A 62084-nucleotide genomic window follows, 5' to 3' on the forward strand; every position below is an offset into this window, starting at 1 on the left:
CACTCCTTAGGGGGAGTTGTTGGGATTTTTCAGTTTTTCATTGTTATATCTTCTATGAGAAATGTTTGGCATTTCTTGGCACTTAAATGTTTTCTTTTTCACATCTAGTGTTTACATCAATGCCAAAGGGGGAGATTGTTGGCAATATGGAGGAATTGATTATGTGTTGCATTGATGTCAACACTAGCTGTTATGACTGTTACCAACAGACAGGTTTTGGTTACTGATAGAAGAACTAGTGTTACCAGTAAGGGTTTAAGGTTTTACCATCAGAGCTTTTACTGAGAATATTTGAAAAGATACATAAGTGGTGTTGGTGCAGCTTCTAGATGAAATTCAGGATGCAGAAGGTGATCCTTGATCGTGCCTTGACTGATTGGAGACATCACTTTGGCATGGAGAATCTATTTAGGTCTAGTACCTATCTAGGTTATGGACTGGTATCATGTTAACGTGTTCTCTACACATTATTGGGATGTTTTATGTTGTTTTGGTCTAAAGCCGACATGTCATATCATTGTAATATGGATGTATGTAATGATCTTATTGTAATATCTTTTAGGTGGCTGCCCTAATTGATTTAGGCCTTAGGCTTTGTATAAATTGATGTAAGATCTCATTATAGATTGTGGTGGAAAATTTTTGTGGTCGTGGAATGAAATATCATACGTGAAGGAGATTTGTTCGATCATAGGTGATCGAATTGGGTTTAAGTAAGAGGTCAAAGGCCTCCGGTATTGAGCTTAATCGGGATTGTAATCAGGCATGGTAGATGCTATCTCTGGCAATTCATTCTCTAGGATTGTTGTCCAATTATATTGAGGTGGTTATAAACACTCTTTAGTAAGTGAGACTCCTTTGTAATGAGCACAACACTCTAGGTAGTGTGCCTTCCTGCATGTACAGGCCCCTTATTGTATAACATACTTTCTGTAGAAGTATCATCTGACTGTGGGTAGGCTTCCCACCATGGTTTTTCATTTTACCGGGTTTTCCACATACAAATCATGGTGTTATGTGGTATGGTTGCATTGTGTTAATTCTCTGTTTCATTCTTAAGTTTTATTGCTTACCGGTATCTATTTCTGCTATTTCGGTATTCGATGATAGTTCTGATACTTGATATAAGTATAGATCTAATAGCCAACAAGATGAGAGGGGGGGGGGGGGTGAATCATACAAACTTAATCATCCATAAAAACATCAGATTCAACCTCGGTAACATATATATCAGTCATCTAACCAAAACTATCAAACATGCAAACTTAAAAGTATATGAACAATATAAACCTCATAACACTAGATTTAACGTGGAAACCCAAATAGGGAAAAACCACTGTGGGATTTCGGACCCACTAAGAAATATACTCTTCTAGAGTATGCTCGGTTAAAAGCAAATCCTATTAAAGATTACAAACACATTGCTAGATGTGACCCGGTTAAGGGATTTCCCTCAGATCTGTTAGGATCTTCACTTTGTTAGAAGTGACCTTGTTAAAGGATTTCAAACACTCAATAAGAATGTCACCTTGCTAGAGGATTTTACAAATAAGATTGTTAAGTCCATTTGGTTAAGAGATTTTCTGCTACTTCTCAAAATAACAGTAATAAAAATATCTCTGCAACTTCACATCTAAAAATGCTGAAGCGGATTCTTATTTGCTCAATACAATCACTCCATAGGACTTATCTTGTCCCTCTGCTAGGCTCTATACTCTGTTATCAAAATAGGTCTTCAAGCTTCTGTGCTCGGTAATCACTATGTAGCATCCCTGTGCATACACTTGCCTGCATACATTGTTTATCAACAGTTTCTTATTTATAAACAATCTTCCAGCCGCTTAATCTCCTTGATCACATTTCCCATGATCAATCATAGCCATCAGATCTTCAATCTTGTCCAGGTTCATTGTATCTTTCAATCTGAAAATGTTTTACCCCACCTTGGAACTTGCATTTTCACCTTGGAACTTGTGTTAGGGTATTGTGGTTCAATCTAAGCTATAGATCTTACTACCGATCTTTCTTTACCATAGATTCTTTAACAATCTTCATACATGGCTTACCAATCATTTAATTCGCTCTAGCTCATTAGCTTCCTTCATTAAATATCACATGTAAACATTTAATGCATTTTGTTATAGATCGGTTGTAACTCAGTAAATACTAAACTTCACTTGGTAGACATTCTACCTTCATTAACCGATAGTGATAACCTTAGGGTTTACCGACTAGGTTCCTTAGGGTTTACCAACTAGGTTCTTTGCTCGGTAACATAGTATAGTTGTAGCATCCTAAAATTGTGACACTTGCAATTTTGACTGCATTTGGGTCTTCACGATGGCGATGCAACACGGAACCTGAATGGAGACCCCGAAACTTGTTCACGACACCAAAAACTGCATTTTTCAGCACCCTGGCTTGATCCTCTTTGCACCTTGTTGTCCCGGGAGGAGGGACCATGGCGCCCAGTGCCCTGGTCCTTCAGGACTATGGCGCCCAGTGCCCTGGTCCCCCAGGACCATGGCACCCAGCGCCCTAGTCCCTAGCCCTAATTTGGGCCCGGTCTCTTATGGGGCTTCGGGTCTTTAAGTTTGCAAATTGGAAAATAATGTTTCCTTGTCGGCCTAAGGTCAGAAAAATCAGTCTATCAACCCTAATTGACAAGTATATAAACTACATTTCCTCTCCCATTTGAGGAGGTCAAAAAAGAGAAAGGACATATGTGTACAAGAGGCGAAAGCGCTAGGCAAACATTCAAACATTCAAGCATTCAAGCATTCCTTCAAGCAATTGAGCATTCTAAGTCTCCATTCAAGGATAAGTGTTGCATTCAAGACAAGGATTCAACCATTGAAGAGGAGATCACATACAACATACAACATACTACATACATTACACCTTCGCATGTAAGAATACAAACATTCTTACAACAAGGTATCAGTAATTGTTTACATTACAAACATTTACATTTACAGCATTCTCATTTCTTGGTTAATTCCAAAACTGGGGTTTGACCTAAAGGTAAACGCCTCATCCCTAACCCCCCAATCGTCCTCTCTTTTCTGTGTGTAGGTTGCAGGTACGCGGCTGTAATTGAGGATCTGGAATCCTTGTGCAGAGACGAACAGATCCCCCTTCATTTCGCGAATTTTTCGGAGGACCGTGTGCACGCCGGGCGCCATCGTCCTGTCAACTTTCTCTCAAATTTGTAGAACAGCACTATCTCAACATTTTACTACTAATTCCAAGTCCGTAGCTTCATCCCATATCCCTATCTCTGTTTATAAGTGAATCTTTCCTACTTTACATGCATTCCTAGTTCAATCTTTCTATCTACATTCTTTACAAAAGAGGGTATCCTTGATGTCTTAACCCTTGAAACTCATTTAGAATCCAATCTTGCGTTGTGTGGGATTGGATCTTGTGGGTTTCAACCCCTCTTTTGAATCTAAAGTCTCTCCTAAGTGAAAACCATCAACCCTAGTGACTCCCCCTTCTCTCTCCTTGGAGTTGGGGAGGGGAGAACAACTAGGGTTCGATTTTTCCGCTTTACATTTTGGTGAACCCGACGTGAACATCCTCATTCTGATTATTCATGGTTAGATCTAAAAATTTTGCTTTCCTAAATTTCCATGTTTGATCTTTTGCAAATTTTAGAGGTTGATTAAATAAAAACCCTAAAATTTTCTTTTAAGTAATTAAACTTGTGAAACGTTTAATTGTTAATGCTTGTTCAGATCTACCCTTCTATTGCAAATTGTCAATTCATATTTGTGCTTTAATTCTAAAAATTAAGTGGTTAAATGTCAAAACCCTAATTTTTAAGACCTTCTTGATTCAACCTTTGACTGATAATTTCACTAATCAAAACACTTCCAAATCGGCTGTAACTTTGGATTCCGCAATAAAATCATAATATCTTTCATCCCTGAAAATTTGGAAAAAAGTTGCGAGGACCGTGTGCACCCCGAGTGCCCTCGTCCCCTACATTTTTTCCAAAATTTCAGGAGCTAGATCTTACTGTATTTTTCTGCTAAAATCTAGAATTTTGGCTGATTTTATCAATTTTAACACTCTCAAAATTAAAGTCAAAGTTGGTCTAGCGATTGCTTGGATTGAGGCTTCTAATCATTCAAAAAATTGTTGAAATTAAAATTCATATCAAAATTGTGTTTCTTACAGTCCTAAATCTGAAAAGTGTGTTAGCATTCATTTGAAATTTCAGTGTTTTGTTCAAATTTTTACAATTTGTGACTTTTGAAATTAAGTGTTTAATTGCAACAACTCTGATTTCCACTTTCAGAATCGAATTTTGCATGAAATCGAGTCAACTTTTAAATTTCGAAACTTGCATTGCTTTTAGTATTCCCTCTAAAATCATAAAATTCAAAATTTCAGTTTCCCTCTCTTTTTCAAAATTCAAATTTTACATTTTTCAACAATCTTGGTAGGGTTCAATTTTGAGATTGCAACTTTAATTTGGCTTATCTACAGATCTTAAAATCACTCAATTTTTTCAGATTAGCTTTAAAATCATCATAACTTTCACCCCTGAAAATTTCAAAAAAAGTTGCGAGGACCGTGTGCACTCCGTTCGCCACGGTCCCCGACATTTTTTCCGATATTTTGGGAGATTGTCCTGATTGCATTTAACAACTTAAATCTAGGAGATTGACTGATTTTATTGAGATTTGCTACCTCTAAATTCAAAATCTTCTCTCTCTCTTTAGTGCATGAGTTTTACAACAATAAGCCCTACTTACACTATTCCCATTAGACGAAGCCTTAGAATTAAGTCCTTCCAAGGTTTAATTACTGAGGAGATGGAACCTAATTTGAATGGCCTTTTTAACAAGGACATGGGTAATTCCTCTAATCCTCTTAGTGATGAAGAAGCTCTCCATGAGGTTTCTGTAGAACAACTTTCAAAATTGGATAACCAATTTGATGATTTTCGACAATGGATGTCTCAAGAATACCCCGATAGTGAAGCTCTTTCATTAATTGAGGGTCTAAAATATATGGTTCAAAGTGATAAAAATGGAATTGATATTTTGCGTGATATTGCACACATTGTGGATTCGAATGTGATGCCTATGAAGAGTTGTGCCGAAACTTTGGGTTATACACAACCTCCTACACAAGTCAATCATTCTATTCCTTTGATGACTCCTATTGCTAGTATACCTACTTTTACATCAAACATCATGGCTACTTCTATACAAGACATTCCTCCCGTGATTACTAGTCATGGGGGCAACCCTTCTTCTTCAATTAACCCTCTTCCTTCATTCAATCCGATTTCTTCATTCGTCCCTTCAATGAGTGTTCCTATTACATCTCCGCAAATGAACATGACGCAAGGGGGCAATTCATTTAATCATTCTATTCCTCCTTGTAGTGTTCCTCCTGTCCAATCATCTCCTATGACTAATTATCATAGGGTCCCACCACCTTACTCTCTACCTTCTTTCAATAACATAACACCTCCATCTCAATCTAACACATCCAATATGAATTCTTCGACTGAAGCGACCATTAACAATCTAGCACAAACTGTCTCTTCTTTACAGCAACAAATTGCCTCTATGAATCAATCTAAGTTTAGTGTGCCCACATTTGGATGTTGCGAGCCCACTTTCTCTTGACATTGTTTGAGCTATCCCCCCTAAACATGTTGAAATTCCGCATTTGGAGCTTTATAATGGTAAGGGTGATCCTCTAACATATGTTAAGACCTTTCAAACAATATGTACTGATTTTGCTTATGACCAAAGGTTTCTTGCAAAACTATTTACTAGAACATTAAGAGATAAAGCCCTACAATGGTATTTCTCTTTGCCTTCTTATTCTATTACTTCTTTCGAACAACTTGCAAATGCTTTTATTCAACAATTTCAAAACAATATAAGTCCTAAAGTTACTTTGATTGATTTAATGCATTGTAAACAAGGTGTTAAAGAAAAAGTGACTGATTTCATTGGTAGATATAAGCATTTTGTATGCTCAAATTTCTTTTCCAGTACCTGACAATGATATTCAAAGAATCTTTATTTCTAATTTACAAAAAGATATTAGAGAAAAACTTCTGTTTTCTGAGTTTACTTCTTTCCAACAGTTGTGCGCGACTCTTCACAATTATCAACTGACTGTGAGTCAAATGGAACAAGCAAATCCTATGGCTCCGAGTGATAAGGGTGATAGTAGTCAACATCCATTTGGGAAGTTTAAACTGAACAGAGAGTCCATTAAATTCAATGAAAACATCATCAACAACAATGTGAATGCAGCATTAGGTGTGCCTCCTATTTCTAAGTTTTTCAAGAAAGAAAGAAAATTTACTCCTTTGAATGAATCATTGCATAGTATTATGAATAAGTTATTGGAACAAAATGTGCTTACTCTTCCTCCTATAAGGCAAATAGACCCTGCAAAGATTAATTCACCCTATTTTGATAACAAATCTTTTTGTCAATTTCATCGTCATCCTGGGCATGATACTGAAAAATGTTTTGCTTTAAAGGGTAAAATTCAAGATTTGATTGATAATAATACTATTTCTGTTTCTGGAGTGAATGATAAAGGCAACACATCTGTAGATCCTCCTAACCAAAATCTTCAGATTTTTACTGATCCATTGCCTTCTCATACCTCTAATGCGATTGATACTACTGATTCCTCTGTCTCACCTGATGATCTTGTGTCCATGACTCCGAATGTGATTAACTTTGTGGAGCAGCAGAAGATCCCTAAAGAACCTTCCATCACCTTTGATTCCAGTGAAACTATCAGGGCACCTGATGGTCCTTTATATATAGTTGCAAAAGTCAAGAATACACCTTGCCGTGGAGTGCTTATTGATCCTTCTTGTATGGTTAATATCATTACTGAAGAATTTCTTTTTACTTTGCAATTGAATCAAGTGATCTATAACAAAACAAATGTGGTTGTGAAACTATTTGATGCATTTTCTTCTCCTGCAATTGGTTCTATTACATTACCTATTGAGGTCCATAACAAATCCCTTGATGTGGACTTTGCTATTATTCCATCATCCGAACAATTTCGTGTGAAGCTAGGCTATCCTTGGCTATCTTCCATGAAAGCTATTGCTTCTCCTATTCATAAGTGTTTGAAATTTCCCCATAATGGTGAAGTTGTTACTGTCAATCATAGTCTCTTTAAACCAGCTGAAAGAACTTCTAGCATTCCTATTGATTACTTTTGGCCTAAACAATTCCAGTCTCTTCCTCCGCGAAGTGATCATCTTTTCAAATCTTATCAAAAGTGGAAGAAAGATATGATCCTATCTCTAAGCGAACCTAGAACACCCAAACTTGATATTCCTATCATTCTTGAGAAGGAAGTTCTTCCTTTGAAAGATAAAACTAATGTCTTTCCTCAAGAAGATTCCCAGCCTATCCCTATGGATGTGACTATGCTTATGACTAATAAACTTCCTAAAAGTAGACCTATCCCTCCTCGTCATGATGGACTTGGTCTCCTTCCTAAACCAAATATTCCTCCCTTATATGGAACAGTTCCTCCTCCTTCCTCTTATGGAGAGAAGAGACCTTCCTCTTCTCCTATTATTCAACCTAAGAGACCACAACCCAAACACCCAAGTGATAAGGATGAGAACATTCCTCCTCCTCAATCTTCTCAACTTCCTACTAAGGCTAGACAAAATCGTTTTGCACATGAACGCTGATGAAAGCGTCGTCTTAGAGCTCAGGCAGCTGCTTCTCAAACTTTGCAATCCCCAAAAACACCTTCAGCCAGTATTATTCCATTTTCTCCTCAGCTGACGATTGAGCCGAAATCTCCTGAACATAAGATGCATTATGGTCTTGATCCTGTGCAAGTTAAAGATCCTATTTTTATAAATCTTGATGATGATATAGATGAAAATGTTATTCATGATGAAAATGTTACTCCTGTTCATTCTGATAGTGAATATGAATATGTTGATGTTGATAACCATCTATCTAACGAAATTTCTAAAGCACTTATCCTAGCTCCTAGACAGGAACACCGTGGCTTGGGGTATGAACATAGCCCTTGTTTGGATCTTGTGATAGCTCCATTTGCTGTGTTGGATGTTCCTCCTCTAGCATGTTTCCTACCTTCCCGAAATATTGATCAGCAAGATCGGGGGGTAGATGACGTGCTAGACTAAGTTCATTAGCATAGCAGACTCTCTCCTCCTCTCTTTTGTTACTTCTTCTATGTGTTACTCTCATTCTTCTATTTGTTGTCCTTGGTGTTGTCTACTTGAGGACGATGCAAAACATTGAGATCTCTTTTGGTCTCTCTCATGTTGACTCAAAAGACACATGTGTTCCCTTCTTCTAGGTGACCTTCCTTGATTGGGGAATGAAGAACAATTATGCATACATACATGTGATATACATGAATTATCATACAGCATACTGACCCCGAGGAAAGCAAAGTCACCTCGTGCTTTGTGCTTTGTGTCTATTATCCTTGGGCTTATCTCACACTTGGGGGCTAAATCCTTGTGATAACGTGCTCCTTTCCTTTCTCATTTCTTATATGTATCACTACCTTAAAGAAATCACCCCTAGTGAGGCGTGTGCGATCGCTTTAACGTAGGGGGGCATACATCCCGTTCATAGCTTTTCAAGATACTTGAAAATTTCTTGGCGAATTTAGCTTTGCCTTGAAATTTTTTGGTATTTTTTTACATGACTCATAGTGAGGGAACCTTACTACTGACAGTCATGGTTCTCCCTTGTGATCTTCCCTTTTACTTTGTCAATCGAAGTCATAAGATCCTTAGTCCACTGGGGGCTTGGTGTATCTTGCCTCCTTGACGTGGTGAAAGTTTTTCAATGTTGTTTCCTTATACTTTACCAGAAGTATGAGCGTACGCTTATACTCCCGCTAAAGTGGGGGCTAAATGTAGCGTCCTAAAATTGTGACACTTGCAATTTCGACTGCATTTGGGTCTTCACGATGGCAATGCAACACGGAACTTGAATGGAGACCCTGAAACTTGTTCATGACACCAAAAACTGCATTTTTCAGCACCCTGGCCTGATCCTCCTTGCACCTTGCTATCCCGGGAGGTGGGACCATGGCGCCCAGCGCCCTGGTTCTTCAGGAATAGGGCGCCCAGTGCCTTGGTCCCCCAGGACCATGGCGCCCAACGCCCTGGTCCCTGGCCCTATTTTGGGCCCGGTCTCTTATGGGGCTTCGGGTCTTTAAGTTTGCAAATTGGAAAATAATGTTTCCTAGTCGGCCTAAGGTCAGAAAAATCAGCCTATCAATCCTAATTGACAAGTATATAAACTACATTTCCTCTCCCATTTGAGGAGGTCAAAAAAGAGAAAGGACATATGTGTACAAGAGGCGAAAGCGCTAGGCAAACATTCAAACATTCAAGCATTCAAGCATTCCTTCAAGCAATTGAGCATTCTAAGTCTCCATTCAAGGCTAAGTGTTGCATTCAAGACAAGGATTCAACCATTGAAGAGGAGATCACATACAACATACAACATACTACATACATTACACCTTCGCATGTAAGAATACAAACATTCTTACAACAAGGTATCAGTAATTGTTTACATTACAAACATTTACATTTACAGCATTCTCATTTCTTGGTTAATTCCAAAACCGGGGTTTGACCTAAAGGTAAACGCCTCATCCCTAACCCCCCAATCGTCCTCTCTTTTCTGTGTGTAGGTTGCAGGTACGCGGCTGTAATTGAGGATCTGGAATCCTTGTGCAGAGACGAACAGATCCCCCTTCATTTCGCGAATTTTTCGGAGGACCGTGTGCACGCCGGGCGCCATCGTCCTGTCAAATTTCTCTCAAATTTGTAGAACAGCACTATCTCAACATTTTACTACTAATTCCAAGTCCGTAGCTTCATCCCATATCCCTATCTCTGTTTATAAGTGAATCTTTCCTACTTTACATGCATTCCTAGTTCAATCTTTCTATCTACATTCTTTACAAAAGAGGGTATCCTTGATGTCTTAACCCTTGAAACTCATTTAGAATCCAATCTTGCGTTGTGTGGGATTGGATCTTGTGGGTTTCAACCCCTCTTTTGAATCTAAAGTCTCTCCTAAGTGAAAACCATCAACCCTAGTGACTCCCCCTTCTCTCTCCTTGGAGTTGGGGAGGGGAGAACAACTAGGGTTCGATTTTTCCGCTTTACAATAGTATTAACCTTTCAAACAATAGCATATGTAGGATATCAAAACAATCTAAACATCATGATCTCATCATTGTCTAACTCGGTAATAGTTGCCCATTGAATAACTTATCCCCTTATTCATCATATTCTTTCTGTGTCTTTTACCGACATCTTTATACTCATCAAATCATACTTCTTAAGGTATGGCAACATCATACTGAATTAGAAAATAAATTTCTTGACATCAATGAAAAAATAATAATATTAAGATAGTAATCATCCTTAATCAGTTATATCCATAGTCATCAACAACCTTCTCAATATCTTTATTGAAATGCCAACAATCTCTCATTGTAATTGGAATGCCAACCTTCTTCTTGTTTGTTATAATGCCAACAATCTCCCCCTTTGGGATTGATGGCAAAACCAATTGATTTGACTTTATTGATTCGGATTCAGATTGTTGTAAAATTCTAAAATGCTAAAATGCTCTCCCCCATACATTAGACTTCTCCTGTTTTCTCAGTCTTCTTTCCAATCTATAGTATGCTCCTCTCCCCTTTCATAGGTATTCTCCCCCTTTGACAACAATGCCTAAAAGAAAAGAACTAAAAACATAATTTCTTCATCTAAGAAGTGAATTCCATGCTATTACATATCAATTCAGTCTCGGTCAAAGCATTTGTCTTCAATTCTTGTTCCCTATTTATTGTTTCTTGCACACCTTTAGAAAACCTCCTAAAGTGTGTAAATCAGCATCAACTCCTAAAAGATATTCTGTAGAGTCATCAAATTGAAGCTTTCATCGAACTCAGTCGGTGAATGGAAGATAGGGGTAGGACCCCTAACTGACTTCTGAGATACTCAAAAGTGTCCTTTGGCAATGGCTTGGTGAAGATGTCTGCAATTTGTTCCTTTGTTCTAACATACTCCAAAGCCACTTTCTTCTCTTGAACTTCTTCTCTAAGATAATGATATTTGATAGAGATGTGCTTTGTCTTAGAGTGCATAACAGGATTCTTTGAAATGTTAATGGCACTAGTGTTATCACAGAATATAGTTATTGGCTCGGTAACTTGCTCATTTATACCTTCCAACAGTTGTTTGATCCATTCTATATTGGTGCAATTTAGTGCTGCAGCAACATATTCAACTTCTACTATTGACTGAGAAACACATCCTTGTTTCTTGCTAAGCCAACTCACTAGTCTTTCTCCTAAAAAGAAAGCTCCTCCACTTGTGCTTTTCCTGTCATCAATGTTGCCTGCCCAATCAGCATCAGTATAAACTTTTAAATCAAAAACATTTCCTTTCCGATATACTAAGCCATAATCTTCAGTGCCTTTTAAGTATCTGAAAATTCTTTTGATTGTCATCATGTGTGTTTCCTTAGGATCTGCAGAAAATCTTGCAACAATACCTACTGCATGTGCTATATTTGGCCTAATGTGAACAACATATTGCAAGTTTCCAATCATAGATCGGTAAAGTGTCTCATCAACATATGCAGATTCATCATTCTTTGATAGTTTATAGCTGGTAGTCATAGGAGTACTTACTGGTTTTGAATCCTCCATTCCAAATTTCTTCAAGATTTCCTTTATGTACTTGGAATGGGTAATGAAAATATCATCTTTCATTTGCAGTACCTACAGACCTATAAAATATTTTATCTCACCGATTAAGGACATCTGAAATTCTTTACTCATTTCATTTCCAAAGTTCTTGCATAGAGAGTCATTTCCACTAAAGATAATATCATCAACAAATATGGCTAAGATCAGTATTCCATTTTCATCATTCTTCATGTACATATTGTTGTTTTCACTTGTTCTTATAAAACCAATTTTGATCAAATATGAGTGCAATCTCTCACACCATGCTCTAGGTGCTTGTTTCAGACCCTATAAAGCTTTGTTCAATTTACATACCTGATCATTATTTTCTCTTTCAACAAATCCTTCAGGTTGTTCAATGAAAACTTCTTCTAATATACAATTTAGAAATGTAGATTTTACATCCATTTGATATACCTTGAAATTCTTGTAAGCAGCCTATGCCAACAATGTTCTTACTCCTTCAAGTCTTGCCACAGGTGCAAAAGTCTCACCATAAATAATTCCTTCTTCTTGGGCATAACCTTTGCAAACTAGTCTTGCTTTATTTCGAATGACCTCACCTTTTTCATTCAGCTTGTTTCTAAAGATCCACTTTGTACCGATTACATTTTTGTCCTTTGGTCTTGGGACCAGTATCCATGTGTCATTCTTCTTGATTTGATCAGTCTCTTCTATCATAGCATTTATCTAGTCTTTGCTGTTAAATTCCTCTTTTACTATTCTCGGTTCAAATTCAGATATTAGACGTGTTCTGTCTCAGTTTGTTCCTTGTCATCACTGGATCATTCTTATCTCCTATAATCTGACTTGGTTCATGATTCCTTCTGACATACTTGGCTAATACAGGCTCGATAGGCTCTGTATGATCTTCTTCATCACTCAATAACTGGATATTCTCTTCATTTTCTTCAATAGTCTTCTTGGTAGGACTTCTCGGTTTAACATAGACAAATTCATCATAGTCTTCTGGTTCTTTGGAATTTCCTTCATCATTCCTTTCTGCAAATTCATCAATTTTCACATTTGCACTTTCTACTATTTTGTTAGATGATTTGATCAGACATTTGAATACTTTGCTTCTAGAAGAATAACCTAGAAACATTCCTTCTTCACTTTTCTGATCAAACTTGCCATTTCTATCATCTTTATGAACATAGCATCTACTCTCAAAGATTTTAAAATAACTAACATTAGGCTTCTTATCATACCAGATCTCATATGGTGTCTTCAAAGTACCTTTCTTCAATTAAACTCGGTTCAAGGTGTAAACAGTTGTGCTTATTGCTTCTCTCCAAAATGTTTGTGGAACTTTCTTTTCAATCATCAAGGTTTTGGCATAATCCACAATAGATCTATTCCTTCTCTCAGCTATCCCATTCTGCTGTGGAGTTCTTGGTGTAGAGACTTGTCTTTTTATACCATGATCATTACAAAATAAGTTGAACTCATCAGAAGTAAACTCTCCTCCTCTATCTAATCTGAGACATTTCAGTTGTCTTCCTGTTTCATTTTCAACTCTAGCCTTGTACCATTTAAACATTTGAAAAGCTTTTGATTTTTCTTTTAAAAACGTTATTGACATCATCCTTGAGTAATCATCCATAAATAATATGAAATATTTATCACCATAATAACTCTGAACTTTCATAGGACCACAAAGATCAGTATGCATAAGATCTAAAATTCCCTTAGAAGTGTATGACTTACTTGTAAATCTTGATCTTGTCATCTTACCCATCTGGCATCCTCGGCACATAGCATTCTCAGGTTTTTCAAGACTCGGTAGACCTCTTACTCAGTGCTTCTTACTTATTTTGATCAGATTATCAAAATTAACATGACAAAACCTTTTATGCCATAACCAGGTATCATCTATCCTTGCATATAGAGATTTATTCTGAGTTGAGTCAAGATGAAATGTATTACCTCTTTTTTGTGTCTCGGTAGCAGCTAACTTTCCATGCTTGTCATAAACTTTGACAATTCATTTTTTCAAACTCTATTCGGTAACCTGTGTTGTTTAGCTGTGCTACACTCAACAAATTGTATTTTAAACTTTCAACCCAATAAAAATCATTACATTTAGCATTGTCAAGAAGTGTTATGGATCCTTTACCTCTTACCGGACATGGTACATCATTACCAAATCTTACATAGCCTCCATCATAATCATCTAATTTAATAAACTCGTGTTTATCACCCGTCATGTGATGTGAGCAACCACTATCTATGATCCAAGAATCATTAGTATTTATATGAGATATTAAAGCTTTTTCTTCATACCTTTCTTCATCTGATCCATCTTTGATAGCCACATAAACAACTTCCTCTGTATCAGTTTCATCTGATTTATCATCATTAGATTCCTCATCAGCTATTAGGCGTGTCTTTTTATCTCTTCTCTTGAAGTCTCAGTGTTCTCTGTAATGATTATCTTTCTATCTGTCATCTTGGTAATCTCTCTTTTCACTAGAATCTTTTTCAGGATAGTTAGAAGCCATATGTCCTATCTTATCACAATTGAAACATTTTAAAGGTAGCTTTCCTTTATACTTACCTTTTCCTCTCGATAGCCTTCTGGCTAATAGTGCTTCAAACTCTTCTTGCTTTTTGATTTCCTCATACAGTTTGTGTACCTCCTCCATGTTTTTGCGAAATCTTTCACTTGCTCCACTGTGATTCCCTTCAGAGTACTTATACCTTCTATCATTGTAATCATCAGTTTCATCAATATGAAAAGAACTGAATGTAGATTCAACTTTGTTTACTGATGACCCACTGTTAACAAAATTACTTAACTCAAATGCATGTAGCTTACCAATAGTAACATCCAAAGAAACTAGCATATTAGGTACAAACCTCAATTCATTGATTGCTGAGACTCGTATTGCATATCTGGTAGAAGGGTTCTTAACAACTTACTTGTTATATCTTTTTCTTCAATAGCTCCACTTGCTCCTTTGATTTGATTGACAATCTCCTTTAGTCTTGTACTATACTGGGTTATGTTCTCACCTTCATTCATCCTCATAGATTCAAGTTGTCCTCTTAGACAATCCACTTTTGCTCTTTGAACATGTTCATCTCCACCATACACAAATATGAGCTTAGTCCACATTGCCTTTGCATCAGTACATCCTTCTAGATCATTAAACTCTGAGTCGGTCAATACAAATGTTATTTCAATCATTGCTTGAATATGTTCTTGCTTTGCCTTTATCTCTTCCATTGTCAATGGATAGGTGCTCGGTGTGATGAAATCATTCTCTTGATAATAGACAACATATTATCCAATTCCCGATAGATGCAGCTTCATCCTTTTCTGCCATGTAGAGAAACTTGACTTATTTAGCTTCGGTGCATCCCTCTTATACATCTTTTGGATCTTTAACTCAAGTGCCTTTAAACTTTTCTTCTGGAGTCCAAGGCTCTGATACCAATTGATAGTTCTGATACATGATATAAGTACAAATCCAATAGCCAACAAGATGAGAGGGGGGGGGGGTGAATCATACAAACTTAATCATCCATAAAAACATCAGATTCAACCTTGGTAACATATATATCAGTCATATAACAAAAACTATCAAACATGCAAACTTAAAAGTATATGAACAATATAAACCTCATAACACTAGATTTAACATGGAAACCCAAATAGGGAAAAACCACTGTGGGATTTTGGACCCACTAAGAAATATACTCTTCTAGAGTATGCTCGGTTAAAAGCAAATCCTGTTAAAGATTACAAACACATTGCTAGATGTGACCCGGTTAAGGGATTTCCCTCAGATCTGTTAGGATCTTCACTTTGTTAGAAGTGACCTTGTTAAAGGATTTCAAACACTCAATAAGAATGTCACCTTGCTAAAGGATTTTACAAATAAGATTGTTAAGTCCACTCGGTTAAGAGATTTTCTGCTACTTCTCAAAATAACAGTAATAAAAATATGTCTCCAACTTCACATCTAAAACTACTGAAGCAGATTCTTATTTTCTCAATATAATCACTCCATAGGACTTATCTTGTCCCTCTGCTGGGCTCTATACTCTGTTATCAAAACAGGTCTTCAAGCTTCTGTGCTTGGTAATCACTATGTAGCATCCCTGTGCATACACTTGCCTGCATACATTGTTTATCAAGAGTTTCCTATTTATAAACAATCTTCCAATTGCTTAATCTCCTTGATCACATTTCCCATGATCAATCATAGTCATCAGATCTTCAATCTTGTCCAGGTTCAATGTATCCTTCGATCTGAAAACATTTTACCCCGTCTTGGAACTTGTGTTAGGGTATTGCGGTTCAATCTAAGCTATAGATCTTCCTGCCAATCTTTCTTTACCATAGATTCTTTAACAATCTTCATACACGGCTTACCAATCATTTAATTTGCTCTAGCTCATCAACTTCCTTCATTAAATATCACATGTAAACATTTAATGCATTTTGTTATAGCTCAGTTGTAACTCGGTAAATACTAAACTTCACTCGGTAGACATTCTGCCTTCATTAACCGGTAGCGCTAACCTTAGGGTTTACCGACTAGGTTCTTTCCTCGGTAACATAGTATAGTATTAACCTTTCAAACAATAGCATATGTAGGATATCAAAATAATCTAAACATCATGATCTCATCATTGTCTAACTCGGTAATAGTTGCCCATTGAATAACTTATCCCCTTATTCATCATATTCTTTCCGTGTCTTTCACTGACATCTTTATACTCATCAAATCATACTTCTTAAGATATGGCAACATCATACTAAATTAGAAAATCAATTTCTTGACATCAATGACAAAATAATAATAGTAAGATAGTAATCATCCTTAATCAGTTATATCCATAGTCATCAACAACCTTCTCAATATCCTTATTGAATGCCAACAATCTCTCATTGTAATTGGAATGCCAACCTTCTTCTTGTTTGTTATAATGCCAACATTCAATGTTTGTGTGCTCCGGTTAAAGGTTATAAAGTGGTTTGATTAACATAATCTGTTGACAACTGATTCACTCCCCCCCCCCCTCTTAGTTGTCCACCAGTTTTCCTAACATTTTTAATTTTGAAACACAGAAGCGATCATGCCCTGCATAGGATTGACTTCTAAACATAGATGAAGTTTAAGCAAACACAGTTTCTGATGTTTTGACAATTTCTTATTTTTCTCTATTCAAATACACGGTTTCAAACAACTCAGACACTATAATATACTGCACAGGCATCGTTTTGAGACACATATGTGTTTTTACCAATTAATGAAATGATAGATTAACAACATGCATTGATATGGCTTAAATATAAATGAAAATATGAAGGATTAATGAAACATGTTCACCTTCATTCAAGTGGTGTGTCATAGCTTCTTTGAACCCATTAATTATGACACATATCCATACATTATTACAATAATTAGAGCTCCTTCCTTTCTATGAGTGACCTCCAAATTCATTCTCCTTATTTTCATTAATATTGTGTGTTAGATCTTGTTGTGATACATTCCATCTCTAAAATAGAAGAAATTAGGTTTCAGAATAAATTGTTTTAGAAATAGGAAATGATAATTAGGTTTAGAGTTAGAGTTATTTAATTTGTAGTATGTTTAATTTGATATTATTGTGTTTTTATATTGAGGAGTATATTTATTTTTTAACATGATATTTTTTTTAGTGGGAGTGTGTACAATTTTAGGGAAAAGTGGGAGTAATTTTAAAGATGGTGCGTGACAATTGATTATCATTGGTACACATATTACTAGAATCAAATTTGATGATGTCGAATTGAAGCTTTTGGTTTAAGCACTTGACTAATAAAAAAAAGTCACTATATAAATTTTGGGCTCATTTGGCATCACCGCACGTGCTTTTGAGAGCATCAAGTTAGAGTACACAACACTAGGTCCTCTCCCCTAGTAGATAGTAGTATAGAAACAAAGGCAAAGAAAAAAGGTGAATTGATAAGTTGATTTTTGTTGATATTAGTATTATCATTACTAATTGTTAACTTAAGGTAGTTGTCAATAGAACAACATGTCATCACAAAGTGAAGTGCTTCATAAAGACAAAGAACTATGAGTTAAATGAGTTGTACGAACTATTGATCAATACATTGAAAATATTAACTTCATTATCTTTTAAGAATATACCAAAAAAATTAAAATCCAATAACAATACAAAAAAAAAAAATTACTTAAAAAATGGACATCTTAACTCACATAAATATTAAAATAATAAAAAATTAATCACAAACTACACAATTATTCACAAATAGAAACTAAACAATTATTTTTCAATAGAAGGCATTTGCATAGAGACACATCCCTAGTTCTTCTATACCTAGGGGAAAGGACCCAGTAGTTGAGCATGTTCCAATTGTTGTGAGGGTTGTTGATACCTTTTGTTCCAAAAATTGAACAAATAAAACCTATTGTTTGAAACAAAAAATATCAATTTTTGTTAGGAAATGTACCAACAGTTGTTAGGAAATGTACCAATAGTTGTTAAGAAATGTACTAATATTGTAAAAAGTAACCAATCAGGTGATGCCACATCGGCTGCACAACTATTGGGGTCTCTTTTGCACGCCTATTGGTCTCACTTTTTTTTGGGGCTGTTTTGGACACCTTGGCAAAAAGCATGCTGATGTGGCATCATATTTGATGATGTGGCCCTGAAACCTTAGTTATAAGCAGGGGACTTGCCAAGTAAGCTGCTGTAAAAAAATCGGAGTGATTCGAAATTTCCAAGTAGGATTTTGAGAAGCGTGAAGTTAGGGTGCACGACTACTGGGTCCTTTCCCCTAGATAGATATCAAGTGCTTTGTACCTTCCTTCTAACTCCAAGCTCCTTCATAGATGTCATACCATGCATTACCGTGCCATTTTGTAGTCTTATAGTGCATAAAATAATCACAAAAACAGTATTAGATATTAGTTTGAAAGTTAAATTTTTAAATTCAATAAAAATAAAAATATACAAAGCAAATAGCTGAAAGAGAATTAAAAATAGCTGAGGATAATTCTTCTACATTCCTCTCTTATCCTACGTAGTGGTCCCATAAGTTTTTCTCCAACCTAAAGGTGGGTTGTCACATTCCAAAGGCTAAGGTACGCCTTATTTTAAAATTATATATACATCAAATATCGCTTGCCTCTTTTTAAAACAAAATCATGTGGGGCTGGTTTTTATACTCATTTTTATTAATAATAGTGCCTTACAATAAAAATGCCTTACCATAAATCAAAGGGGGGAATCCCCTTATGCCACTTACAGTCGGGAATCATTATTCAGAAAGGTTGTAATATTCTTTTTTACTACCATATTACGTCGTTCACTGCATCTACTTAATGCTTTCCTCATCATTCTCTGCAACTACCATTCAGATGGTGAATAGTAGTCAGAACTTCTACTCTAGTACTGAAACAGGCCTAATCTATAGTTACTAAGTAGAGGCAAAAGGTTCGCAAATCTGACAATATTAAAGCTTTGATTCTCTTTGAAATCGCTTTACTTAACCTTACTGTCTCATTTCTCAATCATTTCTAACTGAAGTTCCCTCTGTTTAGATTGCAGATGTGTTTATGAAAGATCTTTAGTCTAATTGGATTGATGCGAATGACCTCAGTATTGATCTTAAGTCTATTCTAAGTTTGACCCACTATTCATTACAGAGTTGATCTTTCACAGTGTTTACAGTGAGGTTAATAGAAGCCATGACTCGAGCTCCCGTGGGTGGAGTACTTAACCGAGGGCCATGGACTGCTGAGGAAGATAAGTTATTGAAAAAGTATATTGAGGCTAATGGCATACAACGCTGGAGCACTCTTCCCCAAAAAGCTGGTAAGCCATATCATGTTTATGAACATTCAAATTGTCTATGGCATACAAATAGCTGAGCTATAAGTTCACATGCTAAAAATTTCTATAGTATGAGATAAGCGGAGGATTCAAGTGTTTTCATATGGATTTAAGGTTGTTTTTGGAAATTGATATCAAGATAAGCTGGCTGTTTTTTAATTTGAGGAAGGGAAAACAGATAGTAGGTTCTTGTGGTAATATCAGGATTCAGAACTATTATCCTTTTTCTTATTTGAAGTAATTTCTCTAGTGGTTCTAAACATGCGACAGTCAACTTATATAGATATTATTTGGAACAGGTTTGATGCGGTGTGGAAAGAGTTGCAGATTACGTTGGATGAATCATCTGCGCCCCAATGTCAAGCGAGGCCATATCTCTCCAGATGAAGAGGATCTCATCATTAGGCTTCATAATTTGCTGGGTAACCGGTAAAGTAACTGGATTTTAATCACAATTGAAATCATATCATATTAATGTGTTTTCTTTCAGAGTTACGAAAGATTGGGCTTGATCTCTTTGTTTTTGTGGGTAATTTGAAAGTTGCTGTATTTTTGCAGATGGTCATTGATTGCAGGGCGAGTGCCAGGCAGAACAGATAATGCGGTAAAGAACTACTGGAATACTCATCTGAGCAAAAAGTTAGGCAGTAAATCCTTTTCACGGGGCAAGGCCCTGGCACAGATCGTTGAAGGGCAGCCATTAAGCTGTCAGAAAGGTAAATTTAAACCCATGATCAAATTATTTGTTTGGGATCACAGGTTAAGTCGAGCTCTAGAAATCAGATGATGAAACAGCACACTTTAATCTTTGATTCATGAAAATGATCTAATAAATGAATTGTATTGAAAAAGATAATTAATGTGATTTCAGATGAAACTCCTAAACAAATCAAAATTTAAATTGTGTCATTATGATTTAAACAAACATTATCACAAAATAATCAGTTTTGATTCGTGCTCTTTTTGTCCGACAGATTCGATGGTTTTACCCTTGCATTTTAAGCAGGATTATCCAGATTCTCAACTAGCAGATGCCAATATGAAATACAGTGGGACTAAACTACCAGATTCGACCATTTTGGAGGATGGCTATAAAACTGACAGAGCTGAAGATCAAATCTTTGGCAGTACAGGAAGTATAGAACCGTGGGTTATTGAGATTAATATGGAAGAAGACATTTTTCTACCAATAACTCGGTTTGAGCAAAGTATTAGCACCACAGAATTGTGTTCAGATTTTTTTATTTCATCTTGGACTTGCTCTGACAATCTCTATTGGGAGAATGATTTCGTCTGATACATATTTTCTTTCTTCAACTTATTGCAGATTCTGAGAAATAGTTTGTGGAGTGTAAAATGTCGTTATTTGGGTTCATTGATTTAGTATAATAATTATTGGACATGGGCAGAGTATATACCTGCACAGTTCAACAAGTGTTCACCATGTCTAAGTGGGCTGGAAGACCTGAAGGCAATAATTTGTACTGGTAATTTCTGACTTTATATTGAAACGAGTTGTTTATTCAAGTAATCTGTAAGTTTGTTGAAAGAGTAGAAAATCTCGACTTACAGCAGACTTAAAACAGAATAAAGATTAAGAAAGTAAGAGACCTGCAGTTGGGCACTCAGCAGAAAATAAAAGGTGTGTATTATTCTTTAAAAAATTTGTAGACTAACACTCTGTTTGTTCTGGCTTATTACAAAGCCAATGAGGCGTTTGTTATATATATTTTTAACACTTTAGAATTGGATTGATAAAAATAATTCAACTAATCTTTTATCATGCGTAAACTGATGTAGTTAATACACTATCCTATGATTAGGAGCAACCATTAATAAAAATTGATCATCTAAAATTAGCTTTCCAATTGCATGGACAATTTTCTTAAATTCAGTTATTTGAATTATTAGAAAAGAGTGAATGAAAAACTCTTATTTTGGTTGCATTCAAGTGTTATTTAATATTCAGTGACTAACATTTATCAAATATTTTCTTTCTCGATATTGAGTTGACTAACAATTTGATTTAGGAGATTCAAAAATTAAGCTTTTATATTTGCTTTTGTAAAGATATATGAAAGTCTTTTTGAGTGTTTATATACCTCAATTCTACATCATTTTCCTTAACGAAATTTCAAATGATAACATAATTGATCTCATGTTATCACATAAAATCATTATACTAGGCTAATTTGTTTCTCCTCAATTTCTTCTAGAAGTTGTTGAAGTCATAATTCGTGTGCATGTATAGAAGTGATTGCAATATGTTGCAAGGTGTGCACCCTTGGTCTCCTTTTGTTGTGCAACACAGTGCTTGGGTTTGTGACATGGCTTAACCACCTCCTATGGACTCTGTAAGTCTAGTGGTTGTATCGAGCATTAATAGGTCAATCTTTTGGTGCAAAGACAACCGCACTTGTAACAAGTGGTATCAAAGCTTGGTGATAGGTTCAAACCCCTCACTGGGAGGGATTGTTGCAAGGTGTGCGCCCTTGGTCTCCTTGTGCTATGCAATGTAGTACTCGGGTTTGTGACATGGCTTAACCGCCGATTGTGGATTCTATAAGTCTAGTGGTTGTATCGAGCATTAATAGATCGATCTTTTGGTGCAATAGTAACCACACTTGTAACACAATATATTCTACTTGAGTAGATGGTAGAGAGACCAATCTTTGATTTTTTGAGCTACATGTAAAACTTGAAACAAATGAAAATTAATGACTAGATGTAGACTTTGATTAATCTAAACCATCTCTCTAATTAAAATTATTAAATCCAACAAGTTCAAACCTTTTTTAGGATTATAATGAAGATTAAAAGTTGTAGTACTTTCACATAACTCAATATTCTCTTGATTGCTTTCATATGGATTTCAGATGGCTTAGTCATATTGTTGGCAACAACAATGCAGGAAAAATGAGAGGCAGGTGGGGTGGTTGTTAATCAGTTTTCAACAAACTTAACCAAATTAACCTTAAATTCAAATCTGATCAAGAACAACAAGAACAAAGATAAACACCACGTTGACAACACACATAACACATGGATTTTTGATGTGGAAATTTTAGTCAAGGGAAAAACAATGGTGGGAACCTACCCACAATATGACGATACTCTATAGTAGTACGTGTGAATATTACAATGGGGAATGCACATGCATTTAGGCACACTACCCAGAGTTCACTACTCAAAAACAACAAAGGGCTACAACCCTAGGAAGGCACACTGCCTTACAAAGATCTGACAACAATCCAAATTACATGAATTGAAAGAATAGCATCTCCAAATGCCTGATCATAGTTCCAGTTAAGCACATTGTTTGCTCTGCAACACTTCTCTGCACTTCATCACTCTACCAAAAGATCAATTCTCATGTTCACACATACAATACTCTCAAAGAATGTAGACACCACGTAGACACACAACTTACATGATTATCACCCTTATTTATACAAATCATCAACCTTAATTCAAGGTTGGCTCAATTCATAAGACCTAATTACAAAATAACATCACATGGTACATAAATCCATATGCGGACCAATACAATGTTGGCAAAGACATAGCATGGACCCAAATCAAAACCTCAAACATGCAACACCACCAAATATTTTGCCAAGATCATCCGCAACATGCAAGAACCAGCGAGTGGGCCAGAAAATTGTATAACATGAAGAATACCACTGGATCAATAAAATTTTTAATAATGCATACAATGATCAATGCGGACCATCACAATGCATATCACACAATATAGAAACACCAACAAGCAACGTGAATTCCTCTGCAACAACCGTAACAACTCAGATGACAAGAATCATCATCATCTCCCTTCGGGAGCTCTAGAACACCAACTGACAAACTGAAAGATATGCTTGTGAAGTTTCAAATCATGAACCACTCAAACTAAGGACACACATCAATGTCCCAAACACTCTCCAAAATTTGCACAACATGATGAATCAATTCTAAAGCAATACAAATCAGAAATCACAACTCTATGATGCAGAACCAACAAAAAAACCATTCACCACACTGGATCACATAACTTGATCAAATCACCTTTTGGAATACTGAAACTCGTGATGAATCAACTGAAGATACTAATCTCTCAATCCTTAAATCTGCATCAACATATTTGCAATAAATCACCCAAACCAACTCTCTGGAACACTAAAGCACAAGAACACTAGAATATGTTGACATCAATGACAACAACACATTCCACCAACTCTAATATCCAACAATATCCCCTTTTGGTATTGATGGCAACATATGAATGTGAAAAATAATCAATGCAAAGAAAAAAATCAACTCCAACAATCTCCCCCTGAGATCATGCACACATAGCTCTCTACCTTAGATAAATAAGACATTTTTTCACATGCTTCTCTCCCCCTTTGACATCAATGCTAAAGGCACACAAGAAAAATATTATTCTCTCCTTTAGACACACACTCTAACAATTTTAAACAACTGAACCACACACTGACTACTCCCTCTGAGTAGCAGCACCCACTCATCAATCTAGATGTCAGAATAAGATTATGAATTCCATTGGATTGATGCAACTCAATGCATCAGTTCACATCAAGAGGGGCAATCACCCCTAACTTCTCTCTCAGATATACAAATGTATTTGGAGCTAAAGGCTTAGTGAAGATATCTGCAATTTGTTACTTTGTAGATACATACTCCAATCTCACTTCTTTCTCTTTCACCTTTTCTCTCAAGATATGAAACTTGATTGATATGTGTTTTGTCTTAGAATTCAATACCAAATTCTTAGAAATATTGATAACACTTGAATATCACAATATATATTAGTAGGCTCACTATAAACAACTCTAATATCCTTCAACATCTGCTTCATCCAAAGTACCTAAGTACAATTGCTAGTAGCAATAATGTATTTGACTTCTGCAGTAGATAAAGAGGTAGCATTTTGATTCTTACTTGCCCAAGCAACCAATTTCTTTCTCAAAAAGAATGCACCACTTGTAGTGCTCTTCTGGTCATCAACATCACCTGCTCAATCAGCATATGTATAAGCAATTAAAATGAAATCATCATCCTTCAGATACCACAAACCATAATCAACTGTTCTCTTCGAATATCTAAATATCCTCTTCATAGCAGTAACATGACTTTCTTTAGGATCAGCTTGGAATATTGCAACAAGACAAATCAAAAACTCAAATCATTAAATCAAAAACTCAAATGAAATCAAGAGACAAAATAATGAAAGAGTTTTATACTTCAATTTTAAGCACAATAAAATTTGTTTTTCTCGATAATTTTTTACCGATTTGATGAAGTAAAACACTCCCACCATGCAAGATCTTCCATCTATTACATTCCCATACAATCTCAAGTTCATCCAATCCAAAAGCTATTCCCAAAAGCTAATTTTCCAGCTTTCCAAGAGAGGGTTTGTGAGCCATATTTCCTAATATTGCAAGAATGAAATAAAAGATCTATAATTTCTTTTCTTTTATGCCTTTTTTCCCATTTCCAATTTTATCTATCTATTTTCCAATTTTCAATTTAACTCCTTTTTACCCCAGAATATATTGCATAATAATTGAAAATGTCGAAATCATTTTTTTTTTTTATATTTCAAAATTAAAATAATTAAATCAATCCATTCAAATTCCAACAAAATATTTTAGTTTAAATATGAATTGCACTAAATTAAAATATAGTTTTATTGAACATTTAACTTGGTGATATGTGTGTCTCTGTATTCTTTATCATACAAATAAAAAATACTTTTGGTATAGAGAAGAGCACAGTGTGAAAATCGACACACGAGAAATGTGGAAAAAACAAGGGCATGAATGAAAGTGCATGCCACCTTTCTCTCTACTAAGGATTGCAGGTTTGTTCTGGACAATGGACCTTGATTCTAAGGTACATTTCATTTCTCCATGGTCCCTTGGTACCCTTTCTTTGATCCAACAAATTCTCAGATTACTATTACACCAATTTGGATCAAACTCTACAATTTGCCTTTGCTGATGAGAAATGTGGGGCTAATTGAATCCCTTATCAATCATGTTATCTCTTTCATCAAATGGAGGATGATTCTTCTTTGTCTCTAAGGTGGTTCACTAGAGTATGTGTGATGATAGATATTTCTAAGCCTTTATCCCATGTGGTTTGTGTCAATTCTTCACAGGGTTTGTGACTACAACATTTGAAATTTGAAGGATTTTCTGAGCACTATTTTAGATGTAACCAATTGGGACACAAGATTGTTGGTTACCATGCTAAGTGTGCCAATGGACTTCATGTGATTAATATTAAGCATTCGGTCCACAAGGAGGGCATTATAGATGTTGATTTTATTTGAAGATATCATCGGGTTTTCATGAAATGTTGTTCTCCATCTCCTCCTAATTGTGAGTCTGAATAGCCATTGGTTCTAGTTGCTTTATTCCTCCTACTGATGAGGATAACGTTGTGTTTGATTTTATACAACAGGAATAGTTGGACTCTAAGTTTTTTGGATACCCTAGCCTTTGAAAATGGAAAGCTTTGGTTGGCTCTTGCTAATGATCATGCTCATCTTCTAGACAAGACTGATGGGCTGGCTTGTTCTAATATTCACATTGTTTCTTAGACTGCTACCAAAATTTGAAAACCAAACATTCCCAAGAGCCCTAAGTGTAGGGGTAAAAAGTCTGATGTAGAGAAACTATTGATGTAAACATTTGACTCAATTGACAAGGATACATAATCGAAAATGGACGCACTCCTCACCAAAAGTTAGTGAAAACAAAAGAATGGTTCATTTATTGAATAACTAATTTGAGTGCTTGATTTTTTCTCTTGTATGGTATTTCTCATCTTATATATATATATATAATGTTGAAATAAAAAATGAGTTTAAAACACACAATTATTCATAACTCACAACATGAGACAACTCAATATGTATTTCTAATTCATATGGACAAGTTTATATTGTGTCACAATGGCATACCTCATACTAGATTTGAGTACAATTGGGGACAACAAATAAACAAGGATCAACTTGATATCTCTAAAATAACCAATGTTGAGAAATAACTTAGTCCCGCCAATTTAGGTGAAGAAATTCCCTACAACTACATCATCAAAGAAAACATCAAGCATACCTACTCAAAATATAATATTTGAAGGAATGTATTCACACCCAATGGGACCTTACAATATTACAACTACCACATAAAAATAGAAATATTTCAATTCAGTATTTCAAAATATATAAAAAATAATGCTAAATGTAAATATCTCAAGGAAAGGAATAGGTAAGTGTTATATTGCACTTTGATGATGGTTGTCTCATCTATCACATCTTGTCTCCCTTCTCAAATAATCTATCATCTTTATTTCTCATTACTATCATCTCGTCATTGATCCTATTTAACATTGATCTTGGTAATAATTGACGTATGATTTTTCTACATTCTTTATTAAATTATTGACATAGTGGAACCTTTCAAAAAAATCCTTTGCCCATCTTGTTATCATTTATATCATACTATGTATCCCTTTATTCTAATATCTTGAATGACATTTATAAATTAGGGGTATATTTTCCTTTGTGACATAGTCCTTGGAGTTCACATCCTTCCTTTCCATTTTCTATCGTTAATCACTAAACACATATACTTCATTAATCCTTTAACCTAGCATCTATATATCATCTATTGGAAATATATTAGCCTATTGATCTACCTTTTCATTCATTATCAATTAGCCTTTAATCTATCTATCTAAGGCATTAAGCCCCTTATCTTAAATCAACCTATCTCACATAATTAATTCTAGACTTGTGCTCCTTTATGATTCATTGTTATATGTTCAGATGATAATTACATCTAAAAGAAACACACTTCTATAATATGATATCAATCCAATATAGTCATCCCCAAAAAATTAATGCAATCCTAAATTAGTTAATCCACCACAAGAAAATATTATCCAGACATTTTTCCAAGTAATCTAGACAAGCATCTTAAAATAATCCAACCTTTTGGTTCCTAGCTTTACTACAAAATATTAATCAACTTAATCAAATCAACTGTAATTAATGGGATATATCATTATCCATCATTATGTTGCTATTAGGATATATCGTTTTGATGCATATTCATCATCATATCATCATCATCAATCAAACACTAATTTTTAGCGTGAATAAGGGCAACACCATGTTTATCTTTGTATCATTTTATGTATTCTTTCTTGATTTCCTTGTCTGTGTATTACCATTTTATTTTACATCTATATCAATCCGAGCAATATACCTACTACAATGACAACCTGTTCTTTCAAATCATGATGTGATCAACATATATTTTCTTACCACCTTTAGTACTCTACGGATTTAACACGTCCTCACCATGATCTTTATATCATATTAGACAACTTAGTCAAGTTCTATATCAAAAACCAAGTTACTTGGACTATTTTTCATAACTTCTCCTTCCCCTTATCTATTTGAGAGCCTAAATGAATCCCTTTTGATCTTACATAATTTGTCAAGGGGGCATCATCCTATTCTCCTTTTTTCTTTATCATGTATTTAAATATTTCATACTTCCATGAAACTACATTTCTTCTTCTATTTGTAATATCATATCAAAGCAAGGAATAGTGTAGACACCTAAAATATCATCCCTAAATTATTAATTTGTCAAATGTTAATACTCTTTATACCACATTAAAAAAAAAAAATCATTATTACAACTTTATCCTAGCTTATCCTAAATTTCCTCTATTTTTCTTTGTTTTTCCTTATGTTTTGACTCACTTTCCTTACTCATATTTCCTATTCCATGTCTCCTTCCAAATAAAATTAATTAAAATAAAAAATGAATATTTTTTCTCTTCCATGGATCTCATATCCAAATTCTATCTAAAAAAAATAAATTTTAAATTTAAAAATTCTTAATTACTCTTGACCATCCTTTTCTTGGCTACCTGACCAACTTGATATAAGGCATCCATCTTTCATTACATAAATCCACCATCCTTAAATTATTTTGAGCATCTTGAACCTTTCCATCATTATGGACCTTTCCATCATTATGGGTTAGTGTGAATACTAAATTTCTTTCATTTTTTTGAAAATTTACCTTCCCGGTGTAACACAAATCAAAATTGGGTAACTTTCTTTATGTTTAATTTTTTGCATTTTTTGTTTCTTTCTCTAATAGCTTAGGTCACATTTTGATGTATTTTCAAGTTTTAACATTGTGTTTAAAATCTTCATTTTGATCTATATTTTGTGTACAAGAATCACCAAAATTGTTGGCTTTGGATTCTTCACCTTATTTTGAATAATATAGTATCCATGGGTTGGAGGTGGGAAGACCCTCATTACTGATCCCATCCCATGGACCATTTGCAATTCCCTCTATGGTATTATAGTATATAATAGTGGATGTAAGGCCCAACCCAATTTGATTGGAAATGGTTCTCAAGTAGTTTTAGGTAATATAGTTCTAGCAATTATAGGCTTGTGCATTTTTTGAATGTGAAAGTTGGCTTGAGGCCGTTTGGTGTCTAAAATGAAGGTTTAACAAGCTTTGATATGGTTTTAACATAAATGAACATATAAATGATTAATGAAATATGATCACCTTCATCCAAGTGGTGTGTAAAGATGCATATTTCATTAATCATTTACATATTTAGTGAAATATGTTCACCTCAATCATGATTAGTGAAATATGTTCATCTTAATCATGTAAATGATTAATGAAATATGCATCTTTACCCTTCCTATTAAATCCAAGCTCCTTCACAAAATAGTAAACCATGTACTGTCGTGTTCTTTTGTAATATTAGAAATACATAAAATAATTACAAAAATAGTATTAGATATTAGTTTGAAGGTTATTCTTTTTCTTATTGAATCAAAATAAGAATACAAAGAATAACAACTAAAAAAAATTATTTTACACAAATAGCTGAAGAGAATTCTCCTACATTCCTATCTTATCCTAGTGGTCCCATGACATTTTTTTTCGTAACCTAAAGGTGGGTTGTCACACTCCAAAGGCTATTGTACCCCTTATTTTAAAGTTACATATACATCAAATATCGGTTGCCTCTTTTTATAACAAAATCAAGTGGGGCTGGTTTTTCTAATCCTTTTTAATCAATAATAGAGCCTTACAATACTGAAAAAACGAATGGCGGGAATCCCCTTATGCCATTTTCAGTCGGGAATCATTGTTCAGAAAGGTTGTAATCTTCATTTTTTAATACCATTTTACGTCGTTAAGTAGATCTACTTAATCCTTTCCTCATCATTCTCTGCAACTACCATTCAGATGGTTAATAGTAGTCAGAACTATTTTTGTACTTTAACAGGCCTAATCTATAAATATAAACCAGAGGCAAAAGGCTCACAAATCTGACAATATTAAAGCTTTGATTCTCTTGTAAATCTCTTTTCTTAACCTTACTATCTCATTTATGAATTATCTCAAACTAAAGATCTCTCTGTTTAGATTGCAGAGGTGTTTGTGAAAGATCTTTAGTCTAATTCGATTGATGCTATCGACTTCAGCATTGATCTTAAGTCTAGTTTAACATTGACCCACTATTCATTACAGATTTGATATTTCAGAGTGTTTACGGTGAAAGTTAATAGAAGCCATGATTCGAGCTCCCGTGGGTGGAGTACTTAACCGAGGGCCATGGACTCCTGAGGAAGATAGGCTATTGAAAAAGTATATTGAGGCTAATGGCATACAACGCTGGACCACTATTCCCCACAAAGCTGGTAAGACATATCATGTTTATGAACATTCTGATTGTCTATGGCATGTAAGTCCCTGAGCTGTAAGTTCACATGCTAAAATTTTCTATAGTATGAGATAGGCGGAGGATTCAGGTGTTTTCATACGGATTTAAGGTAGTTTTTGGAAATTGATATCAAGATAAGCTGTTTTATTTATTTTTAATGCGAGGAAGGGAAAACAGATAGTAGGTTCTTGTGGTAATATCAGGATTCAGAACTATTATCCTTTTTCTTATTTGAAGTAATTTCTTTAGTGGTTCTAAACATGCGACAGTCAACTTATATAGATATTATTTGGAACAGGTTTGATGCGGTGTGGAAAGAGTTGCAGATTGCGTTGGATGAATCATCTGCGCCCCAATGTTAAGCGCGGTCATATTTCCCCAGATGAAGAGGATCTCATCATTAGGCTTCATAATCTGCTGGGTAACCGGTAAAGTAACTGGATTTTAATCACAATTGAAATCATCTCATATTAATGTGTTTTCTTTGACAGGTACGAAATTTTGTGTTTGATCTCTTTGATTTTGTAATTGTGGGTAATTTGAATGTTGCTCTATTGTTGCAGATGGTCGTTGATTGCAGGGCGAGTGCCAGGCAGAACAGATAATGAGGTAAAGAACTACTGGAATACACATCTGAGCAAAAAGTTAGGCAGTAAATCCTTTTCACGGGGCAAGGCCGTGGCACAGATTGTTGAAGGGCAGCCATTAACCTCTCAGAAAGGTAAATTTCAGCCCATGATTAAATTATCTCTTTAGGATCACATGTTAAATCGAGCTCTAAAAATCAGATGGTGAAGAATTCTTTTGATTTAAACCGTACATTTCTAATCCTTGACTCATTGAAGTCATATTGTAAAAGGGTTATCGATGGGTAGTACTTTTGTATGAAAATGATCTAATAAATGGTTTGTATTGAAAAATTAATAAATGGTTTGTATTGAGAAATTAAAAAGACCAGTCAAAATTTAGAATGTGTCATTTTGATTATCAAAGTTTCGCAAAACACCATTGTCACTGATAATCACAGTTTTGATTCGTTCTCTGTTTGTCCGACAGATTCAATGGCTTTGCCCATGCAGTTTAAGCAGGATTTACCAGATTCTCAAGTAGCAGATACCAATATGAATTACAGTGGGACTGAACTACCAGATTCGACCATTTTGGAGGATGGCTATAAAATTGACAGAGCTGAAGATCAAATCTTTGGCAGTATAGCACCGTGGGTTATCGAGATTAATATGGAAGAATACATTTTTCTACCAATATCTCGGTTTGAGCAGAGTATTAGCACCACAGAATTGTGTTCAGATACATTTATTTCATCTTGGACTTGCTCTGACAATCTCTCTTGGGAGAATGATTTCGTCTGATACATGTTTGATTTCTTCAAGTTATTGCAGACCCTGAGAAATAGTTTGAGTGTAAAATGTCGGTTATTTGGGTTTATTGGCTGATTAGAATAAATATTTGATACGAGCAGAGTATATATATCTGCACAGTTCAACAAGTGTTCACCCTGTCTAAGTGGGTTAGAAGACCTAAAGTCAATAATTTGCAGTGGTAATTTCTGACTTGATATTGAAACAAGTTGTTTATTCAAACAATCTGTAAGTATATTGTAAGAGTTGAAAATCTCGACTTACGGCAGACTTAAAACAGAATAAAGATTAAGAAAGTAAGAGACCGGCAGTTGGGCACTCAGCAGAAAATAAAAGATTTGCATTATTCTTTAAATGTCTGTAGACTAACACTCTGTTTGTTCTTACTTATTACAAAGCCAATGAGGCGTTTGTTATATATTTTTTAACACTTTAGAATTGGATTAATAAAAATAAATGAACTAATCTTTTATCATGCGTAAACTGAAGTATATAATACACTATCCTATGATTAAGAGCAACTATTAATAAATAATTGATCATCTAAAATTAGCTGTCTAATTGCATGGACAATTTTCTTAAATTCAGTTCTTAGAATTATTATTAGAAAATAGTGGACCAATATTCTTATTTTGGTTTTATTCAAGTGTTATATAATATTCAGTGATTTAAACATTTATCAAATATTTTCTTTCTTTATATTGAGTTGACTAACAATTTGATTTAGGAGATTAAAAAAATAATATTTTATATTTGTTTTTGTAGAGATATACGGAAGTCACTCTTGAGTGTTTATATACCTCAATTCTACATCATTTTTCTTAACAAACTTTCAAATGCATTGATATTAAAAATTGAAATATTTTGACTTGTTATGATTGATTAAATTTTTTGTCAACATAATTGCTCTCAGATTATCACAAAAAATCATTATACTAGGCTAATTTGTTTATCCCCAATTTCTTCTAGAAGTTTTTAATTTGAAATCATAATGCTTATGCATGCATAGAAGTGACCGCAATATACTCTACTTCAGTAGATGTTAGAGAGATCAATCCTTGATTTTTTGTGCTACATGTAAAACTTGAAACAAATGAAAATTAATTACCAAATGTAGACTTCTCGTAATCTAAACTATCTTCACAATTAAAATTTGTATATGGTGAAAATGGATAACAACAATGTTGAAAGGCTATAATAAATTCAACCACAAAGCCCTAGCCTAACAACAACAAAGATCCACCATAACATATGAAGATTACCTAAGACAATGCAAATAAAATGAAATCACAATGATTATACCATCACATGTCCAATAGGGTTTGAATCTCCTTTCTTCCTATCTCCATTGATCTTGCTTGATATATTTGCTCTCAGATTTTATGTGCACAAGAGCTCAACAAAGAATGGAAATGTGGTTGCAAGTAGGATCGCATATGAAAGTTCAAAAGCGTAGTGTAGTCTGGTCATAAGCGGGGTTGAATGCATAGTGAGTAAGTTTGGGTTTGATAATAAAGGAAGCATCTTCTTATATAGAAGACACTATAAGAAATGGAGGGATAAGATTGAGAGGTGTAAAAGATAAATGGTCGGCTATGATTAGAGGGTAGGTAGAGAAAATAAGAAAATAATGAAAGGGGTAGGTAGTGTATGAATTAAGAGATGAATGACATGTGTCATGGGTAGAAAAGGCTAATGAATTAATTAAATAAATAAAGATTTATTTAATTAATAGAAGAAGTGGGATCAATTAAATAAATAAGATATTTATTTAATTTAGGAAAAGGATAATTTAAATAAATAAATGTATTTATTTAAATGAGATATAAGGCTAAAAGAGGATAAATGAATTAATTAAATAAATAAATATTTATTTAATTAATATAAGAATTAGGCTAAAGTAATTAAATAAATAAAATTTATTTTAATTAGACTGGACAATTTTAGGTGTCCACAAAATTATTAAAGCCAACAAGTTCAAATTTTTAGTAAAATAATATAATGAATATTAAAAGTTGTTGTACCTCTCACATAACTCAATATTCTGTTGGTTGCTTTCATATGGATTCTAGATGGCTTAGTCATATACCTTGGAATCATATACCTTGGAAAAAGAGAAATTAAACAATATTTCATCTTCTATGAGATTTTGAAAATAGAAAAATGATGCACAAACATAACATAAAATATTGAACATGATTTCATAATGTTCACATTGAAAATTTATTAAGGAGACTCAATTCTCCCTTTCCAATTCATTTCATTTCAATTTTAAACTTTTAATTTTCTAAAATATTTTTATCACAAAAACCATAGAATTCTTCAAAACTCCGTTGATGAAATCTTCATTTCCACATGTATCAATAAAATAATGAACATAATTTTAATAGAAGCACAATGAAAAATCATAAGGGAAAACAAAATCCAACATGGAAATTAATCTGATTTCAATTATAGAATTCAAACTTTTACCTTTATTCCAAAAAGTAGAAAATTCCCTAGGACTCCATAATGAGAGCTAAATTTTCATAAGTCCCCATTTCTACTTTAAAGAAAAATAAAACATACCCTTTGGATCTTACAATGAACAACAACCTTTCCAGACAATAAAATACACATTTCAAGTACTTTAATTTATTTATTTTTGTCATAGTAAGGGCATAAAATGGGCATTTTTTATTTTTTTAATTTAAATTAAAAACTAATCTATTTGTTCAAATTGGAATTTAAAAAGGAATTGCTATGATACCTTAAGCGTAAGCTTGAAATCAAACACTCAAATGAAATCAAGAGACAAAATAATGAAAGAGATTTATAACTCAATTTTATGTGTGACCCCTCTAGTAGGGTTTGAGGAAAGCATCTCCCTTGCCCTAGATCCTCCACCCCCTCTAGCTTTTACTATCCCCTTTGCTTTTGGGTGATTGTAAAGTAGATATAGTCATAGAGCGAGTAGATTTTCATCTATCAGATGATCACATTTCAAAGGCTTCTTTGGACATTGGTTCTAGGCTTCTAGTTTTCAAAGCTCGGGGAAGAGGTTGTCTGTGGATGACTTTATTGCTTGGAGAAAGGGCATTTGGGGTAACTTGCTGATTCCCAAGGTGGAACTATTAGATCATGGTTTTCTTCTAGTTGTCTTTCTCTTTGATAAGGATTGCAGGTTTATTTTGGATAATGGACCTTAATTCTATAGTAGTTTTGGTTTCTTTGTGGTCCCTTGGTCCCCTTTCTTTGATCCTACAAATGCTCAAATTATTGTTACACCAATTTAGATCAAACTCTACAATTTATCTTTTTGTGATGAGAAATGTGGTGCTAATTGAATCCCTTATCAATCTTGTTGTCTCTTTCATCAAATGGAGTCTTTGTCTCTAAGGTGGCTCACCAGAGTATGTGTGATGATAGAAATTTCTAAGCATTTATCCCATGTGTTTTGTGTCAATTCTTCACAAGGTTCATGACTACAACATTTGAACTTTGAAGGATTTTCTTAGCACTATTTTAGATGCAACCATTCAGGACACAAGATTGTTGTCCGACATGCTAAGTGTGTCAATGGACTTCATTTGATTAATCTTAAGCATTGGATTTACAAAGAGAGCATTCTAGATGCTGATTTTATTTGGAGTTATCAGGGGGTTTTCATAGAACTTTTTTCTCCATCTCCCCCTAATTGTCATACTGTAGGTATTGGTTAGATAGTTTCTTTGTTCCTCCTAATGGTGAGGATGAGGTTGTGGTTGATTTCATACGATAGGAATAGTTGGACTCTGATTTCAAGATACCCTAGCCTCTAAAAATGAAAAGCTTTGGTTGGATCTTGCTGATGATCATTATCATCTTCTAGAAAAGGCTAATGGGATAGCTTGTTCTAACATTCACACTATTTCTTAGACTACTAGCAAAATTTCAAAACCAAACATTCCCAAGAGCAACAAGTGTAGGGGTAGAAAGTTTGAAGTAGAAAAACTACAAATGAAAATATTAGACCCAATTGACGAGGGTACACAATGGACAATGGAGGCACTCATCACCAAGAATAAATGAAAATAGAAGAATGGTTTATCTATGGAAGAACTAATTTGAGTGCTTGATTTGTTCTCTTGTATGGGATTGCTAGCCTTATGTTTTAGTTTCTTGATGTATTGTTCTCCATTTTTTGTTCTCTTTGCTCCCAGTTTCAGGTATGATTTTTTTTTCCTTTTTGAGACCTATGTTTTATGGAAGTGGGCCCTCATTATATATATTATTTCACCAATTAATTCATCAATCATGTTTACCAAAAAATTTGAACTAAATAATGAGTGTAAAACACACAATTATTCATAACTCACAACATGAACAAACTCTACAATTATCTCTAATTTATATGAACAAGTTTATATTGTGTCACACATGGCATACCTCATACTCGATTTGAGGACAATTGGGGATGAAAAAATAAACAAGGCTCAATGTGATATGTCTAAAATAATCAATGTTGAGGAATAACTTAGTCTTGCCAATTCAGGTGAAGAAATTCCCTATACCTACATCCTTAGAGAAAACATCAAGCATACAGACTCAAAATATAATATTTGAAGGAATGCATTCATGCCTAATGGGGTACAATATTACAACTATCACATACAAATGGAAATATGTTAATTCGGTATTTCAAAATACATACAATATAATGCTAAATGTAAATATTTTAAGGCAAGGAATAAGTAAGTGTTACATTTCACTTGAATGACAATTGTCTCATTTATCCCATCTTATCTCCATTCTCACATAATCCATCATCTTCATTTCTCATTATTATCATCCCGTCATTGACCCTATTTAACATTGATCTTGATAAGAATTGAGAGGTATAATTTTTCTACATTCTTTATTAAACTCTTGACATATTGCATCCTTTCAAAAAAATCCATTGCCCATCTTGTTATCACTTATATCATACCTTGTATCCCTTTATTCCTTGATATCTTGAATGACATTTACAAATGAGGGGTGGGTAAAAGCACAATCTTTTGTCACACTTTTATAAAGGAAGTGACCAACACAACTAAAACTGTATAACTTCGACCACATAAAAGTGACATTTCTAAATTGAATTTCAAAATGATGTAAACTTATCAAATATAGAAATATTATTGAAATTTATATCTTTTAGTTTTTAAATTTTTTAAAAAAATATTTGACATTTGTTTTATATATTCAAAGATAGATTTTTTATTGCTTAAAAATGTTGAAAATCGGGGGTTCTAGTCGGTGTCAGCAAACACAATTAAAATGAACTCATTTTTTTCTGATTTTAATTTTCCAAATAGAGGACATATATATATGCTGTGTATTTTTAAAAAAAAAAATTTGATGTATATTTTTCTCGTAATAATATTTTAAAGTCCAACATAGCTGAATTTGGTAGTTTTCATTCAGCATCACCTTTTGTTTATAAGCCTAATAATTGATTGTGGTTAAATCCAAACATCCAATTTAGCTCCCTAGAGTTTTCATCTTCCCTCTTATTTTTGAAATCAATCTTTCAAAGTTTGTCTGAATCTCACTCTTGAATAACCTATCAATCTCTTGTGTAAGCTTTTGATTTTCAAGATGTCATATGATATGTTGTCAAATATATCACCAAAATATCATATGTTCTTGAGCACCTTGCTATCTATCACGATTCCTTGGAATTGTTTCCATATTATCAGACATCTAGATTGTAATTCTTATAAGTTATACTTCAAATGATTGTATTCAAATGCTATTTTTTTACTACCATTTATGAATCTATTAATATTTTCTAAACACTAGAAATTTTCAATCTACTTGACAATCATGCATACTAAATTACTACTTCCTATAAACTTTAAAAATAATTTTCATAACATTTACATTTATTACTCTACCTTTAAATAAACATAGACGACATACATATTTAATTCCCTCGTTATTAAGTAGTTATAAAGATCAAAAGATTAAAATAATTACTTTGACCATTCTTAGAAAGAAAGCTCGTAAAAATCCCAAGCTTCCTCTTTACCCCCGAACAAGCAAGTGCATAAAGGTTTTGATTTCTTCTTCCGTTCTCTTTGTTGTTTTCTCTCTACTGACCCATTTCGAAATTAATAGTAGTTTAAAGTCCACTTAAATTATTTAAGCAAAAATTAACAGTCAAATACGTTAAAAAATCTCACGAGAGACGCGTTAACCGCTGCCCAATTATAAAACGATACTGTTTAAAGTTTAGCCGCCTTTGAGATTTGACTATTACAATTCAAGGCAATGGGCACGGGATTGACAGTGACTTATCGGCGGGAATTTCACGTGGGTATCGTTTAGTTGCGCATAACGACAAATAACTTTAAGTGGGCTGTTTTCCCAACATAATTATCGAGATGCCTACTTGTTTGTCGCAAGCCAGCAGGATAATTATTATATTCGGGATGGACAAATTGTCCACTAGCCACCACGCACAATTTTTTCCGTTTTTAAAATCTTCTCAATAAACCCTATCCTTCTTTCTTTTCATGATGATTAGGTTACCATGTCTCGAATAGGGGAAAGGATCGAGTTGTTGAGCACGTTCTAATTTTTGTGATAGAAGTTATTGATTTAATACCCCAATACTTGTTGATTTAATGTCCAACCTTTGTATAACATTGCACCAATAGTTGTATGAAATATACCATTTGTTGTAAAAAGTAACCAATCATGTGATGCCACATCAATTGCACAAGTATTGGGGCCCTTTTGCACGCCTGTTGGTCTCACTTTTTTTTAGGGCTGTTTTGGACACCTTGACAAAAAGCATGCTGATGTGGCATCACATTTGATGATGTGGCCCTGAAACCTTAGTTATAAGCAAGGGACTTGCCAAGTAAGCTATTGTAAAAAAATCGAAGTGATTTGAAATTTTCACGTAGGATTTTGAGAAGCGCAAAGTTAGGGTGCACAACTATTGGGTCCTTTCCCCTATATCTAGATGCAAAGACGAGCCCATCACATTTTATGTAGACGAGAACACTCTTTTCCATCTAATCATGTCACCTCATATTACCATGCTAGACTTCACTCAAGCATTGACACAGCTATATTATTTGGTTCAACCATTTGCATATTAGTATCCATCTCAAACATAATCAACTTGAATCATCTAATAATTGTAGCTTCAAATATCACCCTCTCATCATTCCAATCTATGACAATTATCTCTTATCATCTAATGACCCATGTCTAGCAATCTTGTTTCTCACTTACCCATAATATTGCATCCTCCTTCACTATGTATCTTTCTAAGCTAGAAGTTAGTTATTATACTTTATTAAACCCTACTATTTAATCTTGTCAACTTTCTCCCATACCACACCCATTGTCATCAATGTTCTTCTCCATTGCTTCACTAACCAGATCATCTATTTTTTCTCTAACTTGTGTTAATAACGTGTTTCAAGTACTAGCTTAATATATTGGTACTTGGTTGTCTTTCATACACAAATGGCTCAATCTAGCAACCTCTCTCTCATTGTACACTAATGGGACCCACGCCAAACTGATCAACCCTCCTATGTGTTCACGTACATACTTCTCATTAACCATTTCTCAATATTTACTTTCTTCTCAACTCATTTTTAGAATTAATTACAATAAGATTATTACGTCATGAATTGACAATCCTCGTGCCACTCCATCTTGTTTGCGTCCTAACTCTTCTCTTTTCAATATAATTTATTATCTCCTCTCAACTATGGTTGTCCACTCTCTTCCACTGGAGTTGAGTTCTCTAACTAACCCTCATTATAATAATGTTGTTTGATGTTGTATCCATTTTCAACAAGATTCTCATCCTTGTCTTAGTTTAGATAATTAGGTGCAAGAAAAATGATGAAGTTGATATCTACATATTTTGTTTTCCAAAGGGGTTCTACAAAAATCTAGATTGAGTAGCTATGGGTTCCCCACCCCACCAAATCATGGTTAACCTCTACATGGAATGATTTGGAGAAATCAATGCTTAACTCCTTTCCCCTAAAACCAAAGGTATGGAAATACTATATTGAAGATACTAACATATCTTAACCTCATGGCCTTAAAATGTTAGAATATTTTCACTTGTACCTAAATAACTTAGCCCAATGCATCTGTTTCAGAAAAGAGCTAGAAATAGATAACCAACTTCCATTCCTTGAAATTTTCTCATAAAATAATCTAGACTCCTTAGGTCATTATGTCCTCCATGAAGTGATTAGACTACTATCCCGTACCTCTACTCTTCCTCTCATCACCACCTACCCAAAAAGGATTCTAGATTCTTTAAAAATCTAACTACTAATGGCTTTCATATTTATTATGAAAAAAATAAACCAATACTTTGCTTACCTTTCTAAAGTCTTCAAATTGAATCAATACAAAAGAAGAAAATTGAAGAGAATTTAAACAATTCTTTCTTCATCTCCCAACCGTATGCTAAACCTTTGAATCTCCTCGCTATTGATCTCCAAGGTAATTTATTGTAATTTTCCAAGATTCTATTTTTCAAGGGCCTCTAATGCACTTTTGAAGCTATCTTGATTGTAAAAAATTTAATCTCCTTACTCAAATACATTAGATAATTCCTTCTTAAGTTAGTAGCTTACAAGATCATTTCTTATGTCGCACACCCTCAAGGGTGAGACAATTATTTATTTAAGCTCTATAATCAAAGAACACAATATATTGAAATTAGAAATGAATTTTTTCATTGAGTTTTTGTAGCCGAACACTCTTCCATCAAATGCCATATCCTTTTAGAAGATATTCAAATCTTGGTCAAAGAACACATTTACTTCAAAAGAAAACTCAAAGAAGCCATAGAACTTAACAATCACCTATTCGACCTCAATCTTGTTGAAAGATGGAGTTTGAGTTTGACCCACCATAGAAACTACTCACTCCCCTTATTGACTTATTTCTGCTCCTTTTTATCCGTTCTCTAGAAGCATCTTCCCTTCATTTTCCCTCCTTTTTCTCTCCTTGCATCATGTCCTCTCTTTCTAACCAAACTTTGTTTCATTTTTTAGGCTACCCTCACCCATTTCATCTTTTCCTTATGACTTGCCATACTTTCCAACCCTAGCATGCAATATCCTCCTCTTCCACTACTCTATTGTAGTCCTAGTTTATTGTAGACCCATGTGGTCCATTTTATTTTGTCTTTCTATTTTTTCCTCACCATTTATTCTTGGTGGATACTTTCTCCTTTAGTTGTATCTTGGTCATATCTTTTAGTTTTTATGTTTACATGTATAAATTCAGATTTACCTCTTTGTTAACCTATTTGTTCATAAATACAGATTTATATATTTATGTTTTAGTCCTCCTTTAGGTGTATGCTTTTAGATATATGTTTTTTATTATTCTTCGCCGTTTGTACATTCTATTATTTGTTGCGATTTATTGATTTATATATAATCAAGAATTTGTACATATCATTTATCTCACATTTCTTCTTCTTATGTATGTTTGAATGAATGATATATCTTATGTACAAAAACATAATTATAAATGTAAACATCTTCTCTTTTATAAATATGTGAATTTATTTATTATCATTTTTTACTGTATTATATAGTTATAGATATACATATGCTTCAAACCATCTTATAGTCTATTTATTAAGACCACCTGGCACACCCAATCTATTATTTACCCTTTTTCATTCATTCTTCTTATTTTTTCCATCTATAAATGAAGCTGTATAATGCCATTCTCCCACAACTAAATTCAGAAACAAAGATTCAAGTATCCACAAGAAGATATTTACAACAGAGCGTATACAAACAGCTGTCCGTTTGCTCCATTAGAAAAAAATATACAACAATTGAAGTTCTGATTGTACCTGAAACATTATTACCATGTCTCAAAAATCAAAGTGAGAAATGAGGTTATTCTGCTGCCCATCGGTAAAATAACTTGTACTGTCAAAGACATAATCACAATCGTTGGAGTCCAGCCATGGGACACAACCAGACCAAAACAAATCAGAATCTGGCAAGTGATCAGATTGATATTGGCTTGGAGTTGTGACAACTTCTATGGTCTCCTGAATATCACATAGGATTCCATTAGAATTCTCTTGAGCAGGAGTCTTTGATGGAGATGGAGTTTTGTATACTGTACTTGGTGGTTCACTTGTCCCACATGAAGATATGGTATTGCAAGCTTTTTTCATATATTTCAGCTTGGTAGATATATTCAGGTTATCTGATTCTTCCTTGCAAAGATGATTTAATTGCTTGAATTTTTCTGGACTGGGGGTCGAATCAATTTGCAGTTTTAAGTTATGACACTGAGAATTCCTCTTGGCCGGGGATTTTAAGGTCATTTTTGCGTCGGTGGTATCTTTTAGCTTGAGGTTTACTCCATTGCAGCTTGACTTCTTACTCAAATGAATATTCCAGAAGTTCTTTACGTCATTGTCTGTTCTTCCCGGTATACGGGCGGCAATCAGCGACCACCTGAAAATTATTATTTTCTTTACTTCTGATCAAATCATTCATGAAGCGTAAAACATAAGTAAAGACTCTAGGGATTGCAATGACTAGATGGATACTTCGTTAGATGGATACTTCGTTGTTTGGGTAAGTGATTTGAACCTGTTTCCAAGCAGTTTGTGAAGCCTTATAATAAGATCTTTTTCGTCCTCAGAAATGTGACCGCGCTTCACATTGGGACGGAGGTAATTCATCCATCGCAATCTGCAACTCTTTCCACACCTCTTCAAACCTGTAAATATTAAGTGACAAAACCTGAAACTTATATGAAGCGCTATTCTTCAAATTATAAGGAAGATTTACATTCTTTACTTTAAACAGCCACTACGTTACAAATTGTAGAGTATAAGTGTATATACATCAATTTTTGATACTATATTCTATGATTGGGATCATAGATCATAGATGCAAATGGCGATGTAAAAATTATCACACAATTAAAATCTAAAAGTGGTATTACATATCTCTGTTAAAACAAAACAATTGTAGAAGATCAATACAAGAGTAAATGAAGAAAGCAACACAAGGAGCTGAAATATCATACAAGTTTCTAATTAAAATGGTAACAACTTTTAAGTCGACCCTTGAATTAGACTGGATGGTTGAACTGTTGAAAAACATAGATGATATGTTAAGACCGGATTCAAATACTATGTCCTAATAAAAAGACATTTGAAACATGACTACAGAGTTCTAAACATTCCTCATATAATTAATAAAAAAGAAAAAATATTAAGTGAGTTCAGTAGAAATTTATAAATTTTCGAAAATGTGTTAAAAGCCTATCAAATGCAAGTGGCATTTAAGTTGAGCAGATTCAGATATATGCAAGATTTGTTTTTGGAAGAAATTGTGTATGCTATTTGAATGAACAATCCATCATCAGAATAAGAAAAACTAAACAGATTCAAGTGCTCAAATCTCTATTTATCATGCTTCACCATTCATCAACACCAGAGGCTTAAAAAATCAGTGCTTACGATTATCAAAATAAGATCAGAAAGTTAGTGCAAAGCCATGGAGACCAATTCCAGTAATGAGAAAGGAAAAAGTAAGAACATTATACCCGCTTTGGCAGGAAGCGTACTCCAACGCTCCACTCCATTTGCTTCTATAAATTTCTTCAAAAGCAGATCTTCCTGAAGGTGCCAATGTCCTCGGTTAAGCCCATCCAACATTCTCTTTCCACTCATTTTTGCTTACACTTTCTACTGCTCAATATCAGCTCCTTCCTTCTGATTTTGTCATTAATCCAACACCTGAATTTATAGCCAATTTTCACTCATTGATTTCAGGTCGAATTTAGTGCGGGAAGATTTGGTAATAATTTTCTCTAGATTTATGAATGATTGCAGACGGTAAAGAAAATTTAATGACAGATCCGTATCCTGCGCAGAAATATTTTCCTCGTGACAATCATGCAGTCCGGAGAATCTTTATTACACTCCTCAGAATTTTGACCCATTACAAAGAAGCCAATATAATCTGCCACCCTTTTCTGAAAAGAGTCACAAACATTAAGTTGAGGTGCAGAGTGCCATCACGCGAAAGAGACGGTAGTGGTGGGAAGATGTCGATGAATGAAGACGAGAAGAGTTAGTACCAAATATTAGTATGCCATCCTCTGACATCACTCATGTTGTTTATTGGCATTCCCACTAACTAAACGGCTATGAAGCCCATATAATGCTCAGTTTTTTTTTTCATTTATTAATTTAATTAAAAATACCATTGTGATATGAAAATTGTCTAAACAAGGTTATCTTGTGAGCTCTATAGTAATTTCGAAATTAAACTAAGATCTAATGAGTCCCTAGGGAAGAGGGGTCCGTAGTTGTAAGGTTCAACTGTTGTACATTCATTTGTGTCATTATTTGTACTAAATATTTTAAATAAATAGTTCACATGTAAATAAAACATAGCAATTTTGGAACTAAACTATGATTTAATAAGTTCTCGGGGAAGAGGGTTAGTAGTTGTAAGGGTTCAACTGTTGTACACTCACATGTGCCAGATATTTATACTATATGTTGTAAATAAATAGTTCATATGTAAATCAAAAAAAAAGAAAATGTTGGTCAAAATGGATGCATACTTGAACACAAGGGAACAAATGAATATTATATTAAATAAACATAAATAAATTCATTAACAAGTGAAATAAATATTTTTTTTTTTTCAAATAAAATAAGTTGCTCATTTGATGAAGTGTTGTTGTCATAGTGAAAAAATATCATTCCTATGTGTACAACTATTGGGAGATCAATCTATATGCATTGGAGTTTTTCATATTAATAATTTGTCCTATCACGAATATAAAAAAGGTGAGGACAATAACTACATTGTATTTTTCCATGAAATGTGAAAGCTTATTAAAAGGTTTTAGTGTTCAACTATTGGTCCATTTGTGTTGTATATACATCATACTTTATATAAAAATAATAGCAACAAATAGTTTTTTCTATTTAACTATTGGTTTGTTTGTGTTGTATATAAAAGTTAAAGATAACAAGCATTTATGATCACTAATAGGTATTTGGTTCATGTAGGTTACATATAAGTTATATTTTATACAAAAATGTGATATTATACAAATAGCAAAAGATATTTTTTGTTAAACAACTAGGATTTTTTATATTAAGTTTTGGTTGAATCTTTAAAAAGTCATTTTAGGATACTTCTCACTAAACATGTTATTTTGATGAGTTACATGATAAGTCACACCTCCAAACCTTATGTGTAGACAAATAAGTGCCCATTTTACATTTCTAAAAAAATTTAGGTCTTAGAAAACTCCATTTAATGACTACATGTTAATTTGAAGCTATCTTGCATGATTAATGGTCCCTCTCTGCTAGGGGAGAGGACTCTATGGTGGTTTAGACTATGTTGACTCTCTCCTCCCTGTCATCTAAAGACACATTCAAAAGAACAAATTATTTCCCATGAAGCACTATCTCCTTTCCTACTCAATAATATATTATTCCTTCCTATTGTCTTGCACATTTTTCAACTCCTCTAGCATGATTTCAATGGGCTAACAAAGTTGAGGCCTTTCATGGTATGGATTGGTGGTGCATGCATGTGTGGAGTTCACTTGTTCATCAACACACCACTACACAACATTGCTTATTTACTCCACCATTCTCGTTTGACTAAAAATTCAATGTAGTTAAGTTGAAGTCACATTGCAATTAATTTTGGATGCTTTCAGTCTTTGGCATTATTATTCTCAAAGTACATCATTTTCTTCTGGTATGCATAGTGGGATATTTCATACAGAACTTTGGTCATGCTACTGGTGAGGTTAGAGTTGTGGATTTTTCATCTTTTCAACTTCTTGTGTTTTTCAACACATCCATCATGCATAGAAAATAAGTCTCTATGGCCATGCCATGTTTTGTGGATGCAAATTGAGGAGAGATTGTCTTCCAAGCTCAAAGGGGAACTCACCTTGAAACATTTTCAATACATTTTCTATTTCCCTGTCTAATTTAATTGGTTTCAAGTGGGTTTAAATTTTTTTTTTAGTTGAATAGTTGTTCAAGGATTCTATTTTTTAATTTTTATCCATATAGGTATATATATTTTGTTTTAAATGGTAAGATAACTAAATGATACTTTGTGATACCTCCCACACTTATGCCATAAAAATAATTTAAACCCGCAATAAACCCACCCACTTTGACAATGCTATTTTATTTATGTTTATGTTCAATTGAGTTGCAAAAGTATCAAGAATGAGAATTGAAATACTATTGTAATAGAAATATTTATAGACATTATATATATGCAAATATATAGAGTAACATTAGGATGTATTAATCATAAACATAAATAGAATAGTATTGTCAATAATAATTCACTCAATCATATAACATAATGGTAAAGAAAAATTTGGTTTGACATTCTATATATATTGATGGCCTTCAAAACAATGACAAAAGAACGATGGCATGCAATCTATCATGCTATTTTAACTTTACAATGACACATGACTCCAAAAAAAGTGTCCACCCTATTGGAGTTTTTTCATTGATGAAGGAGACTGTTGTGTTGGATATCATTTGTCATTGATGTCAACATACTTTTGTTGACTTCTTCTATTGCTGCTTTGGTATTTTGGTGATTCTGTTTGTCATTTTTTTCTTTGTGTTGCTCTACAGTTGCAGATATGGATATCTATTTCAGATAGTACACTCATGTATATCAAAATTTTGATCTACATTTGCTACTACAATTCCTGGCTTATGACTGCCCTTCACCACACCTCCTTGGCTTCAACAATGGGTCTTACTTTTGTGGGGTCCACAACTACTTGCAAGACTTACCCTCAAATTTTTAGACTTCAAACTCTCCTAGTATTTTTTAAAATGACACAATGGCAAGAGATAAACAAAGACAAATCTAGAATAGACACTGCAAAATATTTCTATTATGCTTCAAAGATGATACAATGATGATAAAGGTATTACAATATGACAAGGATCTGATACCACCAACAACCATAACATAATATGCTCTGATACCAACAACAACCATAACATAATATGCTCTAATACCAACAACAACCATAACACAATATGCTCTAATACCAACTTAGTGCAGAATACAAGCTAGAGCCAATATTACATCTAAGTTTTAATTACAAATGATAGACTTGATAACCTATGCAAGTCAGTTTCTCATAATCCCTATATCGCATGGAAGCACAAAGGTAGAGGATACTTCCAACTTGCTCCTAAGAGACTCCTTACTTAATACAAGACTTACTTCACACAAGACTCGATCCAAGACTCGATGCCTCAAATGAGCTTACAAGGACTCAATTTATAGTAGTTGGAGACCAAGGGGTAGATGGATTTGACTCGTAGGTGTGAGTGGTAGGTTTTGAATTACAAGACTAACTTTACACAAGACTCAATGCCTCAAATGAGCTCACAAGGCCTCTATTTATAGTAGTCAGAAACCAAGGGGTAGATGGATTTGACAGGTAGGTGTGAGTGGTAGGTTTTGAAATACTGGTATGTGTAGGTGGTAGATGGAGGAACTAGTAGATGGTGGTACTGGTAGATGTGAGTGGTAGATTCTGATATGACAAGGATTTTTTATTTTTTATTTTTTAATCTTCAATAGAATTGTATTTAGATTGATGTCATATAATTTATTTTCCAAAAAACCTAAAAACAAAAAAATTAGTAAAGTTTTACTGAACCTCACTATTTTACATTTAGGTACCACTTTTGATCAATAAATAATGCAAAAATAGTAAAAATAATCATATCACTATGAAATTTACATTTTTAAAATCAAGACAGTGAAAACTCTAATGGGTTTTCGTTTCATAAAAGAATACGATCAGGAAGACCTTCAAAAAATTACAACAAGGCATAAATATGGTAATACAGTGCCTTAGCCATTTTTTTGGAGGTCCAAGCATAGGCTTGGTCCCACCAAACCTAACCTGAAGCCAAAACCGAGGCATAGGTATGTTTCCCACTCAATCTTTTATGAAACGGAAGCCTATTATTTAAAATTCAAAAAATGGACACCCGTTTTGGAATTTGTAGCATTTTAAGAAACGTGTGCCCATTTTTAGAAACATGTACCCATTTTTAGAAACGTGTGCCTGTTTCTAAAAATTGTATGCCCATTTCTAAAAATCATGTGCCCTTTTCTCTACGGTGGTCCGATCCTAAGTGGGTACCCGTTTTTCAAAACGTGCACCTGTTTTATTTTTATGGTTTGGGACCCCGAAGCTAAACGGTTATCCGTTTCTTAAAAAATGGGCACTCGTTTCTAGCGGCAAACTTTTTTGCTCCCAGATTTCCGTGGAATTGGGTCCCAACTTCTTGCACCCACCCAAGAAAAAGTAGATGAAAAAGTAGGAGGAACTTTTGGAAGGTAGTGGAAGTCGAGTGGTAGGTGGTAGTACATACTATTGGATCTACTCATAATGAAGTATGTACTGTGAGATTTGAAAGCTCGTGTAGGCTCTTTACTATTTATTTAATAATTCCTATAACTTTTCTATAGACTCACTATTTACTAATTTATCTACTATCACTTTTTATATACCCAAAAAGTGAGAAGGGTCCACTTAACACCTGTAAGTGGCTATAGGGATCTTGCTTTTTGCATAGGTTTTGCATCCTGTTGTGAGGGCTTTACATGGCTAACATCATGGCTTTTTAAGACATGGTTGCATCCTGTTGTCAGATGTTAACATAGCTGACTTCATGACACAGAAAAACCCTTGTGCTAGTTTTATTAAACATATTTATCTAATTTGCATGGAGGAATATCATACCAAATAGTTGATAGTGTTAATCCTTTCTTTATTACAAGCCTAATTATATACAAACTAATTATTTACAATACCTTTATATCCTTCTAACCATTATCCCAATCTAGAATGCGCCATCTACCAATATTAGGTATAAGAAAGAGACCACTAATATTATTTGGATTATTAAACTCCATAATATATATGTAATGATAAAAATGCTTTACTTCCTTGATAGTTGTGTTGTTCATCATGTGAGTACCATTCTCCTATTATTCTAGTATCCGAATTTTCAATATACCATTCTAGTTGACTACTAGTAAAATGCACACATAGATTGAGAATATGTAACAAAGTATTTTTCTTGGTGTCAGCCTTAAAAGGTGTTAGCTGAGATAATAGTATCTTGAAAGAAGGACTAAAAATATTTAAAAGGTTTGGTAGACTATGGAAACCATATGGAAAATGTCTTGTAATATCTCTACATCGAAGAATGATGTAAGCTTTTTTGTATTGTCTTACCAAAAAAATTAACACAACTAATTGTCCTTTCATCAAGAATAGAGATAGAATATGAATCTGCTTCCTATCTGGGACTGTCAGGATGTCTCTCCATCCATCATTTTGAAATATAGGAGTAGGATTATGGAAGAAATATTTTCCATAATATTTCTTTGGCATTCTTTTGGAAGCTCTTTGATTCTTTGTATGACTGAAGCTAGTGGATTTGTGGTCTCTATACGAAGTCTTTCAGTTACATGAACATTTGCATCCAACCTTTCAATCATATCAACAAAATTTATGCCATGATGATGGATAAATTTTATCTCCTTATTTCTCATGATTATGCCAATGTGAGAAAAAGGAAGAGACTTAAATTGACTCAATCCCAACCTAAGAGAATATCAGTGTTTATATCATTATTTTTCCAAAAGGAGAAAGGACAACTAAGATCCCCTAGGTTTACAATAATGTCACAAGCTTTTTCTTTCACATTTTTCATGACTCCAAGCCCCTTAATTAAGATATTTTGAGATTTGCAATATATAGAAGGTAGGACATGACTTTTAGCAATGCTGATTTTTGACCCTATATCTGTAAGAGCAAAGAAACTTTGACTCAGGCCTTATATTTTGACATGAATTATTGGCTTCTTTGGGCTATCATGGCACAATGCAGGGTTTTGGTTGGACTGAATATAGGGTTGATGACATGATGCATGACTTGAAGTAGATGCAAGACTCAGAGTGGACCAATTAGAGAATCCAATCATATTTTTAACTTGTGGTATACTGTAACTCCCATTAGGATTAGTTGGCAATGAGTAGATAGATACTTTGCTACTCGGGTAAGTGATTTGAACCTGTTTCCAAGCAGTTTGTGAAGCCTTATAATAAGATCTTTTTCGTCCTCAGAAATGTGACCTCGCTTTACATTGGGGCGGAGGTAATTCATCCACCGGAATCTGTAACTCTTTCCACACCTCTTCAAACCTGTAAATATTAAGTGACAAAACCTGAAACATGACTACGGAGTTCTAAAAATTCCTCATAAAATTAATAAAAAAGAAAAAATATTAAGTGGGTTCAGTACAAATTTATGAAGTTTCGAAAATGTGTTGAAAGCCTATCAAATGCAAGTGGCATTTAAGTTGAGCACATTCAGATATATGCAAGATTTGTTTTGGGAAGAAATTGTGTATGCTTTTTGAATGAACAATCCATCATCAGAATAAGATAAAATAAACAGATTCAAATGCTCAAATCTCTCTTTATCATGCTTCACCATTCATCAACACCCGAGGCTTAAAAAATTCTATGCTTATGAATATCATAATAAGATTAGAAAGCTAATGCAAAGATCGATTCCAGTTATGATAAAGGAAAAAGAGAGAATATATTATACCCGCTTTGGCAGGAAGAGTACTCCAACGCTCCACTCCATTTGCTTCTATAAATTTCTCCAAAAGCAGATCTTCCTGAGGGTGCCAATGTCCTCGGTTAAGCCCATCCAACATTCTCTTTCCACTCATTTTTGCTTTACACTTTCTACCGGTCACTATCAGCTTTTTCCTTCTGATTTTGTGAATAATCCAACACCTGAATTTGTTCAGGAAGATTTGGTAATAATGTTCTCTAGATTTATGAATGAATTGCAGACGGTACAGAAAATTTAATGACAGAGCCGTAACCTTCGCCGAAATATTTACCTCGTGACAATTATGTAGTCCTGAGAGTCTTTATTACGCCTCAGAATTTTGATCCATTACAAAGAAGCCAAGATAATCTGCCACCCTTTTCAGAACAAACATTAAGTTGAGGTGCAGAGTGCCATCACGCGAAAGAGACTGTAGTGGTGGGAAGAAGTCGATGAATGGAGACGAGCAGAGTTAGTACCAAATATTAGTTTGCCATCCTCTGACATCATTCATGTTGTTTATTGGCATTCCCACCAATTAAACGGCTAGGCAGCCCATCGAATGCTCAGTTTTAGTTTTTTATTTATTTATTAATTAAATTAAAAATAACATTGTAATTGTTAATTTAATTAATAAATGATATGAAAGTGTCTAATCAGGGTTATCTTGTCGGCTTTATAGTAATTTCGAAACCAAACTACGATTTAATGAGTCTCTAGGAAAGAGGGGTCATAGTTGTAAGGTGTAAGTGTTGTACACTCATTTGTGTCATATATTTATATTAAATATTGTAAATAAATAGTTCACAAGTAAATAAAACATAGCAATTTTGGAACTATGTATATGTGTATTTGTGCACGCGCGTGCGCGCACACACACACACACACATGTATATGTATATGTATGTGTGTGTATACACACACACACATATATATATGTATATATGTATATGTATATGTATGTATGTATGCATATACATATATATACATATATGTATACGTATATGTATACATATATATATGTATGTATGTATGTATGTATGTATATGCATATGCATACATACATATATATGTATACATATACATATACATATACATATACATATACATAAATGACATAGTATAATTGTTAACAACAATTCACTCAATCATATAACATAATGGTCTTAAAAAAGATTGATTCATTGTATATATATAGATGGCCTTGAAAATAATGACAAAAACACAATGGAATGAAATATATCATGCTATTTTAACTTGACAATGACACAAAAATCAAAAAATGTGTCCAACCCTATAAGTTAATATTGTTATCAATTAAACCACGGTCTAAAGGAGAGTCTAGATGAGGGCACATGATTTGTTGATGCATTGCTGCTTGGTGAACCTTTCCCAATCAACTGTTCCTCCATCGAGTTGTTTCTTAAGAAGTTGTAGGATAACAACATGAATGGCCCTAGGTAAACCTTATAAATTGTTGTAGATTATTAAGGATAATGAATAGTTACCGATTCCCTAAATATTATATGTTTTTCAAGGAAGGGATTTAAAGGACTACTAAAACACCTTTCTCTCTCCAACTTTGTTTTAGCCTTTTTCATTTATCTCGTTTTCGTTGAATCCTTAGTTGCTCCTTTTTTTTTTCTTTCACTTTCCTTTGTTGTATTATCTATAGCTCATTCATTTGTCATTGATGTTTTATTTCCATTTTCAACTACTCCTTCATGTCTCTAGCTACAATTCTTGTAACCTTTCTCTCTTTGATCTATCTCTCTACTTAAGTTTCAAATCTTGGATTTATTTCTTATTTTATTGCTCCATTAATAGCTTCTTGTATTCATTAATGGTGAGGAGCTAAGATTGTCTACTTAGTCAAATCTCATTGTTAACTAGATGATTTGAGGCATCCTACACTAAATGAATAGGTAGTATAAAGAATTGGCTAATGTTGGCACTGATTTGGCCTCTAAATGGTTCATTAGATTCTATTTCAATTTCATCTTGTACCTTACTAAAATTTTCATCTACCTCTTGAGCTCTTCTCAATTTAGCAACTTCCTCTCCCACTTCCACATGTCAACAATTATCATATAAATGTACTATAGACACCTAACATTGTCCTAACTTAATTAAAAAAATATTTTATTTATTTAATTATTTTATCCAAAGCCCTTGATTAATCAAATAGATTTTAATCTATTCAATTAATTCATTAATCCTTTTCTAGCCTTTCCTTATTTAAATAAATATTTTATTTATTTAATTGGTCCCACTTCCTCTATTAATTAAATAAATCTTTGTTTATTTAATTAATTCATAAGATTTTTCCCTTCTATGACACATGCCATTTATCTCTTAATTTTCCTCTACCTACCCCCTTCATTATTTTATTATTTTTTACCTACCCTTTAATCCTAGCTGACCATTTATTTCTTTCACTTCTTAATCCATCCCTTCATTTTCTAGAGTGTCTTCTATATAAGAGGATACTCTCATTCTTTCACAACACTAGCTAGCTAACTAATGCATCTATCAAACTTTCTTGCGATCAAGCAACTTTACAACCACAACCCGTTCTTTATTGAGCTCTTGTCCACATACAAAATCTGAGAGCAAATATATTAAACAACATCAATGGAGATAGGAGACAATGGAGATCATAGCCTACTTGGCATGTGAATGGTATTATTGTTTCAATTTCTTAATTTGCATGTTCTTAGGTTTCTTCATTGGTGTATGGTGAATGTTTTATTCTAGGACTAGAGTTTGTTGTGGTTAGATCTTTGTGGTTTTGCAATAGTTTGTCATCATCATTTTTTTACCTAACACATGTGCCATGGAAGATTTATCTATTATGTTTTACAAAGATTATAATGAAAGAATTTGGCATGCATAATATTCAAATCAATAACAATATTTGTAGCCCCCTCCAACAACCATGATGGTTGCTCATGCTTAATGGGAAGAGTGTGCATCTTCCATAATAGTATGTTGGTATAGTAAAATGTGTTCTTCTATTATAACAAATAATTCATCATTCAATGGTTTAAATATTTCCTCTATAACGTTTGTCTCTATCTATTTGACCTTTGAATATGGTACATCAACACTCAAAAAACTACTAATGATGGAGTAGGAGAAGGGAGAATCGCTGCATTTGAATTCAGGGCAGGGCAGGAAAGCCTACAATGGACAAGAAACCAAGGGGAGAATGGAAAGGATGATTCCCGAGACTACCCAGTTTCCTTTGAATCGAGTGGAAAGGACCCAACGGATGGGGACCCATGAGCGCTGACAAGCTTATCGATCCTAATGGAGAAAATGTTGAATCACATGTTGGAGACACTCCTAGGCATGAATCTATTCGAAGGGACAGTGGTTGGTCTTGGACTTCTCTATTCGGTGTCAAACTAAGTGGAAAGTCATCACTCCCTCTAGTTTGTAATATCTCAGACCCAGAAAAGGGAAGTCGCTATTGATATTCTAGATCTTGTTATTGATCATAACATTAACCTTATGGAAATGACATTGGTTGGAAATTTTTTGGGCTCAAGGCCAAATATTGATATTGTCAGGGCATTTGCTAAACACAAATGGGCGCTTAAAGGTCAAGTTGAGATCACCACTATGTCCAAAGGGGCGTTGTCTTTGGCCTTCTCTTGCAAGGAAGACATGTCAAGAGTGCTCTGTGATGGCCCTTGGCTGATTGGTAAATCAACACTAGCTTTGAAAAAATGGGCACCTAAGATGGACCTAAATGAATCTTGCTTTGTTCAAGCTCCAGTTTGGGTTAGACTGTCGGGCCTTCCCTTAGAGTTCTGGGTGGAAGATGTGTTTAAAGGAATTGCTAGCTCTTTCGGGGAACTCCTCTCTATGGACCCTATAACAATGGCTAGAAGAAGACGTACCTTTACCAGGATCTATGTGGGAGTTATGCAAGGCACATATATGCCCTTATTCATTGAGATCAATTCTAGATTGGGAAAATGGAACCAACCTTAGGAATATGAAAGTGTCCCTTTTGCCTGCTTTCACTATAAAAAAGAGGGACATACAACAAGGAAAAACCCTCTTCAGGCTATCAAAAAAAAAAAAAAAAAAGGCAATGCAATGGAAAGCAAAAAACCCTGTTAAGCAACCTGAGGGCTCTGAAAAATAAAAAAGAATCGAAGAGGCCCAAAGTGTCATCATCCCTGACATGATAGAGAAACAAATGGATGTTAATGTGGAAAACCCAGAAATACCTTTGCTTGATGAAGGTAAAAAGGATCAAACAGGCAAAGACAATAGACAACAACAAGATACCAATTAGGAGGATTAAAGAAGTGATAACCTGGAAGAAGGAGAAATACAAGTGGTGTTACAAGACAATGAGGAAGCAAATTCGAATCACATTACAAAAAATACCAGCAGAGACATCCTCAGTAGCGATTATGAAGAAGCCTTGAAGTGTTTGATCCTTGGAGGAATCTCATTGTCGGGATCACAAAAATCAATAGAGATGGTGAAATTGACCATCCAATAATCACCAATGACTTCACTACTTAATGCTAAGTGGGTTGAGGTCGAAGATGTTGACTAGAAGATAACCACCCAGAATATTCAAGAGGAAGATTGCAATATAAATAAAGTTGCAGAGCGAAAGAGAGGGGGTAAAAAAGGGCCTAAATCTAACACTCAGGCTAATTCAGTTAAGACAAGAAACCGGACCAAAGCTAACATGGGTTTCAACCCATCTCCTCCTGGAAGGAAAAAAGAAAGCTAGATCAGAGATCAAGAGGCAAGCAAGAATATAGTAGATGGTACTCAAATGACCATCCATGAGGTATCTTCCCTAATTATAAAATAAAAATAATTTCATGGAATATACGTGGACTGAATAGTCCACATAAACAAGTTGTTCTTAGAAATTTACTCAGAGAACATAAACTGGACATTGTTATTATCCAAGAAACTAAAATTACTAAAGAGAAAGTAGAAAAGATTAAGCTTTTTAAGAATAAGCAAGTTTTCGGTGGAAGCTCTGATGGTGCTTCTGGGGGCATTGCTATTTTCTGGAACTTTAGGAGTGTTTTTGGGGAGCCGGTCAAGTGGGATAGCAATCTGGCTTTTATCAGGTTTGATCACATTGGGGATGGCAGCTCTTTACTACTTACCAATATTTATCCCCCTAATAATAGATTGGAAAAAGATGAAAGCTATTAGGGATCTTTACAAGGAGGATATGTGGATTGTTATGGGGTATTTCAACACCCCCCTCCGAGACAATTAGAAATTTGGAGGTGTCCCTTCACAGCTAGAAAGTAGAATGGATCTTTTGAACTTTATCAACAACTAGGGTCTGCATGATATTGATCTCCAAGGAGCCAAGTTTACTTGGATGAACAAGAGGATGTGACATGATCTTATTCAAGTTGGGCTTGATAGAGCCCTCATTTCTAACAAGTGGTTTAACTATTATCAGTTCTCCCTCTTTGCTATCTCTACGATAGGTTCTGATAATTTCCCTATGATTTTTGTTGTTGATAACACCATTGTTAAAATAAATTTCTTGTTCATATTTGAAAGGATGTGGCTAGACCACCCTAACCTTGCACAAGTCATTGAGAAGTGGTGGTCTATTGATGTCAAAGGTACTGGTATGTATAGAATTGTGAAAAAATTAAGAAATGTGAAGGACAATATTAAAAAATGGAATAATGAGGTTTTCGAAGATCTGTTTGCTGCCAAGACCAAAACCTAGCTGGAACTCAAGGAAATGCAGGATAAAATCCAAACGAGTGGATACAACGAAGTATCAATCAAGGAGGAAAATAAAGTGCTGGTGAAGTACCACAAGATTATCAGAAGAGAGGAAGAATTATTGAAACAAAGGTCTAGATCCCTATGGCTTAAAGCTGGGGACAAAAATTCTAGATTCTTCCGTATGACTGTGATGAAACACAAGACTTCTAATAGAATCTCGAAGATGAAAATTGGGGGAACTGAGACGAGGAAGGATGATGAGATCGGGAAGGAAGCCAAGAACTTCTTTACATAACTTGTTTTGGTGGACTTTGGTTTGGATGGTCATTCTCAGAGTGCCATCCTTGAGAATATCCCTTTTACTATTAATGAGGATCAAAATAAGGCCTTGGTGGCCATCCCTTGTGAGGACGAAGTTAAAAACACAGTCTTTTCTTTTGATAGGAATAAAGCCCCGGCCCCGAATGGATTTCCGTTGTTCTTCTTTCAAACCTTCTGGTACATCCTCAAAGCTGATGTAGTTAAAGGTGTGCATGAGTTTTTTGGGGCTAGAATGATATTAAAGGAACTTAACACAAATTTTTTGGTTCTGATACCCAAATTCCCGTGGGCAAACTCTATGGATAAGTTCTAACCGATAATCTTATGCAACTCATTCAATAAAATTATATCTAAGGTGGTAACAAGAAGGCTGCTAAGGATTCTTCCTTTGATCATTTCACCCCAACAGAGTGGATTTTTCCCAGTAGACAAATCATTGACTCTATCATTTCTATCCATGAAAACATTCATTCACTAATGGATTCAAAAAAGAAAGGATTTCTTATGAAGCTGGATTTGTCTAAAGCCTATGACCATGTGGATTGGAGTTTCTTGGGTAAGGTGCTTGGAGCTTTTGGTTTTAGAGTGAGGCTTATTAAGATGATTGATCAACTTATCTTGACCCCTTCTTTTTCTGTCATTGTCAATGGGGTGCCTTCCCCATTATTCAAAACTTCTAGGGGTATCAGGCAAGGGGATCCCATATCCCCTATACTCTTCATCATTTTGGTTGAATGTCTAGGTAGATTTATCAACAACTCTATTTATTTGGGGCTCCTCTATGGTATATTGCCCTCTTCTGGCTTTAGAGCATGTACTCATCAGTAATTTGTTGATGATACCATTCTAATGGGACCATCCACTATCAAAGAAGCATCCAACCTGAAGAACCTCCTCAACACTTATAGTATGGCCTCGGGTCAAACCATCAATTGGGAGAAAAGCTTTGTTTTCTTCTTCAACACCCCAGAGGATAGAAAAAATAAAATAGCTTAGATCCTTGGATGCCAAATTGGTAAGCCTCCTGCTATCTACCTTGGCCTCCCCTTGGGATTGAAACCCTCGAAGCTGTTCTAGAATAGTCTTGTTGATAGATTCAGTAGAAAGTTGGCTGGTTGGAAAGGGACCCTTCTTAGTCAAGTTGGAAAAGTCTAGCTCTTAAAATCTTTCCTCCAGAGTCTTTCGGTGTATGCTTTAAGCCTTCTTAAAATCCCTGGTAAATTTGCTGATGCCATTGAGAAAATCCAAAAATCCTTCATGTGGTCTGCAGTTGAGGAGAAGAAGAGAATGACTCTCAAAGCCTGGGAAATTATGTAAACCCAAAAAGAAGGGGGGTCTAGGCTTAAGGAATATCAAAACTTTGAACAAAAATCTTCTTGCCAAACAAATGTGTAGAACTTATCAGGGGAGAGGAGAATGCAATGATATTTGGAAGGCCAAGTACTTATGGAAAGTTCCCACCATTGAAGATTTCTTGGTCTCAAATCAAATACCAAGCGATTCTTTCATTTGGAATAGTGTTATTCAGGCTTAAGGTATTGCTAGTCGCGACAATGTCTGGGCCATAGGTGATGGCAGGAAGGTGGACTTTTGGGACAATGCTTGGATTGGTAGAGCCCCTCTTAATAAGTAGGCCTCTCAGATGCTCATCTAGAATTGTAAGGAGAAGATAGGTGCCAAAGTGGCTGATTATTAGAAAGATCAAAAGTGGGTAGACCTCAGATATATGGATCCCAAACTCAAGAAGGTAAATTTAATGATCAACCATGTTGTCTTAAATACCAGAAGGGAAGACCACATGGTGTGGTGTGGGAATTCCTCAGGTACTTATTCGGTCTCTTCTATTGTCCTTTTATTAGCACAATCCTAAGATCCTACTCCTTTCTGGGCTAAGGTTTGGTAACCAGATTTGACTCCTAAAATCAATATTTTTTTTGTGGATCCTTTTGCAAAATAAGATTCGAACTACTGATAATTTGAGAAAGAGGTGCTTTTGTTTCCCAAACATATGCTATCTCTATCTTAATAATGAGGAATTTGTGAACCACATCTTTTTACACTGTCCTTTTAACACTCCTATTTGGGGGATGTTTTTTCCAATGTGGGGGTTGAATGGGTTTTCCTGGAGGAGATGCAGGATTGTTTCAGAAGCTAGCATTATTCAACCAATAACATCACCATAAGAAACCTGTGGAAGTTCTCTTTTGCCCATATCCTCTAGAGGATATGAAAAGAGAGAAATAATTGAATATTCTGAAATGATATTAACACCTCTGAAATGGTGTGGGTCAAGATAAAAAATAATTGTGTTGAGAATGTGATGGCCAGGGGGGTGCATTGTTGTAGAAATAAGGAGGACTTTAATGTTCTCAAAAGATGGAATATCCTAGCCTTTTTGGGCTCCAACATCAACTAAATCAATAGAAGATTGTGTTGTTGGTTGTTTCCCCCCAATGATTGGTTTAAGGCCAACTTTGATGGCATGGCAAAAGGAAACACAGGACCTACTGGTTGCGGTGATGTTATCCAAAATGGGGATGGCTTTTGCACTGGGGCGGTTGCCTATCCCTTAGGAATTCAGACCAATCATATGGTGGATGCTATGGGCTCCCTTCAATCAATTAAATTCGCCTATAATTTAGGGGTCAAAATGCTATGGTTAGAAGGCGACTCTAAAAACATCATTGAGTCTGCCAGGGAGTTGCTTCAGGGGTTTAAAAATGCCACATTTCTCATGTTTACAAAGAGGCTAATAGGAGCGCTGACTGGGCTACCAATGAGGCAGTACAAAGCAAGCTAATTATTACCTAGAATGGCGAAGGAGAGCTACCGTGTGTGGTACATGATATCTTAACTTATGAAATATTGCATGGTAAGCAGGGGCAGATTTGAAATCATTTCTCGAGGTGTTAGGAGAAGTTGTGGCAGCAGGAGCAACTAGTTTTGTTGGCAGCCGAGAAGGAGGTATAGTAATCATTGTAGGTTCACTTTACGTGCTGTATGGGCATTTTTATCCCTCTCAAACAAAAGCATTAGAAAATCCTATAGATTTCGAGCTGGTTCTCACATAAATTTTGTTGCGAAGAAAGGAATCAGGTGGGAATTACAAACCATTGACATCAATAACATTATGGGTGGAAAATGAAAGAGAATAGAGGCTACCACCATTGATAAATGGAAGAGTTGTCCATAGGTCTGGGCAGTTCTTCAAGCTGCCAAGATGACGGATTTCATGGAATGCATGCATGAGAAACCACCCAAAATTACGAGAATCTTCAAGAAGGGTTGGAACAAAGACACTTTAACCATAGTAAATAGGAAGATCAAGGTGAGTGAAACTATGATTGCGGAGGCAATGGGTCTTTCGATGTAGGGCATCAAGCTTTATAGGGACAAAAATATTTCAGATGCTTCCGTGAAGAAATTTGTGAAGGATGAGGAGGAGAAGGCTAAACTGGTGAAGGACATCTATACCTACTTCTCACCAAAAGTAATTAAATTAATTTGGCGAAGGGTTTTGCTTGTTATAATGGAATTTATCACACTTGATGGTAGATACACTAGGGTTTACAACTACCATTTTGTCTTACTTAATCACTTTAGATATAAAGATAAAATTTCTATTCCATATTATCTTTTTTGTGCCCTTAATGGCGGGATGAAGGATGCCATATCCAACCCCAGTATCAACCCTACAATGCATGAAGGTTTGATGGTGATTTTGTATAATCACATCAAGAACACAACTGTCTAGTTGAATATGCCTGGGGTCTCCAAGTCGGAAGAGGATTTTGATGACTCTGATGATGAGGAAGGCAAAGGCTATGAAACAGAAGCTGAGACAAAGGATGACCCCCAAATTGTCGGGTCGAGCACAAAAATAGAAAAATAGAGCAGGGGAAATAGAACAAAGGGTCGGCCAAAAAGAAGCAGAGAGGGGAGGATGAGGATAACTGGTATAAGGAGGATTATGATACTGACAACGACATGGACACTAGAAGTGAGGAGGTCTAAACTCTCATGAGCCAGAATCAGAAAAAGAAGACTCCTAAAAATAAGGAGGCAGGCACCAAGGACCAGTCGCCTCTCATGAGTAAGTCTAAGGATAAGGGCCTAATGGGGGAGGATATGACCATGAAAGAAGCTCAGAGATCTGATGTCAGGGAGGTAGGACTAGAAGTGAATCTTGAAACTGCTGGTGACAAGACCCAGGAAGAGAATCACCTGGATATTGACCTCTACATCAATAATGACATGGATAGCTTCAAACAGGTGCTCCTCTGGATGCATAAGGAAATTGCAGGCATGAAAACCAAGAAGGCCTAAGAAGTTGGGAAAATCAAGACTTTACAAGCTTTAGGCTCGAGATAGTTTAATTCCCTCCCTGATTGTCTTAGTGAGCTTACCAAAGCTATTGGTAATGTAGAGGAGATTATCAACGCTAATCATAATAGATTTCTTTATCTAGAGAACAGAGTAGGTGCCACTAAAAAGAGAATTGATGGAGTTGAGAATACAGTCAAAAAAATAGGTGAGCAAAGTCATAAGATTCTTAAAGCTGCCTTGGCCAGTATGAAGGCCCTTATCAATAAGCTCGAGAATGACCATGGAGATAAGGCTGCGGCGAGCATTATTGATGTTAAATAACACACCCCAGATGATAAGGAACTAGGGCTTGGGAGAAGAACGCGGGCAGGCACTGAAAAGATGCAAAGCCACAACAAGGAAATTGAGGATATCAAGCGGGCCGCTGATAATATGGAACAACTAGAGCTGGAATCTATGGAAATGCTTTTGAACTTAACTTAAACCTAGGCTTCTGATGATCCTTTTTGGTTTTTGACTTTCTATCTCTTGTTTGTTGGTGTTTTGCTCGTCAGATGTCCTTTCTTAGTTTGTTGTCTTTTATGTTTTGCTATGCTTTGATATAAATCTTTTGATCTTTTTGTTGTAATGGGTTTCAGGGGCCCATCAAAACCCGTTTTCCCATATTCAAAAACATTGAAAAGACTAAGATATTTTTTTGTAGTAGAAGTATCCTCAAGGGTAGTGAATTGAAATGTGTCAGTGGGACTCACATTCTCTATGAATGCATCTAGATTGAGGGGATGAATTCATACATGTTCTCTTGAGTTGATATATTATGTTATTGCTAGTCAATTCTTTTAGAAATGTCAAGCTACCAAGTGTTTTCAATTCTACACTAACACAAATAGAAATATATAAGTATATATATTCATTTATTTAAAATGGAATTATAGCTTTGTTAATCTTGTTTAAATGGTATTAAAAGAAAGAATGATTAACACCACATAGCGGTAGTTAGAAGAGGGGTGACCATTATGAAAGGTGGCAAACCCTTCTCTTAAGGGTGAATGGGCATTTAAACCTAAGTGATCCGCCCTCGTTTATAGCACCATGTGGTCATAGTGAGTGGGTGGCTATTTC

The 62084-nt window shown here is 34.7% G+C and overlaps 5 protein-coding genes across 9 annotated transcripts; 3 read left to right on the top strand and 2 right to left on the bottom strand.

The window, feature by feature from the left end:
• Positions 1-19243: 19243 nt before the first annotated feature.
• LOC131064322 (transcription factor WER) lies at positions 19244-21553 on the top strand. Of its 3 annotated transcripts, none has more exons than XR_009111239.2 (5): positions 19244-19638; positions 19956-20085; positions 20215-20372; positions 20631-21143; positions 21243-21546. XR_009111239.2 is itself a non-coding variant. In XM_057998427.2 (5 exons), exons 1-5 carry the CDS (start codon positions 19512-19514, stop codon positions 20995-20997), a joined length of 663 nt encoding a protein of 220 aa, XP_057854410.2. In that variant the 5' UTR covers positions 19244-19511; the 3' UTR covers positions 20998-21553. The 3 variants fall into 3 exon arrangements, 2 of the variants coding, with proteins under 2 accessions (XP_057854410.2, XP_057854409.2); XM_057998427.2 differs by having other exon boundaries at positions 20631-20864; positions 20984-21553; XM_057998426.2 differs by having other exon boundaries at positions 20631-21547.
• Positions 21554-29772: 8219 nt separating this feature from the next.
• On the top strand, positions 29773-32266 carry LOC131064321 (transcription factor WER). Of its 3 annotated transcripts, none has more exons than XM_057998425.2 (5): positions 29773-29898; positions 30273-30442; positions 30764-30893; positions 31029-31186; positions 31522-32266. In XM_057998425.2, exons 2-5 carry the CDS (start codon positions 30316-30318, stop codon positions 31833-31835), a joined length of 729 nt encoding a protein of 242 aa, XP_057854408.1. In that variant the 5' UTR covers positions 29773-29898; positions 30273-30315; the 3' UTR covers positions 31836-32266. The 3 variants fall into 3 exon arrangements, with proteins under 3 accessions (XP_057854408.1, XP_057854407.1, XP_059074530.1); XM_057998424.2 differs by lacking the exon at positions 29773-29898 and adding an exon at positions 29941-30098; XM_059218547.1 differs by lacking the exon at positions 29773-29898 and having other exon boundaries at positions 29943-30442.
• Positions 32267-41669: 9403 nt separating this feature from the next.
• On the bottom strand, positions 41670-43611 carry LOC131064310 (transcription factor MYB3). The gene is made up of 3 exons (XM_057998414.2): positions 43434-43611; positions 42470-42599; positions 41670-42331 (listed from the first exon to the last, which is right to left on the bottom strand). Exons 1-3 carry the CDS (start codon positions 43558-43560, stop codon positions 41734-41736), a joined length of 855 nt encoding a protein of 284 aa, XP_057854397.2. The 5' UTR covers positions 43561-43611; the 3' UTR covers positions 41670-41733.
• Positions 43612-43736: 125 nt separating this feature from the next.
• Positions 43737-50685, bottom strand: LOC131064302 (transcription factor MYB3-like). Its single transcript, XM_057998407.2, has 3 exons — positions 50559-50685; positions 49947-50146; positions 43737-43865 (listed from the first exon to the last, which is right to left on the bottom strand). The coding sequence occupies exons 1-3, from the start codon at positions 50683-50685 to the stop codon at positions 43737-43739; spliced, it is 456 nt and encodes a 151-aa protein (XP_057854390.2).
• A 3407-nt stretch (positions 50686-54092) lies between these two features.
• On the top strand, positions 54093-60528 carry LOC131874332 (uncharacterized). Its single transcript, XM_059217657.1, has 4 exons — positions 54093-54474; positions 59517-59695; positions 60010-60126; positions 60391-60528. The coding sequence occupies exons 1-4, from the start codon at positions 54093-54095 to the stop codon at positions 60526-60528; spliced, it is 816 nt and encodes a 271-aa protein (XP_059073640.1).
• The last annotated feature ends 1556 nt before the right edge of the window (positions 60529-62084 follow it).

Source organism: Cryptomeria japonica, chromosome 3 (genome assembly GCF_030272615.1).
Source record: "Cryptomeria japonica chromosome 3, Sugi_1.0, whole genome shotgun sequence".
NCBI classification, from domain to species: domain Eukaryota; kingdom Viridiplantae; phylum Streptophyta; class Pinopsida; order Cupressales; family Cupressaceae; genus Cryptomeria; species Cryptomeria japonica.

What these genes read in the sequence shown, in the direction of transcription:
- LOC131064310 (XM_057998414.2), bottom strand. Translation starts at nt 43,560, where the DNA reads ATGAGTGGAAAGAGAATGTTGGATGGGCTTAACCGAGGACATTGGCAC. An exon ending in TACGCTTCCTGCCAAAGCGG is followed by an intron (nt 42,600 to 43,433) that starts GTATAATGTTCT and finishes TAATATTTACAG; the next exon opens with GTTTGAAGAGGTGTGGAAAG. An exon ending in CACAAACTGCTTGGAAACAG is followed by an intron (nt 42,332 to 42,469) that starts GTTCAAATCACT and finishes AATAATTTTCAG; the next exon opens with GTGGTCGCTGATTGCCGCCC.
- LOC131064302 (XM_057998407.2), bottom strand. Translation starts at nt 50,685, where the DNA reads ATGAGTGGAAAGAGAATGTTGGATGGGCTTAACCGAGGACATTGGCAC. An exon ending in TACTCTTCCTGCCAAAGCGG is followed by an intron (nt 50,147 to 50,558) that starts GTATAATATATT and finishes TAATATTTACAG; the next exon opens with GTTTGAAGAGGTGTGGAAAG. An exon ending in TAATCCTAATGGGAGTTACA is followed by an intron (nt 43,866 to 49,946) that starts GTATACCACAAG and finishes GACTCTTTTCAG; the next exon opens with AAAAGGGTGGCAGATTATAT.
- LOC131064322 (XM_057998426.2), top strand. Translation starts at nt 19,512, where the DNA reads ATGACTCGAGCTCCCGTGGGTGGAGTACTTAACCGAGGGCCATGGACT. An exon ending in CACTCTTCCCCAAAAAGCTG is followed by an intron (nt 19,639 to 19,955) that starts GTAAGCCATATC and finishes TATTTGGAACAG; the next exon opens with GTTTGATGCGGTGTGGAAAG. An exon ending in GCCATTAAGCTGTCAGAAAG is followed by an intron (nt 20,373 to 20,630) that starts GTAAATTTAAAC and finishes TTTGTCCGACAG; the next exon opens with ATTCGATGGTTTTACCCTTG.
- LOC131874332 (XM_059217657.1), top strand. Translation starts at nt 54,093, where the DNA reads ATGACATTGGTTGGAAATTTTTTGGGCTCAAGGCCAAATATTGATATT. An exon ending in AACAATGGCTAGAAGAAGAC is followed by an intron (nt 54,475 to 59,516) that starts GTACCTTTACCA and finishes CATGGTAAGCAG; the next exon opens with GGGCAGATTTGAAATCATTT. An exon ending in ATCCTATAGATTTCGAGCTG is followed by an intron (nt 59,696 to 60,009) that starts GTTCTCACATAA and finishes CTTTCGATGTAG; the next exon opens with GGCATCAAGCTTTATAGGGA.
- LOC131064321 (XM_057998425.2), top strand. Translation starts at nt 30,316, where the DNA reads ATGATTCGAGCTCCCGTGGGTGGAGTACTTAACCGAGGGCCATGGACT. An exon ending in CACTATTCCCCACAAAGCTG is followed by an intron (nt 30,443 to 30,763) that starts GTAAGACATATC and finishes TATTTGGAACAG; the next exon opens with GTTTGATGCGGTGTGGAAAG. An exon ending in GCCATTAACCTCTCAGAAAG is followed by an intron (nt 31,187 to 31,521) that starts GTAAATTTCAGC and finishes TTTGTCCGACAG; the next exon opens with ATTCAATGGCTTTGCCCATG.